The sequence below is a fragment of the Gracilinanus agilis genome, chromosome 3, assembly GCF_016433145.1.
Source record: "Gracilinanus agilis isolate LMUSP501 chromosome 3, AgileGrace, whole genome shotgun sequence".
Taxonomy (NCBI): Eukaryota; Metazoa; Chordata; class Mammalia; order Didelphimorphia; family Didelphidae; genus Gracilinanus; species Gracilinanus agilis.
The window spans coordinates 500952447-501024535 of record NC_058132.1 but is presented as its reverse complement, the minus strand read 5'-3'; the positions used below and the strand labels follow the sequence as shown (position 1 = coordinate 501024535).

At 36.4% G+C, this 72089-nt stretch overlaps 2 protein-coding genes across 2 annotated transcripts in view; both read right to left on the bottom strand.

The window, feature by feature from the left end:
• The window catches only part of LOC123239772 (sulfotransferase 1C2-like), a 23161-nt gene extending 15730 nt beyond the window's left edge, over positions 1–7431 (bottom strand). The window contains exons 1-3 of the mRNA XM_044667066.1: positions 7403–7431; positions 5780–5992; positions 2358–2483 (exon numbers count right to left, since the gene is read on the bottom strand). Of these exons, the coding sequence (XP_044523001.1) occupies positions 2358–2483; positions 5780–5960 (307 nt within the window). The 5' untranslated portion in view covers positions 5961–5992; positions 7403–7431. The remainder of the gene's footprint in view (positions 1–2357; positions 2484–5779; positions 5993–7402) is intronic.
• A 13526-nt stretch (positions 7432–20957) lies between these two features.
• On the bottom strand, positions 20958–64280 carry LOC123241775 (sulfotransferase 1C1-like). Its single transcript, XM_044669319.1, has 8 exons — positions 64221–64280; positions 57313–57499; positions 54582–54710; positions 47428–47525; positions 35233–35359; positions 30110–30204; positions 28828–29008; positions 20958–21070 (listed from the first exon to the last, which is right to left on the bottom strand). Exons 1-8 carry the CDS (start codon positions 64278–64280, stop codon positions 20958–20960), a joined length of 990 nt encoding a protein of 329 aa, XP_044525254.1.
• Positions 64281–72089: the final 7809 nt, after the last annotated feature.

Below are 72089 nucleotides of genomic sequence, written 5' to 3'. Positions count from 1 at the left end.
CGTGGGCCTGCATTTATGCTTTGGGCTCTGATTGCTTTTTTAAAAAAATAATAACCTTGCCTTCTGTCTTAGAAAAAATACTCTGTATTGATTCCAAGGCAGAAGAGTTTTAAGGGCTAGACATTGGGGGTTAAATGGCTTGCCCTGGGTCATACAGCTGGGAGGTATCTGAGAACCACATTTGAACCCAGGACCTCCCATCTTCAGGCCTGGCTCTCAATCCATGGAGCTGCCGTAGCTGCTTCTTGGCTCCAAATCCTTATTGTAGAATTTAGGGCTGTTTGTGGATCTTTGCCTCGGGGAGTATATCAGGCTTTGGCTTTATAAGAACTGATCCATCTTTGACACTAGCACTCTTGATGGGGCCATCTGCCACTCATCTCAACACTACATAATGGTGCTCCCTGGCTTAGGGGTTGGCATTGTTTTTTTTGCTCATCCTGTTTGTGGATGCTCTTCTCCATCTGGCCAAATAGCAGCTGCTTAGATACTTTGCTTTTGTTTCTCCTTTTCAGTTCTCCCAAACTCCCAAAATCTTAGATTGTGGTTGAACATAATGGCAGGGCAAGAAATTTGGAATGGGACAGTTTGGTCAATATACAGATTAGCAGTCAAAAAAGGAATCCCAGTACATATCTGAGGTGAAAGTCAGGATGCAAAAACGAATTTAAAACAAGGCACTCAAGGACAGCTGGGTGTCTCAGTGGATGGAGAGCCAAGCCTAGAGGTGGGAAGTCCTGGGTTCAAATCTGGTCTCAGATACTTCTTAGCTGTGTGAACCTGGGCAAGTCACTTAACCCCCATTGGCTAGCCCTTACTGCTCTTTTACCTGGGAACCAACACACAGTATTGATTCTAAGATGGAAGGTAAGAGTTTAAAAAACAAAAATAAATAACCAAAAAACCAAGGCACTCAACATATAATGAGTACAGTGTGAGACTTGAAAGTCAGAAGACTTGAGTTTGCATCTTGCCTCAGATATTAGCTGTGTGACCTTTGGCAAATCAATCAATATCTCTTAGGCACAGTTTCTCTTGTGTAAAATGAGAAGAATGATATTAATGACCTCCAAGCTTTCTTCCAGCTCTAAATTTTTGATCCTAGGATATAAAATACATATATATTCTCTCTGTCTGGGTCTCTCTCTGTCTGTCTCTTCCTCTCCCTCTTTTTTCTTTTCTATTTTCTTTATTTTAATAACAAATTTCCACATAAGTTTTCCAAAGTTATATGATTCATTCCCTTCTTCCCTCCGCCCTCTCTCCCTCTCCCTCATTCTTTCTCCCTCTTCCTTTTCCTCTCCCTCCCTCTCCGCATATATATATATATTTAGCATGTGTATATATATATATATTACATATACACACGTGTGTGGATATACACACATGCTGTTTGTTCAGTTGTTTCAATCATATCCAAGTCTTTGTGACCTCATTTGGGGTTTTCTTGGCAAAGATATTGGAGTTGTTTTCCATTTCCTTAATCCAGCTCATTTTATAGATGAAGAAGCTGAGACAAGTCTGGTTAAGTGATTTGCCCAGGATCACAGTTAGTAAGTATCTGAGGCCAGATTTGAAATTCAGGCAGACTCATCTTCCTGACTCCAGGTATGGTACTCTTCCCATTGTGCCACCTAGCTGCATGCATGCAAACACACACACATATATGTGCTTTTTAGGGAAAGGGGAATTCAAGGGATCAGAAAAAAGCAATCAGTTAGAAACCACAATGATCGATGAGAAAGATGAAGACAGAAGTACTGAATTACAAAGTAGGCAGACAAAAATCCAGGAACCATGATACCTACAGAAAACAAAAAAAGACCAAGGGTGGCTGGTGAACAGTCAATTAATCAATTAAAAAATATATCAAGTCATTACAATGGATCAGGCACTGGACAACATCTGGAGATATAAAGACAGGTAATAATAGCCTCTGCCCTCAGGGAAACATACCATAGCAATATATATAATGGTGGCAGGTTAATTCAGAGGATTAATTCTGGAGACCTGGGGTGGGTGGGCGGGTGGGAGACCAGGAAAGATCTTCTGTAGAAGGTATGGCATGAGCTGAGAAAAGTCAACAAAAAGACTTTGTTTCTATCACAAACTCTTCAGTCAGAAGCTTCTTAGATACTTTCTGTTGGGAAAGAGATAATTTCTAATGTTTAGCCTTCTTAGGGCTTGTTGCTTGGAGCTAGCTAGTGAGGGAAAAGATATATTTGGAAAAGAGTAGCAGATGCATAAAAATATAGATCCTATTTTGTGGTCCATCACTGTCATTGTCACCCCTGAATTAAAAAGTCCATTGATCATAGAGAAGGTGCTTGAGAAAAGATTGGGAGAAAAGTGCCTACCGGAAGGTTGAGGAATGCGTGCCCACTCAAGGAAAGGATGCCGGTGATGAATGACTGATCGCTGACACTTCTCCACATCTCCATTTTGTTCAATCATGTCTACAATTTCTTGAATCCATGTTGTTCCTGATTCCCAGGTGGAGGGGATTAGAAGCAGACAACAAAAGGAAACACCATGTTAACTACTATTCTTGTTTGTTTTAGACTACGTTTCTTCCTCAGTTCTCCACTCTATTATCCATTGTAGATGGATAGTCTTCCCTTTCTTGATAGGAAATGTACTGAAATTCCACTAGAAATGATCAATCTATTCTTTTTTAAATTTTTCAAATTTAAAATTTTTTTCTTTGTTATATGACTCTATTCTTTTAAGTGAAAGAGCCACCATTTTTAGAAGTAGAAGTGAATTCAAAGCTTCTGGAAACTTTCAGCTTGGGGTAAGGAAGTAGGTATGTGCTAAGTGAGGCTGATTTATGAACTTTGTAATTACCAAGGCATATAAAACCATGATAGGTCATAGATTTAGATTTGAAAGGAACCTTAAATATTGAGTCCAAATCTCTCATTTTATAGGCGAAGACTGTGGAGCCCAGAGAATTTAAATTACTTGTGCAAGGTTATATAGGTAAGAGCTGTGATTTGAACGCTGATTTCTCCGAACCCCTTTCTACTGAACTATGCTATGTATTTTTTCCCCTTCATTTCAGGGTAAGGAATGTCATAATCACTAAAGGTAAAAAACTAGCCAATCCATCCAAAAGGAACAATAGAACGAACTCATATTTATCTAACACAATAGTATTTAATAAAGTGCTTTCTTACAAAAATCCCATGAGGTTGGAACAGTAAAGCTTAGTTTTCTAATTTGTTAGATAAGGACTCTGAGACTCTGTGAGTGTAGGAGTGGTCAGAAATAAGTAATAAGACTAAAAGATGAGGCCTTTAATCATGTCTCTAGAAGGTGTAGGTGTGATAATAATAGCTAGTATTTATAAAAAGCTTTGAAGTTTGCAGAGTGATTTACAGATATATTTTTTGATATTCATAATAACCTTAGGAGATAGGTGCTATTATTATCTTTATTATACAGATGAAATAACAAATACCTCATGATTGAGGCCAAACCAGTGTTCCAATGAGCTTTGCTCTGGATTTTTCTCTCCAAATATGAACTCAGAGCGTATATAGAAGGATTTGTACCCAAACTCAACATAGCCTTCTAGGCAGACCAGAGCTTCTCTCTTTGCTTTCTTTTTACAGATTCAATAGCAAAGGGATGTCTCTACCATAGCTTGAACCAGTCAGATCATATACATTTGAAATTTTAATCATTCATAGCCAGTATGGTATGAATGAGTGAATAAAGAAAAACAAAGTCTTGTTCTGATCTAACTAAAACTTTATTTAAAAGGAAGAAAATACCGGAGCTCTAGCGGCTTGAAATTAACTACCCCCGCCCCGCCCCCATCTTCTCAGATTAAAAAGTTCCCTCCTTGGCTCAGGATTGGTCCTTATATAGACCAATTCCACACGTGGAAGTAGGGAGGCATGGCCCCTCCCTAGCACGGGATTGGTCCAATTTAAGACCAATCCCACACCAGGAAGTAAGAGGGAGGGACTCTTGGGGCACGCAGTGGGATGCGGTTCTCCTGGCCACAATATTTTAAAACCCACATGAGCAATGAGTAATCAGACTCAGGGTATTCTCCATGACTCACCAAGGAGATGCCTTCCATCATCACAATGAGTTGTTAATAGGGTATATTCTTACATACTCTCAAGAGATGTAATAAAAGTTTCTCTCCTATCGTCTGAAAAGTCCTCATCTTTTAGTCTTATTATCCAGGCTTAATTCTGGGACTCTTTCTATATGAGGTTATTCCTTGTCCTTTGTCACATAACTAACAAATATTTGAGGTAAGATTCCAACCCAGATCTCCTAATTCCAGGTCCATCATTTTTTTTGAATAGACAGAGATCTCTATTATAGTCATACTCTGATGTCGTACTGGAACAGTCTAGAAGAGTCAGAACTAAGGCAATGCAAGCAGAAATATATCTCAGATGCTGACGTTTATAGGGGCTTCCTTAGTGAGTGAAGTTGTAAATAATTTAGCTACTGGCATTAGACTTGGAAATAGCTAGCCTACCAAGGGCATTCCCTTTTGGTTTCCCAAGCCGCTTTTCTAATATGAGAGGCTTTCCTCCTGTTTGGTCTTAATTTTGCTCTGAATATGCCTGAGACTATATTTTACAATTCATTTCTCTGTTTTAATAACACATTAAAAAACATTCTCATTCATACCCCAATCTAGCAGACATTAATTCAATGTGTGAACTGTGCAAGTCACAACTTCAATTTCCTAATATGTGAAATGAGATTAATAATAGCATCCACCTTACTGAGTTTGTGAGGATCAAGTAGATTATATAATCTGTATAAAAAATGCTTTACAAAACAAGTGCTATATAAGTATTTGTTATTATTATTATAAACCCTTTCTTCCCTCCCTTCTTCAAGGTAGCATAGTAGACAAAGTCTTGGAGTTAGACTAAGGTAGCCTTGAATTAAAATCCTGCACCACACATTTACCTATGTGATCCTAGGAAGGTTACTTAGCCTTTCAGTCTCAGTTTCCTCATCTGTAAAAAGGGGACAATAATGGCATTTATCTTACACTATAATTTTTTTAAAATTTAAACAATGATTTTATTTTAAAAAATTCAATTTACATATCACTTTTCAGTCAGGAGTATACATATCTCATGGTGAATTATTATTTTATTGGCGATTTGAAGGAATTAGTACAAAAACATTTTTATATATAATATGGCCACAAGTTAAAAAATTACATCAAAGATGGTATCTTTATGCAAGCTATCAAAAATAAATTTAGTAAGTAGATGGTTGTATTGTTACTAGGTACTGAGATACTTGATCTCTGTTTTTGTCTTTATGTTGGGATGGTAGGTTATGTTTCCTTTACTTATCAGAAAGTGAACAAATGCTTTTCTTATCTTGGGAGGTTATTAAGGGAAAATGACTAGTGATATTATCTATTATAATTTATAATTACAATTAATTAATTTTTTATAATTAAGATAGCATCACCAGGGAAGTTTTTCTCTGCTCTTACACGATAGTTTTGATGATACAAATGAATAAAGTGCCTTGCAAACCTTAAAATACTTTATAATTATTATAAGTTATATTTTATTAATTTATTACATTACATTACATTTATATTACATGAATATATATGAATATATACCATATTCAGTTAACAATATATTAATATAAGATGCAATAACACCATTGTTATGTATTATTATTATGCATTATTAATTATACATTGTTGTTATTGTTGTTATACTACATTATTATTAAGAGGGACATCATTATCTTTCTAAACACAACTCACCTGATTTAGGATAGGTACAAATGAGAAGATCATCATTCTTGGCTTTGAATTTCTGTATTTGATCCCAGTTATTCACTGTTGTACTCGGCAGGAGGATCCCTTCCACCTCTCCCAATGGTGCACGTTTCCTTCCTTCTGAGAGCAATGGTCTTTTTGCTTCCTGAGCCATATTCTCTTTCATGGGATCTTTATCAACATGGGATAGTGGAGACACTGAAAGTACAAAGGAGGGATGACAGTATATGTATGTGTTTGTTGATGATGATCTATTTAAGATCAGAGTTCGGGAGTTCAGAGCTTAAAGTCCTATATAAACATCATCATCATCATCATCATCATCATCATCATCATCATCATCATCATCATCATCATCATCATCACTGTTATTATACTAGACTACAGTCCCCAGGTGTGTAAATGGAATTAGCTTGAGCCCATTCATAGTCAAAAATCTACCCATCCTAGGCGTAGAAATGATATCACCCTCACCCTCCTTAGTGGGGAGGGGAGACGAGTTACCCACAGGTGACAATAAGTAACAAATCAAGAACAAGGGACTGCCCAAAGGACTGCCCTTTGGGCAGTCCAAATCAATGTAGAGACTGCCATTTATCCATTTGAATTAGAGGTGGACCCAAGGGAAGTGATGAAAGACACTATCTCTTTAAGTATGTTGGTTATTTCCTGTTGAGGAGTTCCCGCTCTAAACCTGGTGCTGAAGGATCTCCTGAGACCACAGAAGACTTACACTCTGTATTGTCATGTGGGTAAGTTAGGCTGACTTCCTTGGCCTGACTGGGCTGCTTCTAAACTCTGCCTAAGCAGGTGCCAGCCTATCTGGCTGTTGGGCCTTGTGGCTTACAGCTTCATTTATTTAGCCTTTTAACCTTCTCTCTCCATCCAGGCCTTTGGCCTGGACTAGCCTCTCCCTTTCTCTTTATTCCTACTCTTTACCTTCCAGATTGTAAATAAACTTGCCTCAACCCGATGCTGATTTGGGTCTGATTTAATTACGGAATCAACCTGAATTGTTGATTCCTGGCGGCCACACTTTAAATATATATCTATAAATACCTAAATTTTCCCTCTTACACAGGTCCCCTTATCTGGTGGTGATTTTATTCCCTGAGTCTTCTACTATATTTCATGGAAGTGAATGGTTAGGTTTGGCTAGGTGTAGAGGATCTTAGAGGACAGACTGGTTGTTGCTCTGAGGAACTGGTAGACCAAAAAGGAACTAAGATGGAGTCAGTGAAGCAAAAGAACCTCGGAAAACTTCTGGCTAATATAGCAAGGGGTGGGTGGACAGGCTTTGGTGAGGAAGCACAGTCACTTGCAGGGGAACAGAGATAGTAGGGTGTGTGCAAATACATTTTAGGGGCATAAGTAGGAGACAGGATAGGGAAGGGGACAGAGAGGAGAGGAAGGTCATACAACTGGCCCTGGGCCTTTTGGTTCCTGGTCCCCCAAATCCTAGTTCTGCCACTGTAATCAGGCTCTTGCCAAACATACACCTAGCCCCACCAGATTCTGCTTTTGCTTCATTAGCTCCTACCTCTATTAAAGTGAAAGTTAATACAAAACACAAACAAAAACCGGCCCCTTTTAATTTGCAAGTCTTACCTTTCCATACTAAGAGAGATAGGACTCTGGACGCTGTACAGTAGTTACAATTTAATTAAATCAGAAGACATTCCAAGGAGGGGTGCTGAGGAATTTCCTTGTATGGCAATTCCAAGAGACCAAACTACTCCTGAACTCGAGCTGTTTCTGGTCATTACTCAGGATAACCTCCAGTCAGCTTTCTAGCTCAAGAGGTGGCAGCTAGAGATATCCTCCAGCTAGACTTCTAAAATAGGGTGGTGGAATGGGCATTGAGCAGTAAGGCACTGAATGGCTATGGCACTGGCCCTTCCCCCAGACAGTGATTACTAGTGAATGGAATTAAGCTTTCTGTGTCTTTAAACTTGGATTTGTTTATGCAAAGACTGTCAAAAGATTTAGGTAACCGAGTTCTGATCTCTCTTTGTCAGATTTCTTGCCCAGTTTCTGACTCAGCCCTGATTTTGTGAAAATGCAAAGTTAGTTCAAGCATTAGCAGTATTAACCCTCGAATGGGTGCTGGTTTTTTTTTTTTTGTTGGCTCTTTTTTCCTCCTCAAGTTCATAACCACTCCTTGGACAAATGCTTATGAAATACCTTTTTGGTGCTAGGTGCTGTGTTTTGTATTGACAAAAGGCAAAGAAACAAATCTTAACCTGAAGAATTTTACATCAGAATGGGGAAGACTATCATGTTTAACAATATATTATTATAAAATATATGAAAAATAATTTCCCCCGAGGGTGGGTGGGAACACTAAATAGGAGGTTCAGAAAAGGCTTCTGTGTTCTTCTAGAATATGAAAATCCAGTGGCAGGACAAAAATCAAGACATCTGGTAATGGCCCAGGAGGGAGTGGATGACCTTAGTGTCTTCGATGTCTGACCAAGCTCTAAGTGCTTCAACCTCCTTCAAGGATCTTGGAATAAATTGCTCTCAACTGCCCATTCTGCTGGGAGAAGTCTTCCCATGCTTGGGGTAGACATCCTCCTAATGTACTGGCAGGTTTGAGGTCTTTTGGTTTCCCTCAACCTGGCTTAGCCCATCTGCTGAGATGATTTTATTGGGGTGTGACTCCTGGGTGTGCTACAGCTTTCTGGAGCCAAAGATAAGAATTGAATGAAAGATGGACACCAAAGGTGGGTGAGCAGCCTTGTAAAGGGCAAGCCTTAACACCAGAGGTGCTGGTCCTCCCTGAACACCCCATATAACCCAAGGAAGCTAGGAATGCTAAGAGGGAAAGGAAAGGAGGGTTCTTTGTAATGAACAGCTCATACTTCAATAGCATTTTAAAATTTTATAAAATTCTTCCCCCTGTAAATAACACAGAGAGATTAAGTAGGGCAAATATTATGATCTCCATTTTACTAGATGAGGAACTGAAATCTCAGAGCAGGATCATTCAGCAGATGACTTGAGGAAAAGCATAGGCAATATGGAGGCAGGAGATGGAATGGTATTTATGGAGAGCAAAGCCTTAGGGTCACTAAGACTGAGTCATAAAGTTCATGAGGAAGTATAATGTGAAATTGGGCAGGAAAGCTAGTTCGTAGTCAGATTGAGAAGAGCTTTTCAAGAGCACTGGATTTGGAGTCAGAGGAATCATGACTCTGTGTGCCTTTGGGTTAGTTTATTAATATATTTGGAAGTCAGTTTCCTCCTCTGCATAGTGTATACTTAGAGGTTTGATACTAGATGATTCCTGTTATTAGATGATCTTCAAAAACAAAATACATTCAGGGATTTAGATTATATTCCTACATTGTCCATTGCTTTCCCTGAAAATCACAACCCTTGGAGATTATTTAATCCAACCCTATCCTTTTACAGATGAAGAAACTAAGGCCTGGGGAGATAAAGAGGCTTTCTTGAGGTTGTACACATAGTAAAGTAGCAAAGTCAGTACTCAAACCCAGGTCTCTGATTCCAAATTCACCATTCCTGCCATTACTCCTCTACTTGGTGCTATATTTATGTGACTTGTAGACATTATAGTTTTCTACTAATCCTTGCTTTATACTTCAAAGTGTGAGAACTCCCTGCATGATAATCTCCAGTGGTTCCCAGTTACCTCTACCATTAACCATAAACTCTTCTGGCATTAAAAGTCTTTGCAACCTGGTTACATTTTATTTTTCTAGCTTTATCTTACATTCTTTCCAAACATGCACTGTGGTCTAGCCAATCTAGCTTTCTTGCTGTTTCTCACATAGGACACGCCATTTGGCATCTCAGTTTATTTGTTGTACAAGCTGATTCCCATCTGGAATGGAATCTCTTTTTACCTCTATTTTGTAAGCCCTAGTTTCCTACAAAACTTAAATCATGTCCTTCAACATAAGATCTTGCTGGATCCCCTCCAGTTTCTGCTATCTTCCTTCCCACAAAAAAGTACCTTGTATTAATTTTGTATGTACTTTGATATGTCTATGTGTTGTTTCTCTCCATGGAATATAAGCTTCTTAGAAATAGGAGCTATCATTTTTTTCTTTGTATCCTCAGCATAGCCTTTCATAGTGTATACAGAACTGGCCTTGCAGCCCAAAATACCTTTTTTCAGTTCAGTGGGTCAGCCACATTGGCTGTCTGTTGCTGGGCAAGTCAAAAAGCAAATGTTGATATGTATGGGTAGAGGGAGTTTTTTCCCTGGAGATTTCTTATACCAGTGAAATCATAAATAAAAATTGAATGAAAAAAAAAGAAACCAGTAAAAAAAATTTAAAAATCTCTATCCTTTAGCATATCACTTGACCCACAGTAGGTGCTCCATAACATGGGTAGATTGATTCTGTAGCCATCAGCCAAATGCTTGATGATGTTCTAGGTTAACTACAGCTTAGTATCTTCTGAATAAAACCTCTTAAAATATCAAAATGCAATTTCTAGCTTAAATATTTCCTTTGTTTATATATCTTAGCTCTACTTTTCCCTTAGTGGCTTTGTTTTCCAAAACTTTAACCGGTTTTACAGCTTTTCTCTGCATCTCCCATTGTTTTTACACATTTTTTCTTAAAATATAGAGTTCTGGACTCTAAACAGTATATCTGCTCTAGAACCCAAATCTTCTACTTTATACATCTTCCTATTTGGATTGATAGAATGATCCTCTAACAAACAAATATTTCATACTTCAGAAGAATTTCTCTATCACATTAATCTATTTGTGGTTCCCTATGCTATTGGTGCATATTTTACTAGAAATTTTTTTATATTTTTCTGTAACATGAATGTATAGTTTATTTTTGCTCCCCAGGTTTACTTTTCAGTACTTCTTGCTATAGATTGCCATCCTGTTCAGCATCAATTTTTCCCCTTATTGGTCAAAGTCAATTTGAATTCTATTGACTTCTTAAGCATTGACAGTCTCATTATGCAGTCACACTTAGTCTACATGTTCTTAGTGTCATCATCAGTTGCATTTTGAGAGCTAATAAAAAAGAAGGGGAAAAGAAGGCTTTATATGGTTACTTACAAGTATTCCAAGACAAGTTGTAAAAGAAGGAGGTGAGCAAGATGTGGCCCCAGGTACTGTTTTAGTTGATTATTTGGCTTGTTTAAATACCTTGCCTCAAAGTTGTCTAACTGTCCAATCATAGTTACTTATGATATCTGACTTCAGTCCAAACCAACCACTTTGGGAGACCAAAGTCCATGTAGATAGATAGGATATGAATACTTCAATTTGTTAGATACTGTGGGCAGGGTTCACCTGTATTCCGGGGCATACTGGGAAAAATCTCAGCAAATAATTTTGTAATTTGCTTTGACCCTATTTCCCACGCTGAGAGCTGCTCTTCTATTATCTGTCCCATTAGTACTTTGATTAATATGTTTACATTTGATAGTATTGCATACACCTAACGGCTACATCAGAAATTAGATTACTAATGGTTAAGGTTGTGAGGCTGAGTGTGTGTGTGTGTGTGTGTGTGTGTGTGTGTGTGTGTGTGTGAGAGAGAGAGAGAGAGAGAGAGAGAGAGAGAGAGAGAGAGAGAGAGAAAGAGAGAGAGAGTAAGAGAGAGAAAGAGGGAGAGAGAGAGATAGAGAGAGAAACCTAGAGACAGAGATGAAGGGCCTGTAGGTAGGACAGAGTCAAAAATAGAATCAGAGACAAAGATTTCTCAAATTTCTTAAGCAGAATCCTTGATGCAAGGGACCCTTTTATATCTGTTGATGATCAGGAAAGATGATGATATTTTTGGCATGACAGCTCTGAATTTGAAATGTGAGGCTGATGATAACGCAGACAAAATAAGTCAATAATCCTCAATAATCAGTAGTATTTATTCAGTGCAGAACATTCTAGTTACAGATTTCCCCAAATTTAAGACTTGGGAAATTAACAGGTCTCCTTGCTTGTCATGGAGATTGTGAGAATGAGGAAAGTGACAGGTAAAATCTCAAATAAAAAAGGCCCATATGATTAAAGACCTTAACATCAGAACTGGCTATCAATAACCAGCATAGGTTATGACAGAAACATTTTATTTAGGCTTTAACTGTAGGAAGATTACAGTGATATATGTGGAGAATGGTGCCTGTATTATTGTTTTGTTTACATACTACTAAATGGTTTGCACATCGGTAAGACAGGGTTATAGTTCTAGAAAAGGAAGAGACACCAGACGGCATCTCATCCAACTCCTCATTTTATTTATGATGAAATCCACAGAGGTTGTGAGTTGTCCAAGTTCTCATACACAGTGAGTAAAAGACTCCACCCAAATCTTGGGACTTTAGTTCCTCCACACTTTCCATTGTATTACTGGGAGGTCACAAGAGAAGTATAAGGATTTAGATTGCAAGGAAGGACTTCAATAATTAGATCTGCTTGGAGTGGATTCTTTTTGTACTAGGTCATGGTAGAAATGTATTGACAGCATCAAAGAAAAATGTTAGTGCTTTACTCTATCTTGGAGGCATGTCTACCAGAAACATTTGTTAATTTATTATATTTTTATCCAAGCATTGTTCTACTTGAGATAGAAATGTCCAATCTGACCAGAGTTCCCTCATTGTTATAGATAGCTCTCCCTTTTGGATTTTTTAAAGTAATATATACAGGAGTCCTGAATGACAAAAATTTTATAATATGATAAGACAAGAGAAAAATTAAAGTGGCAAATGGAATTTTAGAGAAGTTAGACATAATAGACCTCTGGGAAAAACTGAATGGGAATGGAAAAGAATATACCTTTTTCTTTTCTTTTTTTATAACTTTTAAGAATTTCTCAATTAAATGTAGAAACAGTTTTTGATAATTGTTTTCTGACATTTTGCAATTCATATTTTGATATTGGAATTTTGGGTGTCCTTGAACTAATTTTGAGGTCCCTGATCTAAACTTCTTGTGGACATTTAGGGCTCTTTCAAACTACATTTCCCAAGAGCCAACTGGCTTCCTCTCTTGCATAATCACGTGGGCAGGAAGCTTAATCATCTAGATAGAAGGATAAATAGTGAGAGACTGGATTGGTACTTCCTCTTTTCTGACTTGGGAGCAGGAGCCTGGATGGGAGGAGCAGGCAACAGGGCACGACTTTCAAACTAACTCTTAATATGGCATATGGCTTCATTTTTCTAATGGCTGTTAATAAATCTTTAAAAACCATAATATTTTAAAATCTAACCTTTTATATCCATTTTATTTCTTACAATATCCTCTCCCTCTATCCATTCCCCTCCTACTCTCCAAGATAGTAAATTGTCTGAAATATACCAGTGCTTTCATGCAATACATATTTCTGTATTCCTTGTGCTGTGACAGAAGACATATTCTTAAATTGGGTCAGATTAGCAATTATGAATATGGAGTCTCTCTGTCTGAGAAGAAGCTGGCTGGCTTAACAGGGGGGAGTGGGGAGGAGAGAGTAGAATTCCTCCTCCACCCATTCTGAGAACAGTCAAACTGTAACTCTTTGGATCAGGTATGGAGGCAGTTCAGCTCAACTAATTCAGAGCCTAGATGGTGAATTTATAGGGTATAAATCCACAGAAGTTATTAACTCTCTTTTTAAAATTATTCCCCACTCTCTAGGAATAGATGAGGCCAGGTTCTCTTCAAACCAGTTGACAGGCTCTTAGGACAGAAACTGCACCAGTTCTAGCTTAGAAGGAACTCTTGGTTGGGTAAAGTATATTGATGGTGAGTATACCCTAATTATATTTATATACAGGCCCAGTATCTAATAAGCAAAGGGATTTAATGATTTCAGGAAGGCGGGGTGAAGGGAAATAGGTTAGGTATGAAAAGGGAGGTAAGCTACCTAAAATTTCAACAGATAGGTTGGCTGCACATTCCCCAAAGGGGGATGTGTTTTGAACAACTAACTCCTAACCCACTCCCTAAATAATCTTTCTCCTAATTTAATATAACTAAGTTGAAGGTGTAAAGGTAATCTTGTTTGAAGGTCTATATGGAAATTAGATATTCCCTCATTTGAAAGCCAGTAATGAAACACTCAGCTCCCGGGGAATCAGAGATGAGTGAACCAGCCCTTGAATCCACAAGGAGTGTGATCAAGTGTCCCACAAGAAGGATGACCTGGCCTTTTATACCCAGGTCTCCAACTGCCCTCAACTGTCCCCTCTCTGGAGTTCCGGGGACACCATGGAATTCTGTGAGGCAGCTTTGATCCCTCTCAGGATCACGGATGCTACACATATATCACAATACAATAAAGAACTCATGAAGGAAATGAAGCAAAAGATGGCATGCTTTCATCTGTAATCAGCTCCAACAATTCCTTCTTTGGTTGTGGATAGCATTTTTTTATCTTGAGTCCCTTGGGGTTATCTTAGAACCCTGTTTGTGCTGATAGTTTATTCTTTCACATTTGATTATCATGTAGTATTTCTGTTATTTTATATATTGTTATTCTGGCTCTGCTCAATTCACTTTGCATCAGTTCATATAAGTGTTTTTAGGTTTTTCCGAACTCATCTTGTTCATTATTTCTTATGGCACAATAGTATTCCATTACCATACACCATATACTATATACCACAACTTGTTCAACCATTTCCCAATTGATGGATATTCCCTGAACTACTAATATATATATATATATATTAAACGCTTACCTTTTGTCTTAGAGTCAATACTGTGTATTGGTTCCAAGGCAGAAGAGTGGTAAGGGTAGGCAATAGGGATCAAGTGACTTGCCCAGGGTCACACAGCTGGGAAGTGGCTGAGGCCAGATTTGAACCTAGGACCTCCTGTCTCTAGGCCTGGCTCTCAATCCACTGAGCTACCCAGCTGCCCTGCTAAAAATATTTTTGTACCAGTAGGTCCTTTCCTCCTATCTCTGATCACTTTGGGATATGGACCCAGGAGTGGTATTTTGGGGTCAAAGGGTAAACATAGCTTTATAGTCCTTTAGGCATTGTTCATAGAGCTCTCTGGAATGTTTATATCAGTTCACAATTCTGCTAACAGTGCAATAGTGTCCAAATTTTCCCAAATCCCCTCTAACATTTATTATTTTCCTTTTTTGGTCACATGAATGTTGTATTTTGTCAAAGGCTTTTTTTTACATATATTAAGATAGTCACATTATTTCTGTTGGTTTTGTTATTGGTATGTCGATTATTCTGATAGTTTTCCTTATATTGAATCATTCCTGGTATAAAATCTACCTGGTTATGGTGTATGATCCTTGTGATATAATATTAAAGTCTCATTGCTAGTATTTATTTAAAATTTTTGCATTGATTAGAGATTGGTCTATAGTTTTTTCCCCCTCTAGTTTAGCTCTTCTTGGTTTAGATATCAATACTATATTTATATCATGAAGGGAATTTGGTATAATTTCTTCTTTCCCCCATTTTCCCCAAATATTAATGGAGCTAATTATTCTTTGAATATTTGGTAAAAATCATTTGTGAATTTATCTGATCCTGGGACCTTTGTCTTAGGGAATTCTTTGATTGTTTCTTCTATTTCTTTTTCTATGAGTAGGTTGTTTAAACATTTTATTTCTTCTTTTGTTAATCTGGACAGTTCATATTTTTGTAAACATTTATCTATTTCACTTAGATTGTTAGATATATTGGTACATAGTTGGGCAAAATAATTCCCAATAATTGTTTTAATTTCTTCTTCATTGGTTGTGAGTCTACCTTTTTCACTTTTGTTACTGGAAATTTGGTTTTCTTCTCACTTTTAAAATCAAATTAACCAATGGTTTTTCTGTTTCATTTATTTTTTAACAAAAATAATATCCTTGTTTTATTTATTATGTCAATGATCTTTACTTTCATTTTTATTAATTTCTCCTTTGAGTTTCAAGATTTTCAATTTGGTGTTTAATTGGGAATTTTTAATTTGTTGTTTTTCTGTTTTTTTTTTAGTTGCCCACCCATTTCATTGATCTTCTTTTTCTCTATTTGATTTATATAAGAATTTAGAGATATCAATTTACCTGCTCAGTACAGATTTGGCCACATCTCATAAATTTTGGTATGCTTCTTCATTGTTATTCTCTTTAATGAAGTTATGTATTGTTTCTATGATTTGTTGTTTGACAAATTAAGTTGATAAAAAAGAGAGAAGAAAACCAAATTGCTGGTATCAATAACTAAAAGCATCAATTTACAATCAAGGAAGAAGAAATTAAAACAACTATGAAGAGTTTTTTTTACCTAATTATATGCTGATAAATCTGAGTGTGAGTCTAAGTGAGATAAATGAATATTAAAATATAATTTACCTAGATTAATAGAAGAGAAAATAGAATAATAATCCCCATTTCATAAAAAAGAATTTGAACAAACCATTAATGAATTTCCTAATAAAATAGCTCTACATGAATTCACAAGTTAAAGAACAATTAATTTCAATAATATAGAAACTATTTGGAAAAATAGTTGAAGAAGTAATTCTACAAAATTCCTTTTATGAAACACATGTGATGTTGACATCTAAACCAGAAAGAGTTAAAGCAGAGATAGAAAACTATTGATCAATTTCTCTAATGGCTATTTTCAATAAAATACTTGTTAAAAAAACACTAGTAAGGAGATTACAGCAATATATCACAAAGATCATACAGTATAACCAGGTGGATTTTATATAATGCTAGGTTCCAAGACAACTACAAGGGACTCCACTGCTATAGAGAGAACTAATGGAGTTTGAATGCAGCTATACCATTCTTTCTTCACTTTGTTTTATTAATAAATTTTTCTCTAATATAAGCAATATGTGTCTTCTTTCACAAGATCGAAGTCAGTCCAATCATTTTTATTTTTTCTCTATTTAGTCTATTTTCCAGGTAAATTTTTACCCTTATGTATTACCTTATGATTTCTTCTATATTTTTCAGGTTTTTTTTTGGTGGGGGGAAGGGAAAGAGGAAACTAGGTAGTATTCTACCATTTTGGCTTTCCACAAAATACCTTTTTGAGTGATCAGGTGCATATCCATTTTTAATTAATCAATAAATCAATCAATAATTCAAGCAAGTTACCTTTTGCCCAAATGAATTCTATAAACCTTAAATAAGATTTGTGCATAATTAACACAGGCAAAAAAATGAATTGACTGTGTGTCTTTGCCAAACCTTTTTTCTTAATAGAATCCCTTAGATTGCTTCGAAGAGATGACAGGTTTTATACTGAAGACAATTTAAGGAATGCCAGATCCAGGAATTGTGTGTTTAAAAGAGTTGTTTTGGTGCTAATCCATTAGACTTTGTGTTTCTTAAGAGAAGAAATTGTTTTTGGTCTTTTTTTTTTGTATTCCTAGAGCTTAGTTCAATGCCTGGCACATAGTAAATATTTAATAAATGTTTATTGACTTTGGTTTTAGGTTTTAATTGATTTATTTCTATGCAAATATTCAAATATTCCAGCATTTCTCATTGGAGTGTACTTAGAAATGTGGTTAGGGAAGAAATGTGCATGTCAAGGTCAAGTCATATTATTCACCAAAATCATAAACATTTTTGTTGCGTTCCAGGTCCATTCTATCTATTATGCTTTAATGCTTCTCATATTATAGGTTGCATATTTTCATTTCCATAAAATAAAGCATCATGGTATTTTAAGATTTATTAAAATGTAAAAGACTAGAAAGTCATGGCTTAATTACTAACTCTAAAAACATTATCCACATTCTTATTGCTTGAATAGGTATATTTGGGATGTACTGAATCCAGAAAGGTAAGCTAAGAACATGTTTGTATACGTTAAAGAAAATCAGATAAAGTTATTTGTAGAGCAGGAAGCATTTGGTGTGAATGTGTAGGTGGAACATGATAAAAATATCTTTGCTGAGAGATTAGCTTTATCTTTTTTAAGCCCTTACCTTCCTTCTTAGAATCAATGCCACTGATTCTAAGGCAAAGGAGCTATAAGGGCTAGGGAGGCAATGGTGATTAAGTGATTTGCCCAGGGTCACACAGCTAGGAATCTGGTCTGAGGTCAGATTTGTTTCCAAGACTTTCTAACTCCAGGTACTTTAGTCATTGCTGTCTGAAGATGCCAAGACTGGCAAGGTCTCAACATCACCTCCAATACTCTGTCCTTTATAGTTGGTGGCTGATGTTGGAGATCATGAAGTACTAAGCAGCTGGAAATAATCCAGGAGTGATGTCTGCTTGATGAGCCATTTGAGATCCTTAAGGATTTCAATATATGATCAGCAGAGGCAAATTGATGTTTAATCTCGAGGCTATAATCTATGATGACTGGCAACCTCAGAGTCATTAGCTTGCTGGTCAATTAGGCTGACAGTGGTTGCAGACATTCTAGCTTGAAGTTTATCCAAACCTTTATTTTTTCACTAAGTCACATCACTGACATTGCATGATAGGTATAAGTGTTGAAAGGACTTGCATTATACTTTGGGGGCAAAACTGCAACACAGAATGAAATTTTGTAATGAATACATGAGGAACTCATTTATTCTACAACACTGGGGAGAACAAGACCAGTGAATCACCTACTGGGTTACCAGCTCTTTCACAAAATTGCTCAATCACACCTTTCATTATTTTCTCTACTATACACAGTGTAATGGGGAAAATAGGAAACTTAAGATAAAGCAGAATAGATGACAGTTTGAAGAAATCTTGGGCTTCATGGACATTCCATAATGGAATGAAGCCAGGTTTTGAAAGGAGAGAATGGTTTTGGCCAAACTGAGGGAACGAGGTCTTGGCTGTGTGGTTCAGCTCTGGCAAATATCTAAGGAGCTGACAGAGTGGGATATCACTGAGAAGAAGATATTTCAATTAACTATTGTGGCCTAGGTAGAGGAAGGTCTTGGATATCTGTTGGTGGACAGCAGATTTATCTACCTTACTCCCTAGAGCTTTTTGAGGATTAACTTGCTATGGATAAAACTTGATCCTGGTTTCCTGTGACATTCTGTGATTGTGGACAAGTTAGACAAGTGTAATAAGAATCCCATCTCTCCAGCTAGTTAGACCTTAATGTAGTTAAGTTATTTGGGCATCTCTAGTGGTAGTAAACCTTTTTTCCTCTCACTTTCCTTGTTTACCAGCAATGAATTAGTTTTATTTGTACTTCCTGACTCCTAAAAGACATAAAGATCCCACAACTTAATGTCACTTACATCACTGGCTTTTCCCTAGCTGAGAGATTATCAGTTTAACTGACCAACTGCCATTTGGTTTGGTTTTCCTGTGCTTACCTGTCAGTTATCCCTTGCCCAAGCAGTCCTCCTTTTCCCCTTTCTCTAAACCTAGTATTTAATTTACCCCACTTACAATAGCCAGGAATGGCTTATCAAAGTGAAAATGAAGTCATTAATGTTAAAGGCAGGAAAGGGGAGCACAAGGCAGCAGCTTTGCAGTACTGGATAATAGAAGAAGAATAGAATCATTTTTATTTTGCCACTACAAAAAGAACTACTAAAAATATTTTTGTACCAGTAGGTCCCCAATGCTGGACTGAGCCTATCAAGCTGCCTCATTTAACAGTTGCCCAAGCCAAGTAGCCAAGGAGGAGTTGAGAGTGTGTTGATAACTCCTCTAACCTCTTGACTTGAGGTTGGGTTTGATGTTGGTACAGGCTGGTATTAATTCTTAATGGATAACACTGAAATTCTGACTATGTGAAATAAGGTTGCCCTTCCTAATAGCCTTGGATGTTCACTAATTAGGAAAGGTACTCCAATCTTTAGTTGAACTTAGTAACAAGGTTTATTTCTCACTTAACAAGGGGTCAGGAACAAGGAATGAGGTAAGAGGTTTTAGGGGTGCTAAATCTCAGCTAATTTAAAGCAAGTGATCAGAAATTGTAGATGCTGGTAGATCAGTGATAGGCTGGAGCTTCTCCACTCTCTCACTAACCCTAGCTTGTCCTGGCTGGAGCCAAACCAAAGGATATGGAAGGCTATTGTTCTTCTTAGATGGTTGTAATATTGTTCTCTCTCAGCTCTATTGACAGTAGGTATGATAGCTCTCTAGGTCTCACAGCAAGGAAGCTAAATTGCAGGTACAAAGGCCTACCCACCCTCTTGAACCACCCTCCACGCAAGAATGCTCCAGAATGAGTTGCTTTGTGCTCTGCATGATGGGTATTTATAGGGTTGGTTCCAACTGCCTTTTGGCCTTAGCTCATGCCACCCGGGTGCATTCCAAGGTCTTCAACCGACGATCCTGTCACTTAAGATGATTTCCATTTTGTCCCAGAAATTCCTTATAACATTAATAAAATCACTTAAATGTTTGAAGTCATGAAAGTTAAATGGCAGATGCTGACTGCAAGATTGACTGTATACACAATGGCTCCCTCATATCTCCAGACTCAAATATGGATTCTCCTTTCACAATGTGGACTTGCCTTCTTTTGCCATCTTCTTGCACCTTATATTAAAATCCTCTTCATACTGTAAGATTCAATAACACTGGTTCTGCTCCCTTTGTTCTTGCTCAAACTCCATTTCTTGACTCTGTGAATTCACATACTGTATTGTGTCTTGAACTCCCTTCCCCTCTCTGACAGCTATTTTTCCCATTTTCCTTAAAGTTTCAGCTAAAGTCCTACCTTCTGTGAGAAGCCTTTTTTGAGTAATTATTTCCAATTTTTCCCGAGTATATCTTATTTGCACATAGTTGTTTCATATTGTCTCCTTTAGTAGACCTTCAGGTCCTTGAGAACAGGGACTGCTTTCTTCCCCATTTTCTTTTTATTGCTAGCACTTAGCACTGTGATTGGAACTTAGTAGATGCTTAATAAATTCCAACTGATTGAAAATATGTGTGCATGCATGTATTTATATACAATATGTATTTTTAAGATGTATACAATACATGTATGTGCATTTATAAGCATATGCACAATACAGACATAGTTATTTCTCCCAACTGGATCATAATTCCTTGAATCAGGAATTGTTTAATTTTTGTCTTTTATACCCTGTGCCTGGCATGTAGTAGGTGTTTTAATAAATACCTGTTAATTGATTTATTAATAAAGGACTAGAATGTAGGTAAAAAGAACAGGACAGCAAAAGAATTTGATGAATTGATGTACATGTGCCCATGAGGTTTAATGGAAGAAAATTCTAGGGAAGATTTTAGGTACATCTATATCCTTTTGCACCTCAGATCTCAGTGCGAAAGGTCAAAGTGGTTCCCGCCATTTTCTTCTTGTAGTCCTCATCAAATTTTTCATTTTGGGCAACAGTAAAATGGTTCTTCCAGTCCCCTACTGTTCCTGAAACAAAGCAAAATCCCCATGTTGAGCTAATGAGGTAAAATTTTCAAAAATGCCATATATCTATGTAGCTTCTAAATGAATGGATGGTAGTAGAAAGTTTATTATTCTAGAATAACAAAGGAATAGTGTCAACCTGAATATGTGTTCCAATAACAGCTTAAATTTTAATGGAATTTTTCCGTTAGCACAATGCCTTTAATTTACCTCATCACATCTTATGACCACATTATGAAGATTTGGGGTTTTTGAGACTCAAACTGCCATTTTGAGACCTGTTTAGAACTTTGGCTCTTGGAACAAGCAGTTTGAGTAGGGCTTGGAATTTTCAGAGCTGCAGGCCCAGTGGAACACTGACAACACTGCAGAGTTGTGGTTAAGCCAGAGGGAGCTCTCTCTCCACCTAGCTGTCAATAAACTGTTCAAGAAGTTTTTTTCCTCAAGCTTCTTAGAACTTTAAAGTAGAAGGGAACAAATCTTTGTGTGGTCCTGAGATAATACAATCTATTCAGCATATAAGATATTTAAAAATGCTACTAAATAGTAAATGCTAAATAAATGGAGTTATTGTATTACAAACTTACAATTATATCATGCTTTTTCCTGGTAGTATTACCAGAATATTTATATCAATTACTGGGATGTAAAACTATACTTCCCATTATGGACCTGACTTTACAATAAATGCTTTCCTATATACAGCTGGTGATTCTCCTGCTATTGTATTACTACCAATTCAAAAGGGCAGTGGTAGCAAGGGTTAAGAGACTGAAGGCTGCTGGATATTTCAATTTTGGGGAAACTGAGTTAAAGCAATTGGTATTGGCTATGCAATTTAAACTAGATCAGCTAGAGGCTCATTGCATTGAACCAAGCAAGGGAAATGGGGTTGTGCTAAGGCAACCAGCTAAGCAAGGAGGTGAAGACAATATCCAAGCACCCACCAAGCTTCAGTTGGAAACTGAGGCACTGGAAAACACTGCTGCCAATTTATTCCCACTTAAAGATGTCTCTTACATAGCTCCAGATATTGGCTTGGTGAATGTAAAATCATACAAGCAATTCATATCAGCCAATCTGGACACCATTAAATGCCGAAACCCATTTTTTTTTTGACAAACCACACAAAATTATCAAAGAATTTAAGAGAGTGGTCCGAATTTATGATCCTGACTTTAAAGATTTTCAAATCTTAATGGAAGAACTGTTAACAAAATGGGAAAAGCAACATTTTATTGAACAAACCAAGAGAAATCCAGCCCTAACATCCTGGTCCACAGAAAGTTTGGATTTTGAGTTGAATTCTGTGGAGATACTTATAGGTATCTAGGAAAGGCTAGGGAGTCTATTATTGAGGCCAACTCCAAAAGGGCAGATACCTGGTCCAAGTTTGAAAGGCTTAGGCAGGAGTCTGGAGAGTCACTAGCTATATTTTTAGACAGGATCATTGAGGAGGGAGAACATCTATCAGGGATGGACAATCTGACAGAGGAAAATCTTAGCCATATCCATTGTCAATTTGTTAAGAATTCCTGTAATGCAGTCAGGAATTTCTTTAGGTCCAATTGTCCAAACTGGGAGACTATGGACTTAGAGGAATTTAGGAGTACAGCATGCTATGTATATCAGGCTGATAAGGACAAACATACTGAAGAGAAAAATGACCTGATAAATGATCTCAGGAAGCAACTTAGGGAAGCCAATCAAAAAAGGGACAGTGAGATCAAGGAAGTTAAAGCAATAGTGGCTCTTCGGTCATATAAACCTAGAACTGAGTTTATTCCCAGGCAGTCTAGGAATAACCCACCAAGATTCTATCTGTGAAATAGAGTTTTAGGGGGCAGTTCTCAGGACAAACATTCAGGGGAAACAGAAAAAATAGCTACAATGGATATAACAACAATAATAGTGGGTATAGGCAAAATTCCTATGGCTATATAAATAGTTATTATCCTTATCAGAGACAGACTCAAACTAACTTATGTTCCCACACCTTTTGCCAAGGATCCCAACAAGCTCCTGATTTGCACACCATGCAGGAGTTTGTAAAGAATAGGACTAGATCTAAGTACCCTCAGGTGGCAGGGAGTAATTGCTAGAAGGGGGATATGAAGAAGGGAGCATGTGCATTATAAAGATGTGCCCAGAGCAACACAGTGATAGAAGACAATAGGCAACAGAAAACAACTTATGGGAAAATTATAGGAGGGGCAGGATCTTGCTGAGTGCTCCTTCACTTCCCCCCTCCCACTAAGCAGTTAGAAAGTCAGTTACAATATGGAGGAGATGGAAAGGATTGATAAGTTCTGGGAAGCCCTCAAACTGATATGTTTAAGCAGCCCCTCCCCTCAAAGGGGAAAGGTAACTTGAATAGCTAATCTGACCTATCCCTATAAATATTCTTCCTCTATATCTAAATAACTAAACAGAGGTAAACTGTGATGTAGTTGAATGTCAAATCAAGGTAAAGCAGGTTGGCAGTTAGGAACTAAAATGGCTTTGCTCAGATTCAAGCCTCAAGCTCCAAGAGCAACCAAGGAACCAAGACCCAGCAAGCAGAGTGTGTCCTGCCTCCTCTCAACCCAAGACTCCACCTCCCTTCATTGCCTTAACTTCCCCCTCTCTCAGAGTTCTCAGGGGGCCCCTCTGGAATTCTGAGCTGTAGCCTGAACCCCCCTTTGCAGCTTGAATTTCTCTCTGCAATATGAATCTCACACTGATCTTACTAGAAATTTGGAACTTGAACCATTAAAGCTCCAGCCTGTATATCTGCAAGCCATTACAAAGCTTAAGAAGGCTATTCTTTCTGCTATAGCTCTTGAAATCCCAGACTATTCAAAACCATTCGAACTGTTTGTAAATGAATGTAAAGGGATAGCTTCTGAAGTATTAAAACAGACACTGGGACAAAATTATCATCCTATAGGATACTATAGATCTCAGTTAGATCTTATAGCACCTGGGTCTGATCCTTGTCTTTGTGGAGTAGCAGCAGCAGCAGTGTTAGTCCAGAAGTTTGCTGATTTAGTACTACTGGGGTGTCTACTGATTGTGTATTATTCCCATCAAATTGATGTGATTATGAGAAAGTTTTGTACTCAAGCATTTTCAAATCAGCAAATATCTAAGTATGAAATAATTCTTTTGGGAAATGAAAGAATACAGTTTAAAAGATGTAGTGTGTTAAAACCAGCAGCACTACTATCAAATTTACCAATGAAGGGGGAACCACTGCATGATTGTGAAGAAGTGATTCCATTGTTAGAGCAACCAATGCAGGACTTAAAAGATATTCCAATAGATAATACTGATATTGTGCTATTCACAGATAGATCATCATTCATGCACAATGATATTCACTATACAGGTGTAGCAGTAGTCATGGAATTTGAGACTCTGTGGTATACCTCACTACCCAAAACCATAAGTGCTCAAGGGGCAGAATTGATAGCTCTGAAGCATGCCTGTATCTTAGCTGAGGGAAAAATAGCTAACATCTATACAGACTCTAGATACGCATTCTCAATCTACCATGCAACAGGTTCGATCTGGAAACAGCAGGGATTCATATCATCTGGAGGGAAGCAGATAGCACATGCAGACATCATAATAGGCCTACTGGAAATTATCCAAAAACCAAAGCAGATAGCAGTGATACATTGCCAAAGTCACACTTTTGGTAAAGATCCAGTGTCAAAAGGCAATTATGCATATGTGATGGCAAAATATGCAACACAAAAAGCTCCATTCTATGTGATGAATCTCTCTAACATTGAGTCAACAGATCTCCAAAAAGCATATCTGTACTCTGAGATTCTAACATGGAAACAAAAGTTTGGAACTAGGGAGGAAAATGGTATATGGGTTATATCCACTGGAAAACCAATCTTATCAAAAGGTTTTTACAATCATATATATCAGGTTATCCATAAGAAAGGACATTTTGGTACTCGGGCAATTATTGACACAATCAAAAGAAGTCTGATTACCTCAGGGATTTCCACCATTGTGAACGGTCTGTACAAACTATTCTATCTATCAAAGATTCAATCAGGGTATATTCAGAAAGAAAGGTTTAGAAGGGAGACCTTTGGCATAAAGCCCTTTTGAAAATTTGCAGATAGATTACATTAACATGCCAAAAGCAGGAAAACACACGTTTTGCTTAGTTTTGGTGGATTAGTTGATGATATGGTCAGAAGTGTTTCTGTCTGCTACAAATACATCAGCATTTGTTCTTACGATCTTGCTAAGGGAGATTATTCCTAGATTTGGAATTCTAGTCACGATAGACTTGGATAAAAGGAGTCATTTTATAGACCAGATTTTAAAAACAGGTTTATGAAAATCTAGGCATTACTACATTTTATGTGCCATACTATTCAGAGAGAGAAAGACGATGGTGGGAAAACTTTGTACCACGACCCATCTTAAATGGCCAGAAATTCTACCAATAGCAATGTTTTATTTAAGAACTAGACTTTGTACTGATTTGCATATTTCACCATATGAGTTACTCTATGGACATACACCACTGCAAGCTAAAACTTGCAAGACTGCTTTTGTGGCAATGTTAGGAGGGGATATACAAATGGCTTCATATATCATTGCTTTGCAAGACAGTCTGAAAAAATTACATGACATGGGAGTTTTAGTCCAGACTGGTTCTCTGGATTACTCACTGCACAACATAAAGCCAGGTGATTCAGTAATACATCAAAAACCTTACTAAAACATCTGCCACACAGAAAATTTATAATGGTCCTTACACAGTAGCTTTAACATCACCTTCAGCAATAAAAGTGCTAGGCAAAGATTCATGGTTCTATTGCTCACACACTAAATTAGCTCATAGGGAAGAAAAAGAAGGGGAAATAGTTCCAGAAGAAGAAGAAGAATAAGAAGAAGAGATAGAAAACAGCTATATAGCAGAAAGCTGAGAGATTCCAGCAGTCAACAGAGTCTGCAGTCAGAAAGTTCATTAAGGAGGGGATGATTCCACTGGAAGAGGACATTCAAGGAGAAAAGCAGGAAAACAGATGAGAGCATGAGTCAGGCAGCAAACAAGAGACCAGACACTGATAGAGTAATAGACACTTTGCATAAGAATCCTACAGAGAAGAGGAACAGACCGATGATGGACACATAACTGTGAGATTCTGCGTCATTATAACATTGCACATTTCCACTTTAGTGACATCCAACACTACATAATACTACAAAGAAGTATGAAGATAGAAGAGAGGCAACAGACAACATGAGAAGAGGAGATTCTGAAAATTTGATAAGTATGATTACATGCAACAATGCACATATTAGGATACATTAATCACAAACTGTTATAAGATCTTTAATAAGTAAAGTCATCCACGTAGGTAAGTGGGTACATTATATGTTGTTTAGTACAACAGTGTAATATCCATTTACTTTAGTTTCAATAAGTTCTTACATAAATAGAAGCTCTGGTTTGTGACATTCTGTTTAGGTAACATCAGAGAACATATGTCTGTATAAAATTTGTTTTTTAGTTTTCAGGAAAGAGTGGAGATCTGCATAACACATATGTGTAAATATTAATGTACATACTTGTAAATAATTTGTACTATAGTTTTATATAGCATAATTTATAATATAGTGAGTGTATATACATGTATGTACATGCATGTATTATATATATTTTGTATATGTTTCTGTATATTCTGTATATTTTATGGATATTTCTGTATATATAGTATATTTGCTTGCCCATAGTTGCAGTAATGCAAGATTTTTTTTGGTACAAAACTGTACATATGTATATAAAAGACATTCATGTAAATGCATGTATATATGTATAGATTTTTAAAAAAGGAGATATGTGAATAGTTAAAACATGTTGCAAAAGTTAGATTTCTTAAGATAGGATATTCAGTTTTCAAGTTCTATGTAGACAAAGTTTTGTTTTCTGTAATAGAATTAGGATTCTAGCATAAGTAAAAGTTTTGTTTGAATTGTTCAAATTAGATTTTAAAATGCATTTTGCATAAGTTTTTTTAAATAGATAGGTTTTGTTTTTTGTAAAAGCATATGCTACATTGTTTTTTTTTGTAATTTTTCTCTTCAAATTTTGTTACATTGTTATATTTTTAGATAAGTTTGTTTTTATGTATTAGCTTAGCAACTCAGTCATCTTTTTAACAACTGATTTTGGAAAAGGTTTTGCATTTGCATTTTGATTTTTTGATTTTTTATTGCATTCTTTTATAGTTTCCATTTTGCAGTTGTGTTTTGAATTTTTTATTACTTGATTTGTTTTTGCAAATATTTGCATTTTGATTTTGATCTATGTAATTGTTTATTGTAATTCCCTTTTCCTTTCTTTCCGTGGTTTGAATTCCTTAGTGTAGGGTAATGAATAGGAATAGGGTAGATAGATAAATGTAGGTTGTTTGTTATTTTGGGTAAGAATAATAGATAGAATAGGATTGCAATAAGGGGGAAATTATGATTTTTATTGAGCAAGAGGCAAATTATGATTTTTATTGAGCAAGAGGAAAATTTTTTTTCCCAAAAAGATTTTACCTTTGCTCAAAAGGGTAGAATGTTAGTATAGAAAGGAAAGACATGGGTTGAAATATAAGTAAGAAATGATTTTGCAGGACTTGGTTTGGCCACATGCTAGGAACCTGATGACAGAGGATTCTGGAATCAGGAGAGAAGTTTTTTTGAAGGGACACCAACCAACTGAAGAGGCTTTTGCTTCCTGGTCTTATAGCCGATAGGAGTGAAGGAGGCTGAGCTCTGCTGTTCCTCCTGTTATAAATCTCCAGTGAGGTAGAAGGGAAACCTTTTAGACCTTTCCTCATTTCACAATCTACATCCAAGAAGATTCTGATAACAGCAACCCTGATCTAATCCAGATTCAGTGTTGGTGTGAAGGCTGAGACCAAGCTCAGGGCCTGGCCCATTTAGGTTGAACTCAGTCAAGAGTTTGTCCCTTGTCATTTTAAAGATTGTCTCATCTTGTGAAACCAACAAGGAGGATTAATTAGAGTCAGGTATAGACAGTGAGGACTTGGGGATCTTAGCCAGTGTCAGAAAAGGGCTTAGGGAGTATCAAGAAACTGAAAGTGAGTTTTTTTAAAACTTTTTAGAGTTAGGGAAGCCCTGTTCCTTAATCCTCCTTTCCTAATCCTTTTGTTTTATAAGAAATAAATCCTTTTACCTGTGTAGCAACACTGCTTTAAGGCCTAATTGAGCACTGGTCCCAGTGGGTAAGGCCATCAGCCTTATTTCACTGATAGACACTGAGGGATCCATCTACCTCAGTATACTTAATTATTTCACCATTTAAGAAATGAATAAGCTGAGACTCCACTTACAGTCCCATATAGGTTAAGGGTGTAGCTGATCTTCTAACCTAATTCCATTGCTCTTTCTGTGGTGTTAAACTATCATTACCCAATGTACAGTATTAAAGGAATTCTTTTTTCTCTTTTTTAAACTTTTACCTTCTGCCTTTGGAACCAACAATGGTTCCAAGGCAGAAGAGTGGTAAGGGCTAGGCAATGGGGATTAATAGACTTGCCCAGGATCACACAGCTAGGAAGTATCTGAGGTCAGATTTGAACCTAGGACCTTCCATCTTTGTGCCTGGCTCTCAATCCACTGAGCTACCCAGCTGCTCCCTAAAGGGATTCTAAAACAAGTCACAACTAGCATGTATTTATGTTCGACTTCTCACAGAACATGACCTTCAGAACTTGAACCTCACTCACCTTTCCTCATTGGTAGAAAAATGGATGAATATACCAATTCTTCAGGGAGATACAAATATTTAGCCCCTGAATTTTCCTTCATGATATCAAAAGAGGTGTGATAGATGATCTTATTGATAATTTCCTCAGATACATCCTTCTCCAGGAACTTTAAAATCTTCTGGATTTCTTGCTTTGGATTCTAAATGGAGAAAATCAGTAGAAATTAAAAAAAAAATAGGGCCTGCTATCAGACACGGTTCCCTAGTAAATCTGTAAAGAAGGTCATAGAGTCATAGACCTAGAAACAGAAGGGACCTCAGGGTCCATACAATCCAAGTGTTTTATTGGACCACTAAGGAAATGGGGGAAAGTGAGTCTCAATGACATTCATCCAGAAGGTGGCTAAGTCAGCAAATGTGAATAGGCTAGTCAGTAAGCAATTTTTATGTACTTATTATGAGCTTGATAATCTTCTTTAGGCTCCTCTCCTTCCTCTGTAGATACCCTGTAGACTTTCTCATCTTGACCATAGAAGCCTCCATGCCCTGGCAATTTACCCCCATTCCTTCCCTGTGTTGGACTTACCCTAGAAGTACACTCTGCCCCTATGACCCTTTCCTCTGATTGACTTATTCCTCCTAGAATCTAGATTTAAAAGAATTCCAAGAACAGCCACATGTTCCTTCTACTCTTGGCTCTATTTCTGACTCTCTAGAATACCTCTGACATGTTCCTGTGCTATTTAACTTCCTTTTATTTGTTGTTTTCCTCTATTAGAATATAAGTACCTTGAGGGTTGGGACAGTCATATTTTATGCTTCTATTTTTGTTAAAATATTTCTATAATTTATTCAACATTTATAGAAATCTTGTAGAAATATTTTGTAGAAATATCTGCTTTCTAATATTTGTATTAGTAAAGCTTAGCACAATGTCTGGCAAGGAGTAAACACCCAAAAGTTTGTTAGCTTGCTAAAAATATAAGGAAAGGTAAATATTTCTATATTTATACACATATAAATATGTAAAGAAAAGCTCAGAGAAAAGACATTAGCTGATACAAGACTGATGTAAACAGCAGTTTCCTAACAGCTGGGACTACTGAAAAGTGGAATAGGCTCTTAGAATGTCATGCATTCTCCCTCACTAGAGGTTTTCAGAAAAGGACAGATGGGCACCTGTCAGGGCCATTGAAATGGGATCCTGGGACTTTCTGGCCTTTAAGGTCTTATTCATTCTCTATTTCTATGATTTTGTAGTAGGATTTGTTAGGTCTGTGAATACTTAGTTTATTACCCACCTCTTTCATGTCTTCATAGAACAGGTAAAGAATGGGGTATTTGTCCTTTTTTTCCCACCATCCTTTCACATGATCATACCAGGAACCGTAGAGCACTAGAGGTAAATGGAAGGATACAGAGCAGTTAATTTTTTATTCCAATCTTCTGTTTGACAGAATGGACACTCAGTCACTGCTGTTTACCTATGGTCTGTATGTAGAACAACATAAGCTGGAAGCCTAGATTCGAATATGTAGAGGCTGTGTGCTTAGTGTTATAAAAAAATAAATAAATAAGCTGAGTAGGTGGGTGTGAGGAAGGATAAAGGGGTATAGGGGATTATAAGGTGATTTGGGAAGGAAATGAAGGTATGGGAAGGTATATAGGAGATAAGGGAAATGGGGTATGTAGGAGAGGCAGCTCAAACAGGTTTATTCCCAGAGGCTTGAGACAGAGGATCCAGGGAGGAAACCAGGGCCAGTAAGAATCATTTAGGCTTGACTGGAGGGTTTCTCTTGTTAGTTTCAAAGTCTCTTGAGGGAGGGGTCGAGAGGGCCCCTCCCTGCCAGTCAAACTGAGGGCTGGAGGAAGTCCTGAGGTAGGTACTTCCTGTCAAGATGGATGCCCCAGTTGTCTCAAGAAATAAAGGAAAATGATTCTTTCCTTTTGGCCCTTGTCTTAATTTTCGACTCAATGACTCACCACAGGGTTTGAACAGGTAACAAGGGGATTGATTAATACCAGGGTCAGTCAGAAGGGAGGAGGGGTTCAGGATTTTCTAACTGCTGTTAGGGACAGGGGTGAGGGTGGGGGATGGGTCGCGGAGAGGTTTAGACAGACAGAGAGAGAGAGAGAGCCCGGCTCTCCCAGTCAGGAAGATTTGACTGCCTTTTAAATAAAGTCTTTATCAAACCTAGGGATAACTTATTTAAGGATACTCCAATTATCTAAAGAAACTAAACCCACTATGTTCAATCACCAAGCCCTCCCTGCCAACCAGAACCCAAAGGAAATCAGGGAAGGGGAGGGATGGAGATGGGAGATCAGGGAGAGGTCCAGAGAAATGAGATAAGTCCAAATTTCCCAAAACAAAATAAGCACAGGCCAAGGCCGAAGCAATTAGGCCAAAGCCAAAAGGCCAAAGCAAAAGCCTCCAGCCACAGCGAAAGCCAGAAGGCAAAAGCCTCTTCAGTTGGAACTTCACCTCTATTTATAGCTTTAGGTTCTAACTGACTTTCTGAACATTCTAAGATGTTTAACTGACTTTTTGTGACCATTAGAAATTACAGAAGCAAAAAGTTTCTGTTAGCCACCTTGCATTACATTAGGCCTTGCCCAATTCTCTAAGACTAATTGTTGGAGCAAGGGTGCTAGTTTAATTTGGAAGAGAGGTTTTCCTTATTGAAAATTCTCTATATTAATAAAATCATTGGTTGTCTGTTTGTATGTATGTTTGAGCCAGGGCAAATCACTTAACCTTGTTTGCCTTAGTTTCTTCAATCCTGAAATGATTTGGAAAAGGAAATGGCAAACCACAACAATATCTTTGCCAAGAAAACCCTGAATAGGGTCACAATGAGTCAGGCACAGCTGAAACTAGGGCAAAAAAAGCAAAAAAAGTAATAAAACTAAGTGTTGATGGGTACAGGGGAGATGTTGAACTCCTACACACACATATAATACTATTTCTTAAAAAAAGAAGAGGTACAGTGAAATAACAAATGGAGTTTTGGGGATGAGATTGGATATTGTTTAGGACAGTAACAGAATAGTACCCTGGTTTTGGGAAGGCCAATCAAGCCCAGTGCAGGCAAAGCCAGACCTTGAGATGAGACACAGACAGAACCCTAAGTTATAGGAAAACAGTTGTTTAATAAAAAGGGACAGGTTAGGAGGGATTTGGATATAACTAACTCTAATAATAATAACTACCTGCACCTCCCCAGATATAAAATCTCTTCACACCCTACTCTATTCCTATTCCATCTTTATAACCCCAATACTATACTATACTAAGCTACCACTAAACCCCTTTGGATGATCTAAGGCAGTGGTTCCCAAACTTTTTTGGCCTACTGCCCCCTTTCCAGAAAAAAATATTACTTAGCCCCTTGGAAATTACTTCTTAAAAATTTTAATAGCAATTAATAGGAAAGATAAATGTACCTGTAGCCATCACCACTCCCCTGGATCGCTGCAGCACCCACCAGGGGGTGGTGGTGCCCACTTTGGGAATCACTGTGTCATTTAAAATCACTTGGGATACTTGGAACTACATTTCCCGTGATCCCTAATGGGTTTCCTGTTTTGGATTAAGGTGAGGGACGGTTTTTAAAATAGGGGGAAGTGACTTGGAACTTCCTTTTTAGCTACCTGAGCGCACGGAGAGAGGAAAGGTAAATGGCTGAGGTGAGGTTGGAATAGGTTTCTTACAGGCGCGTGGTCTAATGATTTTTATCTCTATCAGCATGGTTTTTATTAAAATACTATTCTCCCTTTTGATCTCGGCCCTCATCATTTTTAATAATAACATCACTGATCTAAGGAAAGGGTCTGTGTATAAGTCTGACAAGGCCTAAAGATGAACCAAGATCCAAGGATCTTAGGCCAGGTCTCACACTCAGCTGTCAGTTGTCACCAGGTCAACAAAGGAACAGCACAGATGTCAAAACAGCCACCAGGGAAACAGAATAATCCAAGTAGTAGGAAGAATGGGAAGATCAGGTAGTAAATAACCACAGGGAAATAACTAATCTCCTTTGATTCACACAGAGGAAAGAAAACTACTCCCCAGGCCTAACTCACTCCAACAGCACTTCCCAGAATTTCAGAACCTTTTCTGTCTATTTGCAGACTTACACATCTTAATTTAGCTTTTCCTATAACAACAGAAAATCTATACATTCAGGAGCTAAGGATATCAAAACAATCTATTCTATTCTTCACTGGTTTCATTTAGTGCCAGTATATACCATTCTATATAATATGTACCAATACATCCCATTATATATAAACTGCATTTATCCAGAAAAAAAAGAGGGGCTAGAAAAAATTTCCTATGCATTTGGTAAATCCCCCAAAGAAGGAATTGCAATCTTGCTATCAAACAAAAGACAAAGAACCATTGAAGGAAAAAAAATGAAATAAATAAGACCACTAAATTATGCCAAAAACCATGAACTGTGGACAACAAACTAAAATGTATTTTAAACATATATACCCTAAGTGCTTAAGCATCTTAATTCTTAAAGTAATTTTTTACTAAACTATAAGAAAACTTGAACAGCAACACAATAATGACAGGAGATTTCAAAGTTCCTTTTTCTTTTGGATAAGACTAGCAAAAAAGATAAAAAGTAAAATATAAATTTGAACATATTGTTGGAGAAACTAGAGCAAAAAATATGGCATTTTCTAAATGACATTCAAAGTAAGTATTTGTGATTTTATGCATAATGTTTGTTTTGAATTCAGGGAAGTGCTATTTGGAAGTGTCTAGCAGACTCCCTATGGACATGTGGGGACTTTGAGACTACATTTCCCATGATCCCTATGGGTTTCCGGTTTCCGGTTTAAGGCGTGGGGACGTCCAGCATCCCTATGTATGGGGCAATTTAAATTTGGAGGAGGCCGTAGAGAAAGCTTTTTCTGGGTTTTGCAGAGTGGCTGGCTGGCATACCAGAGGGACAGGATGGGCTCCGGTGGTAAATTTAAAAGATAAGTGCGGTCATATATATATTTTACCAACATGGCCATGCTTTTAATTAAACTACTAATTTCTCTTATTATATCAGTCTTTATCATTTTTAATCATAACAATATACAGATAGACATATTTATACATATAGACATATTTATACATATATAATACTCAAAACATGTATATGCAGAAACATATGTATATGCAAAATTCACTACATATTGCAAATTTAGATAAAAGGCAGAAATTATAACTATATCCTTTATGGACCATAGCACAGTAAAACTTATTAGCTCAGAGACTACAAAAAATAGGCATAGAAAACTTAACAATCACATCTTAAGTAGTTTAGTGGGTCAAAGAAAAAAATAATAGAAAGAGTAATTATTTGAAAGAAAATGATTAGAATGAAACAATATACTAAAATTTCTAGAATGAAGCTAAAGTAGTTCTTCTATAAAATTAAATGAACAAAATAGAAACAAAAATATAGATGAACAAAATGTGCATTTAAAAGTTAGGAAACCAGCAAAAATCCTAAAGGTAGCATTATAGAGGATGCATTTTTAAACTAGAGGGGGCAAAGACAAACTCTAAATCAAAAAAGCTATAGAAATCGTAAGTAAATTTAAAACGATAAAAATGTATAAGCCTTTAGCAAATTTGATTAAAATAGAAGTGAATAGTGTATCCAATGAACAAAGTGACAAATGGACAAGGTGAAATAAAAACAAACACTGGAAACAAACAAAACCTTCAAACTAGCTTTGTTTAAAAACGAAACGAGGGGGCAGCTGGGTAGCTCAGTGGATTGAGAGTCAGGCCTAGAGATGGGAGGTCCTAAGTTCAAATCTGACCTCAGACACTTCCCAGCTGTGTGACCCTGGGCAAGTCACTTGATTCCCATTGCCTAACCCTTACCACTCTTCTTCCTTGGAGCCAATACACAGTATTGTCTCCAAGATGGAAGGTAAGGGTTAAAAACAAAACAAAACAAAACAAAATGAAATGAAGACAAGAACCTAAAATAAACAAAAAGAATAATCAGAATCTTTCATACATAATTGTATGCTAATAATCATGACAATACAAAAGAAATAGAGGAATTTCTCCAACAATATGGACATGAAACAGTTCAGGAATGAGTAATTCTAGAATAGATAAATTCTTCTCTCCTAACCCCAATACACAGTGTTATACTTCAGTGTTCTGTTCATATTAAGTATTCAATGATAGTTCTTAACCAGTAGTTTACTTTGGACAAGATGGTATTAATATAAATATATATATCTTTCCACTCTGAATTATTTGAAAAATCACATTTCTGAAGAATTCTGACTTTGTTGCTGAAAATAATAAACGAGTACAAATAGAGAAGATCTTCTCTTATTAGTGCTAATATCACATGAGGAATTAGGTGACTACAGATCCAATTCTACTCACTTTTTCCATTCATGAATCTCTCAATCAACTCTTCCCAGGTACCTGGATCAGGTAGCTCATTAACTTCTCTTGAGAAATAATAGTAAGATGCTACACTATCTTTTGCATTTCTCGCCATATAGATGATCTGCAAAGAATGTAAATGTAGAAGATAATGACTGTCAGTGAGAAAAAGTTAAAGAGAGGAATGTTCATGTTCAGTATGAGGAGTTATGATATTCAAAAGGTTGCTTAGAGTCTTGACTCTTGCATTTCATGCACTGATACAGTGGGGCATCTAGGAGCAAAGAGTCTGTCAGGGGCAGACTAGAGCCTGTGATTTGAGGTAAACTGTTTCTTTTTTTAAAAGTAGGAATCTTAATGTAATATGAGACATAGGAAGAACAAAGCACTTCAGATTTAGAAATCCAGTTTCATTTATCCATCATGAATTTACCTGGAGATGAAGGTGGGAGTTGCCCTTGGTAAGGGGACAGAAGGTGGCCCCATCATGATCTCTTCTATATTCACATCAACATCTAGTTTGATTATGTGCTTTTTCTTTTTGTCCCTGTTTCAATTATGTCTGACTCTCTGTGATCCCATTTAGGGTTGGTTTTTGTTTTTTGGCAAAGATTGGAGTGGTTGGGCATTTTTTTCTTCAGATCATTTTACAGATGAGGAAACTGAGACAAACAGAGTTAAGTGACTTACCCTGGGTCATATATCTAGGAAGTGTCTGAGGTCAATTTAAACTTAGAAAGATGAGTTTCTTGACTCAAAGGGAAATAAAAGGGAGAAAGAACAAAACCAATGTTCTGTGCATTGACAAAAGCCATTTAGGGGGCAGTCTCCTTTCTGGCATAAAGTGTCCATTCAAAATAAATACATTCAACCCTCCAAAGTTCAAATTTGCCATGTTTCAAAATTCATTCTGGATCTTTTGGTGCAGTGTGTGGTCTCTGCAGGCATCTTCATGGCATCTTCTGGATTCTGAGAGGTAGTCTTCTGTTCTAAATTAGGGTCAAATTCAAGTCCAAATTTACAGAAATAAGATAGTCCCCCAAAGGAGAACTACTTTACATTCCCCCTGAGGAAAATACAGGGATACACATGGGAATCACACAGGAATACATAGTCAAGGCATAAGGTATATGAATCAATTCTCAAAACATCGAAGAGTCCAGAGGAAAATAAAAAGGAAAAAAAGAAAAAAATAACCTCTGAGGAAAATATAGGATATTAAGAAAATGTGAAAGGAAAAAATTCTAGGAACAAGAAAAAGGAAAAAATTCACAAATCAAAGCAGATTCCTGTAGCAATCCATGTCCCATAAGCTTTGCAGCAACAATCACTCACTAACCCAATTTAGCAGCCTGGACTACAGTAAGTTGTCACATCATGAAAGAAGTGGAAAAAGGAGACTAGATCTCGAGACAAATGGGAAATAGCATTTTCCAGCACAATACTTTTCTTCACTTTCAGAGATAATGGAGCCAGAACAATTAGATGTCGAGTACTTGATATCAAGTGGGGTACAAGGAAGTCCTACATCTTAACATATGCTAAGCGTTGCAACCTCGAGTCTTACACAGAATCAAGTCTTTGCGTAGAATGTCATCAATCCCTATAGGATTATTTTGGTCTCTTTCCTTTATGTGCTCATTTGCACTTTGCAGGTCAAAAACTCTGTGCTCCTTTGTGGTCTGATTTTCTTTGGATTAGACATAGTCATTGAGCAAAAGTCTCATAATAATTAAATAACTAGTGGCAGGTTTCTATAGTCCAAAACTTTTTGGGTATAAATTTATAGGCTAGGCAAATGTACATCTTAGCTTATTCTTATTGCAAAAATCAAAACAGTCAAGAGTCTATTTAATGCTGGTGACATGCTTCAAATGTAAAAAATGAGAGAAAAGAAAAAAAATCAAATACTGTATTGCACATGTAGGAAGAAAAACGAACAAAAAAAGTGTAGTTTTACACAATCACAGAGGTAAAGAATAGAGGTTAATTTTCAAGAAATAAGATTCATTCCCTCCTTAACTTGCCATGATCCACAGTGTGAGTGCAAATGAGGTAGACAAAGTGATGTGGATATAAAGCAATATACATATGAAGCAATAATACATCCAAGAAAGTATACAAAAGGAATGACAAAAGGCATAAAATGTTTTGAAAGGCACATCAGGCCAATATAGGTCACTAATACGGATATTTTGTTGTGAGGTTGTATATGTATCATTCAAGTACAAGGATCGATCAAATAAAGTGCAACAAAATAATGCAAAATCCAGCAATAGGGCATTCTTATCACAATAGTCAAATACAATCAATAGTCAAATATAATAGGTGCAGGTAATAGTACTTAGTTCAGAGAATTATTCATTATCAATAGAGGGTACTCATTTCACATGACGGCAATTAACACATGAGTCCCTTTCCCCAATTTTAATGACTGTTGGTGTAGTTAATAGGACCTGAAATGGTCCATCATAAGCAGGTTCAGTTGACCCAGTACGTTTGAAATTCTTTATGTGCATACTATCAGTTGGGTTCAAATCATGAAGCGAGAAGTCTAAGGGGCCTGCTTGAACAGCAGCTCCAGAGTCGTGGAGTTATCACAATTTTGTTTGTAATTGTCTGATAAAAGTGGCAATGGTTGTATCCCCTCCTAACAATGAAGTATAGGCAGGGTTGAATGGTTGTGCCTGAATAGGTGGATGTCCAAATAGCATCTCAAATGGTGAGATGTGTAAATCAACTCTGGGTCTGCTTCCGAGATAAAATAAGGCCAGAAGTAGAATTTCAGGCCATTTTAAATGAGTCTCTGTGCATAATTTGCCAATCATAGTTTTAAGATTTTTATTCATCCTTTCAACTTGGCCAGAGCTCTGGGGATGATATGGTATATGAAATTTAGGAGTTATCCCCAAACATGAATAAATTTATGATAAGACTGAGTCAGTAAAGTAAGTTCCTCTATCAGAATCAATACGTGCTGGCAGGCCAAAACGAGGAATAATCTCTTTCAAAAGGATTTTGGCAACAAAAGCTGCTGTGGCCTGAGCAGTAGGAAATGTTTCAGGCCACCTGGTCAGTTGATTGACTATGACCAGACAAAATTTATAGTGTCCAGCTTTTGCCATAGAGATAAAATAAGTTTACAAATGTTCAAATGGTGTATAAGCTAGAGGATGTCCACCAAAAGCTTTTTCTCGAAAAGTGTGCTGATTAAAGGCCTGGCAGGTAGGACAAGCTGTACACATTTTGGAGGCAATTGTAGTTATTCCAGGTGCTATCCATACTCTTTCAACAGAGTCTACAATGCCTTGGGTGCTGAAATGACCGTGTTTATGGATGGAATGACAAATCTGGTTATAGAAAGCCCTAGGGATCAGAGGCTTGCCTTCAGATGACACCCATACTTCATTTATCTGTTTTGCTTTAAATCTCTGCTTCCATTTTCCCACTTCCTTGTCATTATAAGAAAGGGATAGATTCAAATGATCAGTAATTATTAGTGGCATAATTAACTCAGGTCCTTCTAAGTCTGTTAGTTTGGCTGCTGCATCTGCTCGATCATTTCCTCTGGTGACAGGGTCAGTGCCACCTGTGTGTGCAGAGCACTGAACAACAGCTATGGCTTCAGGGAACTAGATGGTAGAAAGAAGTTCAGTGATAAGGTTTGCATCGGCAATACATTTTCCAGCTGGTGTTAAGAATCCCCTTTGAAGCCATAACATGCCGACAGCATGACATATGCCAAATGTGTAATGAGAGTCTGTGTAAATTGTGACCCTTTTGTTCTGTGCAATGATACAAGCCTGTATTAAGGCTGTGAGTTCTGCACCTTGTGCACTTACATGTGAGGGTAAAGAAGCTGACTATAGAGTATCCAATTCTGTAACTACTGCAGCTCCTGTATAGTGCACACGATCTCTCATAAAAGAAGAACCATCTGTAAATAATATTAAATCAGGATTATGCAAAGGGTTATCCAGTAAATCACTACAAGGTTTATCAACAGTGGACACCAAAGATGTACAATTATGTAAAGGTTCTCCAGAAATTGGCAAATCAGGGAGCAAGGTTGCAGGATTAAGAGTTCCACAGTGTTTTAATGTGATATGTTCATTATTCAATAGGGTTATCTCGTATCTCGTAATCCTTTGATCAGTAAATGCCTGAGTTCTATGTCTTAATAACAATTCTTCTAACTCGTGCGGGCACATTATGGTCAGAGGGCATCCTACTACCAGATGAGCAGATTTAGACACTAATAAAGCTGTGGCAGCTACTCCTCTGAGGCATGGTGGTGCTCCTGAAGCTACCAGGTCCATCTGGGCTGAATAATAGGCTACTGGGTGTTGATCAGGTCCCAACAATTGAGTTAGAACACCTGAAGCTACTCCTTTCCTTTCATGGACATATAAAGTAAATGGTTTGTCATAATTTGGGATGCCGAGAGCAGGGGCAGACAGGATAGCATGTTTTAAATTTGAAAGGGTTGTTCTGTGTTCCTTTTCCAAATTAAGTGGTTCAGGGACTGTGTTTTTTGTGAGTGCTACAAGGGACTTCGTGATTTCCCCATAGCAAGGGATCCACTGCCGACAAAATCCCGTCACTCCAAGTATTGCCCTCAATTGTTTTTTTAGTGGTGGGATCACTTAAGTTTTGGATACTTTCAATATGTTGTGGAGAAATTAAATGGGACCCAGCAGTTAAAATAAAGCCTAAATATTGCACTTTTGGGAGATACCACTGAACCTTTTCTTTTGAGATTTTGTGGCCTCTTTTATGTAATTCTAAAAGAAGATGTTTATTATTTCTTGACATGTTGTGGCATCTGGTGAGGCCAAGAGTAAATCATCTACATATTTAATTAACTTACTGTTTTTAAATGTTATATTATCTGTGTCTTGGCTCAAAATCTGTGCAAAAAGGGTCGGGCTTTCGATATACCCTTGGGGCAAACGTGCCCATGTCCATTGGGAATCTTCCCAGGTGAAAGCAAAGATATGTCTGGAATCCTCATGTATAGGTATGGAAAAGAAGGCTGAGCACAAGTCTATTACTGTAAAGTATGTAGCTGTGCTAGGAATAGAAGAAATGATAGTATTTATATTGGAAACTACAGGGTGTCTCTTTATAACATGATTGTTCACTGCCCTCAAATCCTGGACAAATCAATAGAGATGCTTGCCATCAGGCCCCAATTTTGGCTTTTTAACAGGCAGGATTGGCGTATTGTGTTCAGATTTATAGGGAATTATGATGCCTTGGTCAATTAGTGAATTTATCACTGGGGCAATGCCCTCTATTGCCTCCTTCGAGAGAGGATACTGAGGAATGGAAGGAGGTGGGTTAGATTTTGTTTTAATTTGGACAGGGATAGCTGATTTAAGTAGGCCAACATCAGAAGGTGATGTGGCCCAGAGAGACTCAGGTATATCTGTTGGGATTTCAAAAGTTGGAGACCCCTTTATCTCATGACTATCTGAAAGAAACATAGAGAGCAAAGTTAAGGATTCCTCAGGCAATTCCAGTGACATAGAGCCATCTGGAGAGCAATTTATTGTGGCTCTAAGCTTGCATAAAAGATCTCTCCTCAGCAAGTTTATAAGGGATCCAGGCATCAATAGGAAGAAATGCTCCAATTTAGGGGCCCTATGGCTACTGTTCTAGGGGAGAGCTTTGGAACCATTTGGGGTTTTCCTGATACCCCTATTACACTTATTGATCCTATGGAATTGCAATATGGGTCTGGTGTACTCTTCAATACAGATCTGGAAGCTCCAGTGGCTACAAGACAGTCATAATAGGTGTTACCAATCTTTAATGTTACATAGGGCTCATCAGTATGGAGGGGCAGTGGATGGGGACAATGGGTAGTAAGGCATCAGGGTCTAGAAAATCAAAGGTTGTATTCTTTGATCCCTGTGCCTCAACCCCCCCTCCCCTGTACACCTTTATAATCTTTGGGTAGGCCCTTGGGCTCCTTCTTGAGGGAAAGTAGCACCCTGGATGGTTTGGGGCCAAGCTCCACTCAAGATATACTACTCTGGAGTCATTTGGAATGAGTTAGCAATTGCCTGATCCATATACCTAGATCTGTTACTAGTCCTAAAGTCACGATTCCTGAAATCATCATTTCCATAATTGTTATTATTTCTATAATTTCTATAATCATTATTTCTATAATTGTAATTATTTCTCAAGTTGCAATTTCTGAAGTTATTATTTCTAGATGCTTGATTCCAAGTCCTATATTTCATCATTATATGACCCCTTTTTCCACAGAAATGACATATAAGGGGCTGAAAGTTAGATTCTTGGAGAGGGGCAATTGCCATTGGTTGAGTAGCAAACTCTTTTAGTTGTTTTTCAACTCTACCACTTACAGAGTCATTTAAAGGGTCTAGTCTCTTTTGAAACATATCCATATTCTTTTTAAATATGTCCAATAAACTACTACTCTCTTCCTATTTCTCTTTATGGTTGTTAAAGACATAAACAGCAGTTCTCCTTAACTCATCAAGGTCCATTTTGGGGCATGTAGGGTAATTTGTTTTAAAATGATCTAGGATCTCTCTACGAGAGTTATGGACAAATTATTCCTTCATTGAGCCTTACATCCTTTTCAACAGAAAGATTAAGTTCCATGTATCTATTTCTCATTTCAATGAGTCTGTCCATGAATTGGGAGGGTGTCTCATCATCAGATTGTGTAATATATTTAAATTTGGTCCAGGCCTGAGGTCTCTCAGTGCATGCTCGCATTGCTCTTAGAAGGGCACCCCTAGCAAGACGTAAGTCTGAATGGTCTTTGAGGTCATTATACTGCCAGTTAGGATCTTCAGATGGCCAGTGTACTGCATTGTGTCCTTGGAGTTTGTTAGCATGGGAGATAATTTTAGTCCTCTCCCATTCTGTTAGGAAAGCCTGGAGCAATTTTTCTACATCTTTATAAGAGGGGTCGTAGTCATAGAAAATATCATCAAATTTTTTCATTACTGTTAAGGGCTCCTCTGTGAAAGATGGACAGTTTTCTTTGAAATCCTTTATATCCTGGCTTGTGAAAGGCTTGTGTTGTTTCAATGTGACCACATCCCCATTGAGTCCTATTGTGGACACTTCCCTTAAGGGAAAAAAGGCCTGCACAGGAATCATTTCCTGACTGTGGGTAGGCCATGTTAGTCAGGAGTTGCAAAGCATGAGCAAATTGGTTCAGAGTGAGAGAGAGAGGAGTTTCTGCACCTGAGGTATAGTGGAGGGGCCTGATATTCCTATGTTAGGGGAAATAGGTTTGCAAAAATCAGGCCTGTTTTGGGGAGAATCCTCTTCTGTCGTTTGAGCTTGTAAGTGATACACTATCTGGTTCAATTGAACTTGTATATCGGCTCGCATTCTCCTTTGTTATGACCATACAACCCAGAGAAAAAGAAAACTACAAACCACATAGAAACAGGGAAGTAATCTAGAACTCTATAAGTTCCTAATTGGGCAAAAACCAGAAGGGTTTCTTGTAGAGTAGCCTTTATACTGCTGAGCATTGTGATCAAAAGGGTAGATTAAAGGGAAGTGGAAAACAAAATAAGTTTTTAATGTATATATTGATTTGTTTATTTATTTATTTGGGGGTAGGGACAAGCTAAAGGGTATTGTATATTATTATTTCTTTAAATTAAATATGGTTTTGTTTGAAAAATTAATTATAATTTATTCATTTATATTAAATATTATAATTTGTTTATAGTATATAGTTTATAATTATATATATAATTTTAAAATTATTTTTATTTAATATTATTAATTTAAAAAATTAATGCCTTTATTTATTTACATACTTATTTGATGCTGCTGGCCTTTTGTGGCAGAAGGAAAAACCCACTATAGCTCAGCAGGAAGAAGGGGGAAGAAAACAGAAAAAAGGGAAAAAAAATTTTTTTTGCTCTCTATTGATCTCTCGTGGCTAAGTGGTCACACTACAGCAGAGAAGGGTAAGGGTGGCAAGCAAGGGGCATGACTTTATTTGCCAGAAACCAAAATGAAGGATATGGCTACAAAACAAGGAAGATTTGCTCTAAAGCCTTCACAGTCAGAAACTGGGAGTTGAACCTTTTTTAAACCCAAGTCAGGTGGGGAAGCTAGAAAGCAGGCTGAGGTGGATGAAAANAAAAATTAATGCCTTTATTTATTTATGTAGTTATTTGGTGTTGCTGCTCTTTTGTGGCATAAAGAAAAAAAAACACCCACTATAGCTCAGCAGGAAGAAGGGGGAAGAAAACAGAAAAAAGGGAAAAAAAATTTTTTTTGCTCTCTATTGATCTCTCGTGGCTAAGTGGTCACACTACAGCAGAGAAGGGTAAGGGTGGCAAGCAAGGGGCATGACTTTATTTGCCAGAAACCAAAATGAAGGATATGGCTACAAAACAAGGAAGATTTGCTCTAAAGCCTTCACAGTCAGAAACTGGGAGTTGAACCTTTTTTAAACCCAAGTCAGGTGGGGAAGCTAGAAAGCAGGCTGAGGTGGATGAAAAAAGGTCAGGACCTCCCCAGACCAAGGCAAAAATCCCAGCAGAGGTTAGGGGTTTTTGCAAGTTTAAAAGGCTCTTTCTCACGCAGGGGCTAGGGAGTAGGGGCTGGGGGTGCTTTAAAGCTTACCAGTCACAGAAGTAGTAGACAGGCCAACTTGATGGTCTCAAAAGGGTTGCGTAGTGGCAGGAAACCGCAATAGTAGATAAAGCAGCTTAAGTCTGGTGCTGGCTGTGGTTTGGGGCTGAAAGCAGCCTGAGACTTTAAAATAAAAACAACCCCATCTGGCCTGGCAGGCGAGGGAACAGGAAAAGCATGTAGAAAAGCACATGGAAGGCGCTAGGAGGCGGTAGTGGGCTGAGGGCCCAGCTCAAGGGTAGAGAGGGTGGGAAGGCATGTGAAGGACTCCTGGGAGGGAAAATGCCCAGATCTGGGAAAAAGTGGGAGGCAGCAGCTCAGCAAAGGTTTAAAAAATGGCAGAAAGCTCCGCCAGTGGGAGAGGTGGGGGAGGGTGCAGATGAGAACTATTTTCACAGGGAATCCGAGGGTTCCTTCGTGGTTACCAATTGTAAGTTTTAAAATCAATATTCAATGCCTCCAAAGTATGATATTTATAAGGATTTTATTAAAAGTGCAGGGAAAGAGTCTGAACTCACCTTTTACCATGCCACCTCCTCTCCAAAAAGCCCTGTCACTACGCCCACAACAACCATATCAAAACCACCCGCTAAACCCACAACCAATAGGAAAAGGCTTAAGGAATTATGGGTATGGTGAAAGGGAGTTTGGGTAATGTGGTTTAAAGGGGTACAAGGTCTTTTCAACTTTACAAGTCTGAGCCCAGATTTGAATACAGACCTTCCTGCCTCTAGGTTTGCTTCTTAATCCAGTGAGCCACTAGTTATCCCCAAACTCTCTTCTGATTTCGAATCCAATATATTTTTAGTTACACCACACTTCCTTTTTAAAATAGATGGGAAACAATTGATAAATGGTCAAAGATATGGATCAACAATTCTTAAGGAAATAAACCTAAACTATCCATAGTTCTGTAAACAAATGTTGCAAGTCATTAATAGTAGAAAAAAGCAAATTGAAGGAACTCTGAGGCTCCCCTGCACATTCAACAGATCAATTAAGTTATTAAAAAAGAAAACGAAAATTTTTGCAGAGGTATGTGATAATTTTCCTAACCTTTTCTCTCTGTATCTCCCCTCTTTACCAAGCCTACTCTTAGTTTCCCTTTTCACTCATTTTAAATTCATGAAGACACAACAGAACCATTTCCAAGACTTTCATTTCTTCTATATCCCCTGATGGTGCTTGGGTTAAGGGGGGACATATTCATCATCTTCCCATATGAGAATGTATTCAGTTTATTCTTGTTTAGTTATGATTGTTCACATTTATTTTTTACTTATTTATATTTCTCTTAACTCTTCTGTTTGAGCTTCAAAGTTTTTATTCATTTCTGGTCTCATGAAGAATGCACAGAATTCCTTTATTTTAATAAAAATTTCCCCCTTAATATGATTATGCACAGTTTTGTTGGATCAATATTCTTGGTTCTAAGCCTACATTCTTTGCCTTCTGTATAACTATATTCAAAGCTCCTTAATTCTTAATATGATGGTCACATTTGCACTTTTTTATAGAGTTTATTGCTAAATTCTATGTGATCCTGACTGGGTCTTTGGTACTTGAAAACCCTTGATATGGCCTTGGCATATAATACATTCATATTTATCTCCCTACTCCATTTTTCTTCTTTCTTTTCCCTCTCATATCAAGAAGTCATAATAATTTCTTAATCTGGACTCTCCCCCTCACTTTTTTGTTCCTTTTTCTAGCCCGCATTCTAACTTTGAATTTATGTTTAGGAACATTCTCTGCACATTTATTTTGGGACTATCTGAACCAATTTTGCCATTGTTTTCTCAGTGATTTGATTTGATTCTTTTCTAGGGACACAGGAACTGCTCAGATTGGGGACTTGCAAGCTTTCAGCACTCCCAAAGTCATCTGATTTGGGGTAAGTTCTGCTTGTTGCCCCCCTGATCTGAGGATTGCAAGTTCCTAACTGAGGTTTGATTTTGAGAAATAGGAGAGTTTTGCTGGATTCAGCCCTGATTAGCTATCTAGAGAGCTTCAGAGCTGCTTCAGTGAAAGCACTGTAGGATTGCTTTTGGTCTGGGATTCTTACGTTTGTTGTCCATTGGCAGGCTTTAGTTTAAGTTAGAAGCTAGAACTGAGCCCCTGCCCTGTGCAGTTGTTTGGAACCATACAGCAGGTTGCTTATTCTGAACTTACTTATTACTGGTTATATGTCCCAGGGACTGTTGCTTTTCTACCTGGACTGCTGCCTCGTGGTACTGGTCTCTTGCTATATCAACTCTGGATCTGTGACCACTAAATAGCAAAGGCATAAGTTGGCATCTTCTGCATTCTGCACAAGACCAATTTTCTCAATGCTGGAACTAGGACCACTTTTTGCACTGGTGCACAGGCTCTTTCTGAGCTAGTATGCTTCATGATCATAAAGTCCTGGACAGACTTTTCTAGTGCTAAGAAGATCTCTTATTTATTTCTCTGTCCTGACATGGACTGGAAGAACAGTGGACCCTGATTCTTTTTTTTTTTCCCATTTAAGATTTAGTCTGATGCATTTTTTAGGTATGTTTTGTGGAGTTTGGGGTAGGTCAGGGTAGGGCAGCATGAGATTATTGTATTTCTTCCTGTATTCCACCATCTTGTTCAGTGTGCATGTGCATTGACCCAGCATACCACTACACAACCTGCTACCCAATGTACTAAAAAATGAGGAAAAGTATCAATACTCATATAAATATTTATAGCAGCTCTTTTTGTAGTGAGTAAAAGTTGGAAACTAAGGGCATCCTATCAATTGGGGAATGACTGAAAAAGGAATGCATACGAAATACTATTATACTATTGTTCCATATTAAATGATGCAATGGAGTTTTCAAAAGAAGCTTGGCTATCTTCTCTCAGCTGATTCAGAATAAAGTGAGCAGAAGTAAGGAGGAAAGCCAATGGTATAACAACATATAAACATGAATAAACAAGGAATACTTAAGAAAGTGCTTAACTGATGTAAATAATCTACCATGTTTCCAGAGGATTTATGATAAGGAATACTATCTGACTCTTAACAGATACATGATGGAGTGAATATACTAAATAAGTCATTTTTCAATCTACCAATTGTGGATTTGTTTTACATAACTACATGCTTGTTGTAAGATATTTGTTTTACTTTTTCCCATGGATGATGGAAGTCAGATGAAGGGAAAAGAAATGCCTATTAATTAAAAAAATTTAAAACTAAAGCATGAAAATCATCATGTCTAAATTTTTAAGTAGCTATTATATGTGTTCACAACAGTCTGTTCCACAAGAGTCAAGAGATATGGACTGACCCAGTGATATAGGGATTTCCAAGTGAGTGGATTCTGTTTACCCAGTCAGGCTTTAATTAGAGAATTCCCCTGTCAGTGTCTAGAAAGTTGAAAATTGAATGTAGCTCTTTGTATTGTGAAGACACATCTGTCTAACATTGAAATCTGTCACATTTTTTTTGAAAAAGAATTGCTTGTTGTCCTCTAGAGCAAAAGGTTATGCAAAGTAAGGAAGACTTGAACTACTGGCCAATCTTACTTTTGTATTTTGTTTCCAGAAGGATGGTGGCAACATCTGGGCAGGGAGATGTGTCTTCATTATTCTTGGAGAAGGAATTTTCATAACTGCGTCAACTCCTGGAAAATAATGTAATGTCACTCAAAATGATATTATTTTTATTATTATATTAGAATATAATATGTCATATTATATAATAATAATAATATTATATCATATCATATCATATCACTATATTTTATTTACTTCAGGAATATAGTTTTTGTATTTCTGTCTCATGGTAATCTGAAATTGTATATTCCAAAGAAAGTTTAGTGAATATACAGAAATGTTTTTATGGCTGTCCCTGTCCTCCATTCAGAAAAGAAAATAATAGTTAACATTTATATAGGGCATTAAATTTTCAATTCAGTTTACATATAATAACTCATTTGATCTGAAAATGATTTACCAACAATGCCAGCATCTTCTTTATTGATGCATATGATATAGTGATAGCAGATGATTCTTTGCTCCTTAGTATACGCACAGTGTCATAGGGTGCCAAATAATTTGGGGAGCCATGGAAACATTTGAGCTCTTTGTTACAAGTTATTTGACAATTGCACGATTATTTTTAAAATTTTTTAATTCAAAAGATATTTTATTTTCTCAATTACATGGGATAATAATTATTAACTTAAGTTTTCCAGAATCATAAGATCAAAACTCTCTTCCCTCTCCATCCCCTCCTGTTGGACATGGTAAGCAATTTGATCTGGGCCACACATATATTATCAAGCAAAATACAACTCTATATTGGTCACTGATGTAAGAACACACTCATACAAAACTAAAACCCCAAATAAAACCATGATGATGTGAAAGATAGTATATACTTTGATTCACAGCCGACTTCAACAGTTCTTTCTCTGGAGGTGGATAGCATTCCTGGTCATTAGTCCTTCAGAATTGTCCCAGATCTTAATTGCCTGACTATTGATTGTGCTCATTCAATCCCAGCTTGGGTCATAGAGAGAGGACAATAGAAGAGAAGAGGCTGCTACCCTTAGAAGTAGGATACTTTAGTAGCTCTAGAGCTATGACCTATGAGATGGATGCATTGTTTCAGACCTTGTCTTTCTGTGATTTAAATAAGGACCATTAACTACTGTGAGTTCATTAATGATATTAGTTACTTAAGTTTAGATTTAATTTTAATTGCTAATAAATACAAATCTTCTTGTATTACTACATCCAAGTACTGCGTCTGAGAGAAGTTAGTCATTCAGTGACAGTGGTAAGCAGCTGATTCAGGTCTTTGGAAGAGTTCATGTATGCTTGCCTCCTAATAATGAAAACTTCAAAAATGAATTGAAATGACACATGATTGATAGCTTGTACATGTAGTATGTTACATGATAAGGATTTATTAATTATTCTCAACATTTTATCAATTTTCTAAACTTTTATCTTCTTTATGAAAATGTTTATATATACACATGTATGGAATAAACACACATATGTATGTATATGCATATATACACATAGCTATACCTTCATATATCCATATATGTACATGTGTGTATAGGTCTATCTTTCCTGTTGTTGTTCTACTCACTCTTCAAGGCCAAACTCCAGTCTTAACTTTTTTTTTTAGTTAAATTTTTTTTTTTCTATTCAAGTATTTTTCCATGGTTCCATGGTTCCATGATTCATGTTCTTTCTCTCCCTTTCCCCCCTCACCCCTCAGAGCCAAAAAGCAATTCCACTGGGATATATATGTATTATCACTTAGTACCTATTTCTATATTAATCATTTTTGTAAAAATCCTAAAAAAACTAAGATCTTACATCCAATATCCATATAAACAAGTAAAAAGTAAAATGTTTTCCTTCTGCATTTCTATTCCCACAGTTCTCTCTCTCAATGTAGATAGCATTCCTTCTCATAAATCCGTTGAGATTATCCTGGATCATTGCATTATTATCAATAGCGAAGTCTATTACATATGATCATCCCATCATGTTTCAGTCTCTGTGTACAATGTTGTCCTGGTTCTGCTCATTTCACTCCTCATCAGTTCATGGAAGTCTTTCAAGCTCTTATGGAAATCAAACAGTTTATCGTTCCTTATAGCACAATAGTTTTCAATCATCATCATATACCATAATTTGTTCAGCCATTCCTCATTCGAGGGAAACCTCCTCTCTTTACAATTCTTTTTGCCATCACAAAGAACACAGCTATGAATATTTTTGTACAAATATTTTTTATTATTATCTCTTTGGAATACAAACCTAGGAGTGGTATTGCTGGATTGAAGGGCATTCTTTAAAAGCCTTTTGGGCATAATTCCAATTTGCCTTCCAGAATGGTTGGATCAATTCACAACTAACACCAGTGTATTAGTATCCCAATTTTGCCACATCCTTTCCAACATTTATTATTTTCTTTTACTGCCATTAAAGTCAATCTCCTAGGTGTGAGGTGGTCCCACAGAGTTGTTTTGATTTGCCTTTCTCTAATCAGGAGGGATTTAGAATCTTTTTTCATGTGATTATTGATAATTTTGATTTCTTCTTCTACAAACTGCCTATTCATATCTTTTGACCATTTGTCAAAAGGGGAATGGCTTGATTTCTTGTACATTTGACTTAATTCCTTATATATTTGAGATATTAGACCTTTGTTAGAGAGTTTTGTTATTAAAATTTTTTTACTAGTTTGTTGCTTCCCTTCTAATTATGCATTGGCTTTGTTTGTACAAAACCTTTTTAATTTAATATAATCAAAATTATTCATTTTATATTTTGTAATGTTCTCTATCTCTTGCTTGGTCTTAAATTCCTTTCTTACCCACAGATCTGATAAGTATACTATTCTATGTTCACCTAATTTATTTATGATTTCACTCCTTATATTTAGGCTATCTGCCCACTTTGAATTTATCTTGATATAGGGTACAAGATGTTGATCTAAACCCAATTTTCCCATGCTGTTTTACAATTTTCCTAGCAGTTTTTGTCAAATAGTGAGTTTTTGTTCCAAAAGCTAGGATCTTTGGGTTTATCAAACACTAGCTTGCTGAGGTCATATGCCCCTCATCTATTGTGTAGATCCACCCTTCTATCTCTTAGCTAGTACCAGACTGTTTTGATGATCACTGCTTCATGGTACAGTTTAAGATCTGATACTGGTAGATCCCCATCCTTCACATGTTTTTCATTAGTTCCCTTGATATTCTTGATCTTTTGTTCTTCCAGATGAACTTTATGATTTTTTCTAATTTTATAAAAAAGGTTTTTTGTACTTTGATATGTATGGCACTGAACAAGTAAATTAATTTGGATAGGATTGTCATTTTTATTATATTAGCTCATCCTACCCATGAGCAATTCATGCTTTTCCAATTGTTTAGATCTAATTTTATTTGTGTGGTAAGTATTTTGTAGTTGTGTTCATATACTTCCTGTGTTTGTCTTGGCAGAGAGATTCCTAAGTATTTTATATTGTCTAGGGTGATTTTAAATGGAATTTCTCTTTCTAACTCTTGCTACTGAGATGTATTGGAAATATATAGAAATGCCAATGATTTATATGGGTTTATTTTGTATACTGCAACTTTGCTAAAATTATTAATGATTTCTACTAGCTTTTAAATTGATTTTCTAGGATTCTCTAAGTATACCAACATATCATTTGCAAAGAGTGATTGTTAATTTCCTCCTTGCCTACTTTAATCCTTTCAATTTCTTTTTCTTCTCTAATTGCTACTGCTAGCATTTCTAATACAATGTTAAATAACAGAGGTGATAAAGGGCATCCTTGCTTCACTCCTGATCTTACTGGGAAAACCTCTAACTTATCCCTGTTGAAGATGATACTTGCTGATGGTTTTAGATAAATACTGCTCATTATTTTGAGGAAAGGCTCTTCTATTCCTATACTTTCTAGTGCTTTTTAATAGGAATAGAGTTTTTAATAGGTATATTTTGTTAAAGCCTGTTTCTGCATCTATTGAGATGGTCATGTGATTTCTGTAGTTTGGTTATTGATATATTCAATTATGTGGATGGTTTTCCTAATATTAAACCATTCTTGCACTCCTGATATAAATCCCACCTGATCATAGTGAATAATCCTTGTGATGACTTGCTGTAGTCTATTTGCTAATATTATATTTAAGATTTTTGCATCTACGCTCATTATGGAGTCTAGTTTTCTTTCTCTCTTTTGGATTTTCCTGGCTTGGGAATCAGCACCATATGTATGTCATAAAAAGAATTTGGAAAGATTCCTTCTTTATTTATTTTGTCAAATAGTTTGTGTAGTATTGGGATTAGTCATTCTTTGAATGTTTCATAGAATTCACTTGTGAATCCATCTGGCTCTGGGGATTTTTTCCTTAGGGAGTTTCTTGATGGCTTGTTCAATTTCTTTATCTGAGATGGGTTTATGTAAGTTTTCTATTTCCTCTCTTGTTATTCTAGGCAATTTATATTTTTGTAAATATTCACCCATTTCACCTAGATTGTCATGTTTATTGCCATATGATTGGGCAAAGTAATTCTTAATGATTGTCTTAATTTCCTCTTCATTAGAGGTGATATGACCCTTTTCATTTTTGATACTGTTAATTTGATTCTCCTCTTTCTTTTTTAAATTAGATTTACCAGTGCCGTATCTTTCTTATTTGTTTTTTTCAAAGTACCAGCTCCTAGTCTTATTTATTAGTTCAATAGTTCTTTTACATTCAATTTTATTAATTTCTCCTTTAATTTTTAGGATTGCCAATTTAGTTTTTATTTGGGGATTTTTAATTTGTTCTTTTTCTAATTTTTTAAGTGCAAGCCCAATTACTTGATCTTCTCCCTCTCTATTTTGTTCATATAGTCATTCAGAGATATAAAATTTCCTCTGAGTACTGCTTTGGCTGTATCCCTTCAGTCTCATTTCTTCAGTGGTGCCTTCCTTGTCAGTTTTCAGTGATTTCTCCATCCTCCAGATTTTATTGCTTTTTTAATGAAAACATAATAGACCTCTCATAACAAATTTTTGAAGGAACCTGAACAAACATCTCATAGAATATGCAGGCATGGCTGATTTGTGACCTCAATTGCTAGAAGAAATTTCCAAATCAATTATGTTAGCACTATGGATGCGTCCTCTCTCCCAGAATAAATTTTAAGTCTTTGAAGATAGTCTTAGGATTCTTTGAATGGTTGATGCAAAACATAGCATCAACACAAATTAGGGTCTTAATACATGATTTTTTTTGTGATGATATGTATGTGCTTATTTTTCAGATATTTGACTAAGCTGAACACTGAGATCTTTGGTCTTTATGCAAGATCTCTGCCTAAGAACTATAGGAATATAGTTAGATATAGAGTGAATTTCAAGGATTATATATAAGAGGAAAAGAAGGGAATTTTGATGCAAACCCTGGGAGAGGATTCTTGGAAGGAGAGAGGAATTGTGGGGGTTTGAACTGACAATAACTGCCTGGACTTCCTTCTTTGATTTCAACTGAGCTGGAAGGAGGTTTGACTCTCTGCCTTCATTTCCACTAAGGAGGAAGGAGGTTTTGCTCTGATAATATTCTCCCTAGGTAGCCATAATTTTGTGGAGAGATTATTTGACTCATTGTATGAGGATCTGCTTTGGAGAAAATGATTTCCCTAAGTACAGAGATCATCTGCCAGAATTCCTACTGGGCTAAAGTAATCCAAAAATTGTCATCTGGGACTTTGGGTTATTTAGTATAGCCAAACCCAGGCTTGCCTTTTCCCTCTTGTTTGTTAATCTAAAGTAAATAGATTAGTTTAGAGGTAGATAGGTTTGGGTTTTTTTTAAGGTAATATCAGGGAGTTGTAGGCAGGGCCCAGAGAAGAGACAGAAAGATCTCCTTTTGCAGGAGACATTTAGGTGGAGCTTAATTTTCAGTGTTAGGGTCTTACCTACCAGTTTTCCTTACTCTCATTATAAAATAAATCTTGTTTTATTATAATCCAAGGGATTTGTGCTTTACTGGCCCTAGGAAGGTTCCTAGGTGGGTTATATCACTTCACATCCCTCTAGGACAGTTCCCTAATTCAGAACATTTCTGCTTGTTACAGAAGAGGAGAATGCTGTAGGGGCTGAGAGTCTTGTTTGGCCCTCAAGAACATGTTTTGATTGAGAGAACCCATAGGTTATGTGGTTATAACCTTATCATGTAGCATGCTACATGTACAAGCTATAGGCCATGTACAATGCACATGTGACTTCAATTTATTTATGGTTTTCCTTATTAGGATGCAAGCAAAAATGAACTATTCCACAGATCCGAATCTGTTCAATTCTCATGAGGTGTTAAGATTAAAATTTTCTGGAGACTGTAAATTAATTTATAATTATTTATAAAATAGCAAAAGTGGGTTGGAGAGAGAAAAGGAACATAATCACATGGCTGGTCGCCTAGCTAATCTGAGCTTGCCACTCATCTTGTTTTTCCATTAGTTAGCAAACAGACCATGTGCTGCCCTGCCAGGAAAGCCCAAAGGACTGTGCTGCTTCCCAGCAAAGAGAAGGCAAATTTCTTTGATCCATAACTTATACCCCAAGAGGTGTCACTTTTTCTGGGTCTCCCAGATTGGACAGATCTGACCTAGTCTGGGGCAGAGACCAGTCTTCCAGATGCCAGGAGACATGAGGCACAAGAGGCAAGCATCTTCCTTTTATAGATAAGCCTCAGGCTTTGTTCCCAACCCAATTAAAGGTCTTTTAAAAAGGAAAGAGGGGGGTACAGATTAATGTTAAATTCGCACAGAAGGAAAATACAATGAATTTTGTGACAGAAGTCTTTGGTTTTAAAGCTAGAGCTAGTTAATTTAAACTCTCTCAGCTTCATTATACCTATTTTTGAGATGGAGAGAATAACTGTTTTGCATATCTGGCATAGTGAATGGAGAGGCAGCCTCAGGGTCAGGAAGACCATTGCTTCAAGTCCTAGCTATGACATAATAGCCAGATGACATACTGAAATTCTCAAGCTTTAGGTATATAAAATTTACAGAGAAAATACTGACCTCTATTGATAGAGAGTGTTAGAAAAATCCATCCCCTGTGATTTGAAGAAGAGTTTTCCTTAAGGAGAGAACAGGTTCAGGATTAACTCTAAGGCAGTCCAATTTTAGTTAAGCATTCTTACCAGAATTGATGATAGAAGGTGACTTCCACTCAACAATGGGGAACTTCATATAGATGTTATCTTGGTGGCACTTCTCTAAATCTCCATCATTTTGGATCAAGTCCAAAATATAAAGTAGCCAGATTGAACCTGAAAGAACTTGTGGTCATTTCTTTAGTTTACCTGTTTAAAACATAAGCTAGCCTCATGTGGTCTATTCATTATTTAAGAAACATAACCTGAACATTTACTAATGTACAAAGCTTCATGAAGCATGCATGATCTACTTAGATTCATTCAACTCATTCAATAAACATTTTTAAACAGCTTGAATTGCCCATATGATCTAAAATAGGATTTCCCAATGAATACAGTGCAGGTTTTTTTTTTTTTTGAGTACTGGCTATCCTACCCAAATTTATGAAGTTATTACCAGTCTCATAGTTCGCCTGTTCCTCAGTGACTTGAAGATGGGTGTAACCCAGAATGAAAACACTTGGGTTTTCCTGTTATTTCTTACATTTGTCCCATACTATCTGTCCATCTGTCTGTCTGTCTCCTTGTTCTAGTTATCTTCACAGTAGCAGATTATGGGGGTGTAATAACATGACAGTTCTTTTTACAAAGGTGAGGGATTAAGGTAAAAATATATAATCACAAGCCTTGTGCTAAAGAGGAAAGATTTTGGAGAAAAAAAGATGCTTCCAAACTATTTTGTAATGTTTTGTTTCCCAAGACCTTAGAGAGCTGCCTGGGGAAGTGACTTAAGTTACTTGCACAGGGTCACAAAACATTATAAAATGTAGATGATAATAGTCCTTGTGAGGATCCAATGAGACAGTAATTATAAATGAAGAAGGAAAGAGACTGAACCTATGATTTCATTGATATAGAGATCTCACAGAGAAGGAAATTCCCTCTATCAAAGCAAGTCACCACCTTCTCAAGAAGACCCAAGGAGTTTCCTTCTCAGTGAGATCTCTATATCAATGAAATCATAGGTTCAGTCTCTTTCCTTCTTTATTTATAATTACTATCTCATTGGATCCTCACAAGAATTATTATCATCTACATTTTATAAATGAAGAACTGAGTGCTAAAGTGATTTGCTCAGGGTCACACAATCAATGTGTCTGAGGCAAATTTCAAATAGTTCCAACTGGTTTTAAATCTTGTTTTCTGTCCACTTTATCCCTCTGCACCAACGCTCTCCTTTCTACTCCAGTTTACTCTTGTGTCAGTGTGGTTGTTCATGGGGACACAGCTGTCATAATAGAAGAGGAAGCAGTGACCAAATAGTGACTGAAGCTCTAAATTCAGTGCCATCTTTCAGGAGAATGTGTAATGGGAATCTGTTCCATTGGAAGCATGCATTTCCATTTAGTGAGCATAATGAAAATGGGAGCTTCCTCTGATTTGTATGCCATCTCTTTTATGCACTCACACAGCTGCCTCCTTAGTTCAGCACTTCATCACTTTACCACAATATTATTGTAAAATCATCCTAAATGTTTTTCCTGCCTGAAGTATTTCTACACCAATCCATCCTATTCAGTACTGCTAAAGTTATTTTGTGTAAATTCCAGATCTAACTATGTGAATCTTCTACTGAAGTAGCTCCTTATAGCTATATATATTTCTCCCTTAAGAAGAAATATAAACTCCTTTTTCTGCTTTTCTTTTCCTGGCCTATATAGTCTTATAAAACATGGTCCCAAAAGTATCCTTCCAGCCTCACTGTAATCATAGACTCTGTGATCCAGAGAAACTAAGATTTTATCAATTCTGCATACATAATATACCTTTGCCTTGGCTGTTCCCCATGCTTTTAACAAATGCTGTCTTTATTTCCACTTTATAGAGCCTCTTTGCCCAAGATACCAGATGTCACTCAAGCATCATCTTATGCTTAAAGCTCTTTTTGATTCCACCTCCCAAACTAGAAAGGCCAGACCTGAGTTCAAATTTAGCCTCAGACACTTGCTAGCTCTGTCAGTTAACCCTGTTTGCTTCAGCTATTTCATCTGTAAAATGAGCTGGAGAAGGAAATGGCAAACCACTCCCATATCCTTGCCAAGAAAACCCCATTTAGGATAACAATGAGTTGTGCGCGACTGAAATAAATGAACAAGAAAAATAGTGCAAGCATAATAGTGACTATTTTGTACTGGGAGGGAAACCCTTTCTAATCTTTCCCAAACATTGCTTATTATGAGCATGGTTACATAAGATTGTATCTGAGCTGCCTTAATGCTGGTCATCATTATTTTATTTCATTTCATTCTGGAAAAGTAATACAATCACCTTTCACTAATGTGATGTTCCTGTACATTCTAGAGCCTAACCTAGGAAAAACTGCCAATAGGTCCTCCTGTCTTTGGCCACCTCATTTCGACCTCCACTACCCTTCTCCTAACCCTCTGGTTACTAAGATCTTCCCAAATAGGCTTCAATAGTTTCCCAAATCTCCTTCTGTAGTGATTGTTATTGCAAAATTATTTCTCCCTCTTTATTCTCTTTCTTCAATAAATGCCTCATTCCCTTAATTTAAAGAAAACTCAACCTGTTGTAAGAAAGAAACAAATCAAGTCATTGGGATTGGTGGAGTTAATGAAAGCTAGGAGGCCCCCTTTTGTCATTTTGCCCAAGGCTAGCTCTAGAATGAACATGAACCTCAATTAGAAGCTTACTTTCTCAATACCGGCTTTAAAGCTAGATTGATTCTTATTATCAATGATGTCCTTATATTTACCTGCTTTCAGATAACTTGCAATGAGCAGATCATTGGGCTTAGCTTGGAAGTTCCAAATTTTATCCCAGGTATCTTTCATTATCTTGGTCAAGAGAATCCCATTAATTTCTTGGAATTCCATTTTTATTTTCAGACTCTTCACCTTAATTGGACTTCTTTCTAAGAAAATTGTACAACTTGTCAGTTCCTGAAATGAAAGTGAGAACCTAAATGTTATTTTCTGCAGTCAACCTTTTCCTTACTGTTTCTGGAGGATACAGGAAGTTTTTGACAGAATGTTCACTGCTAATCTTGCATTGGCTTAACTTGAGGTAAAGACTTTATTGTGAATGCCTTGAAAAACAATAGATTTACTAATATCTGAGATTTCCTTAATTAGGAACAAAACTTCTTATTCTACAATGATAGATAAGGCATTAAAGGAGCAACACAGCTTCTTAAATAGAAAAGAAAAACAAGTATAAATGTCTCTAACCAGCTAAGTGACCTTAGGCAATTCATTTTGGGTCTCAGTTTTCTTAGTCCAGTGAGGAAAATGATAGATATAGAAATGGAAAGACATTACAGAAAATCTAATTTTCTCATTTTATGGTTGCAAAATCTGAGACTTATCAATGTGAAATGAATTTGCTATGGTATATAATTTGCTATGGTATATGGTTTTTATTTAGGGAAAGTGAGAAGGGAGTATAGGAAAAAGGGACACTGTATTCCTGATGGAAGGAAACAGAGGACCATCACAGAGTGAGACCTCCTTATGGGGTTGCAACCTCTATGGCAATTCATAATGTGTACTTCTTCCTTGTCCCATATCTTATTTTTATAAACCTGAAACCTGAATAGAAAGAAAATTGAGGCAACTTCTGAGGTATTAGGCATCTCAAAAGGGATTGAGGGAATATATTTTTTTTGTATTTGTATTCTCAGTAATTGTAACTCAGTTATTGGACTTGGCAGACACAAAAAAAATTTGTCCACTAGGTAATTGTTTGAAACACTTTTACTTCTTCACCTTGGCCAGATGGATTTTGGGGTTGATAACTGGGAAAATTATAGAATAAAAAGTCACTATGAATGGCTCTGATTAGAGAGGGCCAAATATATGCCTGAAGATAATTTTGCTTGAGGCCACTCCTTTCCATATCATCATCTAGTTTCTGATCCTACAATTTTCATCATTTTGCTATGCAGATTTTACTACGGATTTATGATGGTGTCAGAATGGAAATGAAACCCTTGATGTGGTGATTTCTTCCTTTTCTTCCAAGAATTCTTATAGTGGGTTGATTAAATCTTTTTAATTTTGGAGGGCATGATTATATTTCTTAATGCCTGACAGTTTTTAACATATTAATTTTCTTCTATACCATCAATAATTTCAGTTATTAGGAAGGTGTGACAAAGGTTTTTCCACTAAGGTTAGTGGCCCAAGATGAGAACTAGCTGCTTAGTAGTATGAATTATTTCTTTTCTGAGTGCATTTACAACCATCCTTTTCCATCTGATCTCCCTGTACATGGAGGTTTGTATCTAAACTTGCACAGAAGATGCCTGGGATTAGCAGTCTTGTGAGCATTTTCCACTGGAGATAGGATTCTATAATGTTCCTATTCTTCCTACCATAACTGAAATTGTCATGGGTACAAAAATTCCTAGTTATAGTTCTGCTCTGGCATCCCAGGTATATTCTAATCTTAAAAGTATTATTGATGTATTAATATTGTAATTTATCTGCTCATGTACCAGACTCATGGACATATTATTTCTTGATCTTGTATTTAATTGGTACTCTATTAATTCTGAACACTCTATAAACCTACAGTCCATAGGTGAGGTGAATTCCTGGGTAGGGCATTAGCTGCCATAGGGTTCTAGATCCTACCTTGACAGATTAGATTCCTTACCAGGTTACAGGTTTGTTTGACCTCCTCCTCTTCGATGTTGTGATTGTCAATTGAGCCAGTGTCAAATCATATCCCATGTCACATATTCATGAACTACCTCCTACTCCTCATTCCTTGATTCTGCAATGAAAGATTGGGGATACGTGTAGCTCGCTCTTTTTTCCACCATTAGAGGAGCAAGTACACTGGAGCCCATGTTGTTCAACCTTTCGTCTCTGAGTCCTTCTTCCATTATTGTGTTCCCTCTCTCACTCTAACCCCTTCACCCATTTTTCCTCAGTTTCTAACTTCTCTTCTCAGGTATCTACCCATGAATATATTAATTAGTGCCTGCAGGCAGTTACAGAAGCTGAGGTAAGGCAAGTCCAAATTGCTAATCAAAGTGTTAGGACCATAGAGAATTGTCTTCTAATAATTAAGTTTTAGAATATTGTAGAGATTTGTTTGGATGATTTAGAATCAAAATTATAGAAGTGTGAAGGTTTTAAGAATTTTTTCTAGTCCACTTCTTTTTTTTATTTAATAATATTTATTTTTTAGAAAAGTTATCACTATTACATGATTCATGTTCTTACTTTCCCCTTCACCCCCCAATCTCCTCCTGCCCACTCCCCCATAGCTGATGCACATTTCCACTGGTTTTAGCATGTGTCATCAATCAAGACCCATTTCCAAATTGTTGATAGTTGTATTGGTGTGGTAGTTTTGAGTCTATATCCCCAATCATGTCTGCATCAACCCATGTGTTCAAGCAGTTGCTTTTCTTCTGTGTTTCCTCTCCTGTAGTTCTTCCTCTGAATGTGGGTAGCATTTTTTTTCATAGATCCCTCAGAATTGTCCTGGGTCATTGCATTGCTGCTAGTACAGAAGTCCATTACATTCTATTTTACCACAGTGTATTGATCTCTGTGTACAATGTTGTTCTGACTCTGCTCCTTTCACTCTGCATCAAATCCTGGAGGTCTTTTCAGTTCACATGGAATTCCTCCAGTTTATTATTCCTTTGAGCACAACAGTATTCCATCACCAGCATATACCATAATTTGTTCAGCCATTCCCCAATTGAAGGGCATGCCCTCATTTTCCAGTTTTTTGCCACCACAAAAAACAAGGCTATAAATATTTTCATACAAGTCTGTTTATCTATGATCTCTTTGGGGTACAAACCCAACAATGGTATAGCTGGATCAAAGAGTAGGCAGTCTTTTATAGCCCTTTGAGCATAGTTCCAAATTGCCATCCGGAATGGTTGGATCAGTTCACAACTTCACCAGCAATACATTAATATCCCAATTTTGCCACATCCCCGCCAACATTCATTATTCTCCCCTACTATAATTTTAGCCAATCTGCTAGACGTTTTGATTTGCATTTCTCTAATTATTAGAGATTTAGAACACTTTCTCATGTGCTTATTGATAATTTTGATTTCTTTATCTGAAAATAGCCTATTCATGTCCCTTGCCCATTTATCAATTGGGGAAATGGCTTGATTTTTTTTATACAATTGATTTAACTCCTTGTATATTTGAGTAATTAGACACCTGTCAGAGTTTTTTGTTATAAATATTTTTTCCCAATTTGTTGTTTCCCTTCTGATTTTGGTTGCATTGTTTTTGTACAAAAGTTTTGTAATTTAATATAATCAAAATCTTTTATTTTACATTTTGTAATTTTCTCTAACTCTTACTTGGTTTTAAAATCTTTCCTTTCCCAGAGATCTGACAAGTATACTATTCTGTGTTCACTTAATTTATTTATAGTTTCCCTCTTTATGTTCAAGTGATTCACCCATTCTGAATTTATCTTGGTGTAGGGTGTGAGATGTCGATCTAAACCTAATCTCTCCAATATTGTTTTCCAATTTTCCCAGCAGTTTTTGTCAAATAGTGGATTTTTGTCCCAAAAGTTGGGCTCTTTGGGTTTATCATACACTGTCTTGCTGACATCAATTACCCCAAGTCTATTCCACTTATCCTTCCTTCTGTCTCTTAGTCAGTACCTTATTGTTTTGATAACTGCTGCTTTATAGTATAGTTTAATATCTGGTGCTGCTAGGTCACCTTCCTTCACATTTTTTCCCATTATTTCCCTTGATATTCTTGATCTTTTGTTCTTCCAAATGAACTTTGTTATAGTTTTTTCTAATTCAGTAAAAAGTTTTTTGGTAGTTTGATAGGTATGGCACTAAATAAGTAAATTAATTTGGGTAGAATTGTCATTTTTATTATGTAAGCTTGTCCTACCCATGAGCAATCAATGTTTTTCCAATTGTTTAGATCTAATTTTATTTGTTTGGAAAGTGTTTTGTAGTTGTTTTCGTATAATTGCTGTGTTTGTTTTGGTAGATAGATTCCCAAGTATTTTATATTGTCTAGGGTGATTTTAAACAGTGTTTCTCTTTCTACCTTTTGCTGCTGTGATGTGTTGGAAATATATAGAAATGCTGATGGTTTATGTGCATTTATTTTGCATCCCGCCACTTTGCTAAAGTTGTTGATTATTTCTACCAGCTTCTTAGTTGATTATCTAGGATTTTTTAAGTAGACCATCATATCATCTGCAAAGAGAGCTAGCTTAGTCTCCTCGTTGCCTATTTTGATACCTTCAATTTCTTTTTCTTCTCTAATTGCTACTGCTAGTGTTTCTAGTACAATGTTGAATAATAGAGGTGATAATGGGCATCCTTGTTTCACTCCTGAACTTATTGGGTAGGCTTCTAATTTATCCCCATTGCATATGATGCTTGTTGATGGCTTTAAGTATATACTGTTTGTTATTGTTAGGAAAGGTCCTTCTATTCCTATACTTTCCAGTGTTTTCAATAGGAATGGATGCTGTATTTTGTCAAAGGCTTTTTCAGCATCTATTGAAATAATCATATCATTTTTGTTTGTTAGATTGTTGATATGGTCAGTTATGTAGATAGTTTTCCTAATGTTGAACCATCCTTGCATTCCTGGTATAAATCCCACCTGATCATGGTGAATGATCCTCTTGATCACTTGCTGGAGTCTTTTTGCTAGAATTCTATTTAAGATTTTTGCATCTATGTTCATTAGGGAGATTAGTCTGTAGTTTTCTTTCTCTGTTTTTGGTCTCCCTGGCTTTGGAATCAGTACCATATTTGTGTCATAAAAGGAATTTGGTAGGAGTCCTTCTTTGCTTATTTTATCAAATAATTTGTATAGTATTGAGATTAATTGTTCTTTGAATGTTTGATAGTATTCACTTGTGAATCCATCAGGCCCTTGCAATTTTTTCTTAGGGAGTTCTTTGATGGCTTGTTCAATTTCTTTTTCTGATATGGGATTACTTAGATATTCTATTTCTTCTGCTATTAATCTAAGCAATTTATATTTTTGTAAATATTCATCCATATCACCTAGATTGCTATATTTATTGCCATATAATTGGGCAAAATAGTTTTTAATGATTGCCTTAATTTCTTCTTTATTAGAGGTGAGGTCTCCCTTTTCATCTTTAATACTGTTAATTTGGTTTTCTGCTTTCCTTTTTTTTTCATTAGATTGACCAGTACTTTGTCTATTTTATCTGTTTTTTCAAAATATCAGCTTCTAGTCGTATTTATTAATTCAATAGTTCTTTTACTTTCGATTTTATTAATTTCCCCCTTGATTTTTAGTATTTCTAATTTAGTTTTCATCTGGGGATTTTTAATTTGCTCACTTTCTAGTTTTTTAAGTTGCATGCCCAATTCATTAATCTCTGTCCTACCTAATTTGTTAATATATACACTCAAGGATTTAAAAAAATAAGTTTTTTTTTCTTTCCCCTCTGTTTCTTATTTACCTTTTCATGTTTCTCTTGATTTTTGTGGTTGGATATCTAACTTTCCATTTAGTCCTGGTTTTTTCTTTGCAAATACTTGGAAATCTTCTATCTTGTTGAATGCCCATACTTTCCCCTGGAAGTATATAGTCAGTTTTGATGGGTAGGTGATCCTTGGTTGTAGACCCAATTCTCTTGCCTTTCTGCATATCATATTCAAAACCTTGCAGTCATGTAGTGTGGAGGCTGCCAGATCCTGTGAGATCATGATTGATGCTCCTTGATATCTGAATTGTCTCTTTCTGGCGTCTTGTAAAATTTCTTCTCTTTCTTGGAAGCTCTTGAATTTGGCTATTATATTCCTCGGGGTTGTCTTTTCAGGGTTTATGTAGAGGGTGATCTATGGATCCTTTCAATGTCTATTTTGTCCTCTTATCGAAGAACATCAGGGCAGTTTACTTGCATAATTTCTTGTAGTATGGAGTCCAAATTTCTATTAATTTCTGTTTTTTCAGGAAGACCAATGATTCTCAAATTGTCTCTTCTAGACCTGTGTTCTTGATCTGTCATTTTCTCTGTGAGATATTTCATGTTTCCTTCTATTTTGTCAGTCTTTTGACTTTGCCTAATTCTGGTCTTTTGGACTGTTTTTTTTTGTTGTTGTTGTTATAATCTTTTGTTTTTCCTTTTCGGTTTGGTCCATCCTGTTTTCCAGCTGTTTAATTTTGGTTTCCAATTGGGAGTTTCTGTCTTTTAACCTCTTAATTTCCTTTTGAGCTATTTCCCACTTCTTTCTCCCAATCTCTTCCATATTTCTCTTGATCTCAGATTTGAACTCTTCAAGAGCTTGTGACCAATTTTCATTTTTTTGGAAGGTTTGGATATGATTATTTGTTTGTTCTCCTCTGCTGTTTGCTCTGTTGTCTGGATTTTTTCTGTTTAAAAGTTGTCAAGTGTTAAAGATTTCTTCTCGTTGACCTTTCTCTTTTGGGGTTCTTGTGACTGGCTAGCAATTGTTAGCCTGGCACCCTTTCAGGTTTATACTCACACCCAGGGTCTATCTGAGCTCTTTAGGCTCCTGAGGTCTCAGGTCTAGTTTGTTTTCAGGGACAAGCTTCCTGGTGGTCCCCTTGTTTGTTTCTCTGCCCATAGCTCTTTTAACAGTCTCAGGGTGCTGCTTCCACAGTCATGCACCCCTCTGCATTGGGTCACCCAAGGTCTGTGACTGGGCTCAGGATCCGAGTATGAGCCTGAGTCCGCACCTGCATCCATGCCTGAGCTCAAGATCTGTGTTCAAAGTCTGGTTCTTTAGCCTTTTGGGGTCTTAAGTCTTGCTGCTCACAGGAACAGGCCCTGGTGAGATGCCAAGAACTTAATGAATGCCCCAAATTTCCTCTAACTCTTGTGCGCTGACTTTGGCACTGTGGGTGGTGTGGGGGGAGGGGGTTGCTCAGCTCACTTTTTAGTGAGAGTGATTTCACTCTTTTATAGCAATTAAATGCCCTGGTCCCATGTACCTTCAATGCTGTGCCCTGTTGTAGGCCCCCTTCATTTGTCTGGATTTGTTTTTATGTCCTCTTGAGTAGTCCTATATGTTTCAGTTAGGAGAGGTTAAGCAGCTGCTTTTACTCTGCCGCCATCTTAAACCTGAAGTCCCCTTTTCCTAGTCCACTTCTTTAATTCACTTCCTGGTAGCTTATTTTTTTTGATTTTGCTTTTATTTTTATAGGTTTTTATTAGTATTTTCTCTTTATTATCTTACTACAGCTATGCCAAATATCTCCCCCTCCCCTTTCCAGGCAGTCAGTTTGTATGACAAATAGCATTTTTGGAGAGAAATTAAATCAATACATCTGGTAAAAAAGCCAAAAAATTTACAATATATAACACCTGTGAATCTCCAACTTTCATTAGTAGATAGATTAGGTATGTTTTCTCATATCTCTTTGAGTCCTATTTGATTTTAATAATTGTATTGTATTTACTTTTGATTTTTTGTCATATAATTGGTCTTTCCAATTATGTTGTTGGCATTATTGTTGTTTTCTTCATTTCATTCTACATAATTTCCCATAGATCTTTCTATGCTTTTCTATATTCATTGATTTTGGGTAAGTGAGAAGGAAGTTAGAAAAAAGAGACACTATATGTCTGATGAAAGGGAAGAGGGGACCACCATAGACCAAGTTGTCTCTATAGTGTTGCAGACTCTGGGGAAATTCATAACATGTACTTGTTCCTTGCCTCATATTCTATTTTTTAAAAACTTAATGTCTACACAGAAGGGAAATGTAGGGAATTTTGTAGGTCTCAGATATCACAATAGATGAGGGAATGTGTTTTTTTAAAAAATTGTATGTCCAATGTTCAATACAGTGCCTGGCATATGATAGACATTTAAAAAACATTTTCTGATTAGGTATCTATTTGAAAGTTTTATTTCTTTACCTTGGGCAGTGGGGTTTCTGAGTCGATTATTGGGGCAATCAATGAAAGGATAGTAAGTATGAATGACTGAACCTGAGATGTCACAAAATGAATCTATTTTTTATGATAATTAGAATTGTCCATTCATACTAAAATTATTTACATAATGTTATTATTTGGGGTATTACCCAGGGGTTCTTAATCTGAGGTCAATTAAATGATTTTTAAAGTATTTTGATATTATTTCAATAAAATGTTCAATTTTAATAAATTATTTTCTTTTGTAATCCTGTGTATAAAATTGATTATTCTGAATATCTTTGAGCTTAGCTTAATCGAGTGAATTCTTCAAAGAGAACATTTTATGGTACAGAAGAATTACTTCCTATGTCTAATATGTCAGTCATATTAATCTTTCCTGGGCTACTAGATATTGATGTATATTTGAATAAGGGTACACTCTCTAAAACTCAGAACTTTTTCTGGTTCCATAACATTTTTACACCTTAGGTTTGTTTCTTTGTACTTCTTGCTATTGGATGTCATCTTGTTTAACATCCTTTATCGGCCAAAATAGTCTTAATTTTTATTGGTCTTTAGAGATATTAATGTCTCACTTTATAAGCATAATTAGCTCACCTATCCTTTGTAAAGTATTCAGTTACACTTTGAAGGTCAATCAAAAATAATGAAAAGAAGGCTTTGTATAGTTACTATTATTCTATGACAAGTTGGAAAACAAAGGAATAAACTTCTGTTCACTTTGTGGCCCAGGCACTGCTTCAGTTGACAGCAAATTAAATGAGTGTGAACTTGGTTCTCATTTATAAATTTTGTCTAAAAGTTTAACTGGCTGGACAATCATTATTATTTTTGATGCCTGACCTCAGCACAAAGAAATCTTTATACTAAAGTCCATTTGAATAGCCAATTTCCATTTTTGTTTTGGGGTTGTCAGCAAAGAGCTCTAGCATATCATCTCATATTGGTAACTCTATTTTCAATGTTGAGGACAACTTTTTCATATCATCCTTATTAGGAATTTGAATACTGAGTTTGATTCATTTGATAGCAATGACTACATCTAAGTGCTGCATTAGGGAGAATTTCAATTTTTGATGGCTAGGGTTTGTGAGGATAATTTAAGTTTATAAGTTTGTGTGGGGTAAATGTATGTGTGTCTTTTTATGTGTCTATGTGTTTGTACGTATGTGTGCATGTTTGTGTGGTAATCAAGAGAGAGACTATGTGAATGTGAGAGTATATATATTTAAGAGGGAGATAGAAGCAGACTGGAAGTGATGGAAAAACTGCTTGCAGAAAGCAAGAGAGATAGAGGGATTTCCTTATTGGTGATGAGGAATAATGGATGTTCATTCTTCTAGAACGATTGTACCCTAAATTTGAAATTCCAGGTCTATAGCACTCAATAGTTATAATGATTTGTCCAATGTGGAGCCCTACATACATAGATTTCTCCTGATTTAAGACTTGGGAGAGTTAATTGAGGCATTCTTGGTTGTCATACAGATTTGAGAATGAAGAATGAGACAATTGGAATCTTAAATATAAGAATCCACACTATTGGAGCCTTATAATTACTTCCATTATGAGAGTTAGTAATAATCAGTATATACCATTATAGCAATCTTTGTTTTTGTTCTTTGTTTTGGAAGAAGACCAGTGATATCATGATGTTGGATAAAATTTTGGATGATGGATAATGTCTTCACTTGTATTTGAATTGGATTAAAGTGAGGCAGAGTTTCACAAAATTTCAACTTCCCTCTGTCTTCTGGAGTCATTAAAGCCTGGTGTCAGGACAAAAAGTCAGGAAAAGTCAAGATGACTTGTGATGACCAGAATAAATTGCTCACATCTGCCCATTTCATTGGGAGACATTTTCACATCTAGAGGTGAACATCTTCCTAACTCACCAATAGATTTGAGACCTCTTGATTATACTCAGTCTGATTTAGTCTTTTTGTTGAGAAGGTTTTACTGTCTTGTTTGAACATAGCTGAGGTTTGGTTGATAGATGGTTGCCAAAGGTAGATGAGCATCCCAGAAAAAGGCTCAGCAAGTCTTCACACCAAAGGTGCTAGTCCTCCCTGAATTTCTCAGACTCCATAGCAACATTTAAGTTTTAAATGAAGGAAGATTGTAGTGATATACAGGAATTTACTTATCATATGGTGTCATTATTACTGATTCACTTTCATTCACTATTAAATACTTTGCATCAATTCATATATATCTTTCCAGGTTTTTTTTTTTGGTGGTTGTCCTATTTGTTATTTCTTATGGCATATTAGTGCATTACAAACAATATCCAGTATAATGGGTTTCTAATTCTTTACCACCACAAATAGAGCTACTACAAATATCTTTGTACAAGTAGGTCCTTTCCTTCTATCTAATCTCTTTGGATTATCGACCTAGTAGTGGTATTGCTGGGTTAGAAGATATGGAGTTTTATGGTCATTTGTGAATGGTTCCAAATTACTTTCCAAAAGGGATGAATCAGTTCATAGCTCTACCAACAGAGTATTAGTGTCCCAGTTTTCCTACATTCAATCCAACATTTATCATTTTTCTCTTTTGTCAATTTGACCAATCTGGTAAATGGGAGGTTATGGTGCTTCAGAGTTGTTTTAATTTGCATTTATCTAATTAATAGTGATTTGGAATATTTTTTTTTCATATGACTAAAGATAGTTTTAATTTCTTCATTTGAAAACTGCCTGTTTATATTCTTTGGCCATTTATTGATTGGACAATGACTTATATTATTATAAATTTCACTCAGTTTTCTTTATATTTGAGAAATGAGCTCTCGTCAGAGACATTTACTATAATAATTTCCCTCAGATTTTTATATCCCTTCTAATTTTGGTTTTATTTGTGCAACTCCTTTTAAATTTAATATAATCAAAATGATTCATTTTACTTCTTGTAATGTTGTCTATGTCTTGTTTGGTCATAAATTCTTCCCTTATCCATAGGTCTGATGTTTTGTGCTCCTTTAATTTGTTTAGGCTATCACTCTTTATTTCTTTAAAAATATTTTATTTTTCCCCAATTATAGGCAAAAGCATATTTTTAAACATTCATTAAAATTTTTGAGTTTCAAATGACCTCCTTCACTCCTTCCCATTTCTCCTCTCAAGATGTTAAACAATCTGATATAGATTTTATATATATAATCACATAAAGCATTTTTCTTTATTAGTAATTTTGTGGAAGAGATTTCAAAGAAAAAAAGGAAAAGTGAAATATAGTTAGTTTTGGTCTTCATTCAAACTCAATCATTTTCTTCTCTGAAGGCAGATGGCATTTTTTTTTATCATAAATCTGGAATTATCTTGGATTCTGAGATTAGCTAGGTCATTCACAGTTCATAAAAAATACTACTGTTACTGTGTACATGACTGCTACTGTTTCTTTTTTATAAATTTAGAATCTGCTGATTATAGTAACATAGCAAGTGCTAAAGGAAATTGGAATAGGAATAAATCACAAGGGCTGGCCTGGTAAGAAAGGCTTTTGTGAAGGAGCACAGAATTCTCTATGATTGAGAGTGGGGAAAGGAGGAGATGGCATTCCACTTGGGTTATAGAGTGAACAAATACATGGAGTAAGAAATATATGAATCAGCATGTTGGGAGCATAGTGAACAATTCAATAATTTTCTACCATTAGTCCATTTTGGCCTGAGTAGTAAGTTGGTATAAAGCAGTGTGTTTGGAGAGGGGATTTGTTTGAGATTTTGAAGGACCTTACTTAATAGTTCAAGTAAGGATTTCAAGCTTTACCTTAGGGGATATGAGGAGACAAGGAATAATTTTAAGTAATGACAGATTGAAAGAAGATCGTATCAATATTAATATATAAGATTTAAGATTCAGTGTTTAGATGTCCTGTGTTTCTGGTTTAAACTGCAGTCAAGGAGTCAAGGTTGAAGTTAAATCTGAGGTATATGAGGAAATGGTACATGCTACCTCTATGATCTTGAGGATTCCTTCTTCTGATGACACTATGTGTCACTGCATAAAAGCACATGAACTACAGAGGCTTATGAGGTAAAAGATGAACCAAAGTCACTACTAAATCCAGAAGACATCTAAAATGTATATTGTAGAACATTCTGAAAACAGATGGAGACCTTAAAAAAAGCCAACAAGGAGATGTCAGATTGCAATTTGATTCCTCCCTTTTCTCAGCCTCTAAATCTACAATCACCAAATATTTACTCCCTTTTCACAATATATCTTGCCACACATATCCTCCTAACTATTCTTTCCACTCCTAATTTTACACCACTCTAAATCATACTTTACACTTCTTCATTTTTGAACTAGATTTTTAGTTGATTCTCTAATTTTCTAAGTATACTTATCTATCATCTATCATCCCTTGCTCTCCTGCATCTGCAAAGTACTAGCATCCTGTTGGCTCTGGAACTCTGACAAGGACACTTGATCCCTTTTGGCCAATAACAAGAATTCCTTTCTGCCCTGGAACTGTGACCCAGAACTGTTTACAGGCAATAGTATTGCCAATCAGTTCCAGCTACCCCCGGTGCAAGAAAAAAGTCCCCTGTAATTTCTTTTTGACTAGTTGTCTGACCCTGTTACTGTCTGTGGGCACAGAATTCCTGAAATTACTGATGCTGCTACCATCATGACTACCTTTAATGCTCCTCTTCTGGTTTGGATCTGTGTTCACTTCATGTTACAGACTTCTATAGACTTCTTAAAATATTTTCCTTTGATCTTTTGTTGCCTTGCTACTACAAAATTTGTTTTTAAGGGGTTATTTTAAAGCAGTTTGGAGGGGAATGTTGGGAGAATTCATCTGGGTTCCTTCTCCTAGCCTGTACTCTACCTCTTGGGTCGACTTCCATTCAAATTGTTAAAGAGTTGTTTATGGATGATGGAGTTGAAGAATTAGCAGATTAGTTTTACTTTAGGCAAATATTGAACCATAAGGTAAGTGACTTTGTCAGAGGGAAGATGGGTGAAATTTCAGTTTTCTGTCTACTGTTTGATTATACTCGGGGTTTTTAGAACTAAGATTTAAACCTTTGTGTTATCTGGACTTTTCTAGCTTCCCAATATCTCTTCTATCTATCATCTTCTTTCTACTCACTAGCCTAGTTCTGATTTTCTTCACATTGGTCTTCCAAACTTATCAAATCTCTTGCATCTCTAATCTGTTATGGACTTCTCTGCCAAAGTCATTTTCTTAGAACACATGTCTAACTTCATTACTTTTCTACCCAATAAACGTATTTGGCTCTGTAGAGCCCCTAGTATGAAAGAGAATTTCCTTGTTTTGCCACTTAAGATTATTTACAGCCTGGATCCAACCTGCTTTTATAGTGTCATTATACATATATATATATCCACAAAGGTGGAGTTAAGAAGAGTATGATGTATGAGAAACAGTGAAAAGACAAGTTATGAATATAATACTGGAATTTAAAGAGAAGATTATATATATGTATGTATATACATATATATGTACATATATATATAATTATTCCATCACATTTCTATTTTCACAATGACCTTATGATTTAGACAAATAGATAAAATTATTTCCTTTTAAGAGATTAGTAAAATGGCACTCAGAGAACTTAAGGTCATTCCGTTACTTAGGTGTATAGCTGTTCTACTGATCTATTCCATTGCTCTTTCTGCAGGATTATGCTCTCTCCAAATACAGTATTACATTATTATCTATTATTAAGAATTATTATTATTATTAGGGAATTTCTTCAGTAAGTCACTATTAGCGTGGACTAGGGTTTTGTCTTCTTATAGCACATGTCCCTCTGAACTTGAACCTCACTTACCTTTGCTCATAAATAGGGAAATAGAGTGGGTTCATGATGCCTGAAGGAATGATGATATAGTTTGCCATAATATTTTGCTTTATGATATAAAAATCAGCATGATAGATAATATTACTGAGAATTTCCTCTGATAAATCTTTCTCCAGGACCTTTAAAATCTTTTTGAATTCCTTAATTTGGGTTTTAAGTGATGTTAGTTAAAAAAAAAGTAAGGTTTTCTCACAGGCATAATGTCCTAACATGTCTATAAATAATGCCATAGGACCATAGACCTAGAGCCAGAAGGGACCTTAAAGGCAATTTAAGCAACTGTTTTATTTTGCCAACAAGGAAACTGAGGCACAGTTAGGTTAAATTATATCCACAATGTGATATAGGTAACAAATGCAAGTAGGTCATGTTAAGTGCTTATTATGAGCCTGCCAATTATCTACAGGGTCTATTTCTGACTCTATAGTTCTTCTCTGTAAGGCCACAGAAATCTCCATACTCTGACCCTTCGCCCTCACCCCTGTACTTCTCGCATTGTAAGTAAACTTGATGAATTTGGACTTTTCCTTCAATTGACTAGAGCAGTGGTTCCCAAACTTTTTTGGCCTACCACCCCCTTTCCAGAAAAAATATTACTTAGTCCCTTGGAAATTAATTTAAAAAAATTTTAATAGCAATTAATAGGAAAGATAAATGCACCTGTGTCCATCGCCGCCTCCTGTATTGCTGCAGCATCCACCAGGGGAGGTGGCACCTACTTTGGGAATCACTGGACTAGAGCCTCCAAGAATGTACATTTGGCA

Coding starts and splice junctions, on each gene's coding strand:
- LOC123241775 (XM_044669319.1), bottom strand. CDS start 64,280: ATGGATGCAGGTGCGGACTCAGGCTCATACTCGGATCCTGAGCCCAGT. Junction 29,009..30,109: donor TCTATGAAGACATGAAAGAG/GTGGGTAATAAA, acceptor TTCTCCATTTAG/AATCCAAAGCAAGAAATCCA. Junction 21,071..28,827: donor TTTTCTACCAATGAGGAAAG/GTGAGTGAGGTT, acceptor GCTTTGTTTCAG/GAACAGTAGGGGACTGGAAG.